This window comes from Peromyscus eremicus, chromosome 5 (assembly GCF_949786415.1).
Source record: "Peromyscus eremicus chromosome 5, PerEre_H2_v1, whole genome shotgun sequence".
NCBI classification, from domain to species: Eukaryota; Metazoa; Chordata; class Mammalia; order Rodentia; family Cricetidae; genus Peromyscus; species Peromyscus eremicus.
The window spans coordinates 133,611,746-133,683,245 of record NC_081420.1 but is presented as its reverse complement, the minus strand read 5'-3'; the positions used below and the strand labels follow the sequence as shown (position 1 = coordinate 133,683,245).

Sequence of the window (71,500 nt, the reverse complement as noted above, 5' to 3'; positions counted from 1 at the left end):
GGCCTGCTGGGACTGGTGCTGGCGAGAAGGAATGACTGACAGCTGTAATTGATTGGCACCGGTTGAAGATGCCAGGGGTACATCTTTGCTGGGGCAGGCTGGCTATCTCCTGCCAATGTCTGCTTGGGTATTGCTGGGAAGGCAGGGGGTGAGCAATCAGAGAAGGCTTTTAATGATCTGTTGACAGAAAGAAGTTAAGAAATGATTATAATGGGCAGAGCAAGGAAGCAAGGGAGCGGGAGTGGGGGAGAAGAAGAGGGATGGGGGAGGGGAAGAAGGATAAGGAAGAACAAGATGGAAAAGAGAAAGGGCGGGAGGAGGGAGGGTGCAAATAAAAACTTTGAGCATTATCTCTAAGGACAGGATAAGGTTTGATGCTGTAACAAATGGCCCAGTGTCTCAATGGCTTCAAACAAGTGTTTGCTTCTCCCTCATGGTATGCATCCATTAAAGGTTATCAGAGGTCACCGTCCTATGTGGTCTGTCTGAAGCTACTATCATCAGGAACAGCGTGGAGGGTACACCGTGCAGCATTTTAGTATCTCTCTAGAAGTGACACTTTTGTGTCTATGTATCTTGTGTTGGAAAGTGAAGCCACCTGGGAGGACAACCAGGATGCCTGGATGTCTATCTCTCTGACGATCCTAGGCCTGGAGGAGATCTGTTATCGCTGGGACTCTTGGGGTTACAAGTAATAAAAAGTGAAACTCGGACTACTTAAATAAACAGAAACACTGACTCCCTCAACCAAAAGTCCAGCGATAGCCCCAGCAGTCTGCAGGCAAAGCTTAATGCAAAGGGTCAAAGGCTCTAAGACCTGTCTCCTTCCATGTTTCAGCTCTGTTCTCTTCCACTGGAACTTCATTCTCACCTGTCACAGTCCTGGGATTCAAGCTCAGTGTGGTGTAGTAGGGTGGGAGATGTGGGAGCGTCTACTTCTCTTCAATTTTAATGACAGTATTATAGGCCTGGATATCCCCAGGCCAGTCTCTGTACTCAAAGGATGGAGTGTTGGCTATGCCTCAGTCACTTCTTTCTCCTTGGACCCGGAATTGAGTTACCAGCATCCAAAGGATATGGATCCAGGGGAGGAGAGAGGTGTGTCCAGGGAGAAAATCAGGGCCTAAGATGGAGTTTAGGTGTTTGTTTAAAACGAACACCAAACAAATCAAATGCCCTGAATGTTCTGGCCTGGCAGTTTTCTGTGTATTGTTCTATAGACATGTTTCAGGGGCTGCCTGTAAAAGCCAGAATGGTAGCCTGCCCTTTCTATTTCTTTTAATAAGATCAATGGTACTTCACTCATTATAGGCCTATCAGGAAACAATCTCTGGGGGCTATTGAGAGCTCTTAAATGTTTTAGGCAGGGAAATTATACTAACATGTGAACTTGAAACATCGTTGAAACAGAAAAAGAGGAATTTCCAGTTAGGGCTTTGTGCCAGTGCTCTTGGGTCCCCTCCTCATCCGACCAGCCTGAGGTTCAGAAATGCAGAAGGCCTCTCTTCATGTGCACCTGGCCAGAATGGGTCCCACAGCCCATGAGCTGCAAGGAAAGCTTGGAAAGGGAGCCTCCTGCAAAGGGGGCATGGAATCGTCATAACTGGTTCAGATATAAGTAATCATTCTCTGGGGCTGGGTATATTGTTGCCCCAAACAAAAATGAGGTATCCCTTAGAAAAAAGGGAGGAAGGAGAGAGCTGGTGAGGGACTAGGGGTCCTGGGGAGCCAAGTTGGGGCTCATTGAAAGTTCTGTCAGGTGGGGCCTGGGCCCTCTGCTTCTGTTCGTTCCTTGAGAGGCCTATGGAAGTGCCTGCGACAATCACCTGGAATCCTCACAGCAGTCGTATGAGGCAGTGAGTGACAATTCGGCTTTAAGGTGCCCTCCTGAAGCCAGGTGTGGTGGGGTACACCTGTATTTCCAGCACTCAGGAGGCTGAAGCAGGGAGTCCAAGGCCAGCCTGGACTTCAACATCAAGTCCCTGTTTTGGAAAAAGAAATATTCTTAACACTATGACTGTGTCTCATTCTGTGGGTGGAAAAACCGAGTGTCGGGGCACCCAAGGTTGTACTAGTTACTTTTCCTGTGACTGTGACAAAATTCATGACAAACACTGCCAAGGGCACGTTTATTGGGGCCCACAGTTTGAGCCAGAAGAAACCAGCGGGGGTGGGGGGTGGGGGGGTGAGTGTTCAAGCGACACAACTCCAACACAATGTACCAGGAGAAGCCCTGAGACTTGGGCCTGAGCTGGAGCCTGGGTCCAGTGAGTAAAGGGCATCATAGGATAGACAGCAGTGCTGAGGCTTTGTGAAGCTTGGGACTTTGTTATGCTGGTGCTCCACACCCTTCTGGAGCTCCTCTGCTGGCCTGGACACAAAAAGTGATTAAGAGACTCATGACCCAGTCTGTGGTGAGAGGGCCAGAGCTCGGAGGAGACAGAGAGAGAGAAAGTGCACTTTAGAGATACCCAACCCCTGCACATCCCCCTCCTCTCTCCAAATTGGTGATGGTCACTGCTTGCTTTCAGAGTCAGATACATTTCAAGCCTAGCAAGTTCACTATTCTACTCCCTTCCAGTCTGAGAGCCAGGCAAACAGCTAGCTCATCCTTAGAGTGGTCTGTCTGTCACTCTTTCCTGGATCTGTCTCCATGCAGAAAACGACACTGAGACATTGTCAGACTCTTTTCCTCCTTGGGCTCCTTTCAGATGAACCCTCCAGTGAAGCCTCCGTTTCTTTATCTGTAAAATGGGGACAGCAACTACAGCAGCGCTTGCTGAGGTCCTTCTGACATCTTTTGCTGTGATAATTGGCATGTATGAAGTGCTTAATAAGGTAGCTATTATTACTGCTAACAAGATAATTGTTCAGGTAACATCTTAACTCTTGAACAGTACAATTAGCAGCTTTCAGTAAAAGAATGGGTGTTGGAACTCTCATGTGTTTTGTATTTAACCCTCGGGGCAGACTTGGGACTCATGACTTAGAAATGTCAGAAGATGAAAAGATTTGACTGAATTCAAGAAGTTATGGATAGTCATTTCCTCCCCCTCTGAAGATCGCTAGTGACAGGTAGATAAGGAGCTAGACAGACAGGTAGTAAATTGTGAAAACTAAACATATGCCTCCCGTTTGAAGTTCTGAGTGCTGTTTTAGAAAGAGAAAGAAAAAACTGCTCTGCCGCCACAAGTCCCTGCTTGTGCGACAGAAGTTCACGGTGTCACCTCTGGGAGTTTTCATTATTCAGCTGTTTGGAGCATGAGTGATTGATGTAATTAAAGTTATTGGTAAAGAAAGACTCAGTTACCAAGGGACAGATGAGTCAGCAGGCAGTTTAAGTAATGAAATAATGTTGTAAGGAGTATTTCTTAAAATACATTTCTCATTTTGCTTTAAACTCAGGACATCTGAAACATGGAAGGTCAGCAAAAAAGATGGGAGGTGGTAAAGAATGATGGGATAGACTGCATAGTCTGAGAAGGTCTCAGCCATTTCTCACCCTAAAATGCCAACCCTGCTGGGCCTTTATGATCCCAGCCAATGTTTGTTACAAGGCTTGTATGCCTTGCCTCATTTACCACCAGAGGTACACACACACACACACACACACACACACACACACACACACGCACACACTGCAATCTTACTGATGAAGATACTGATGTTCAGTTGGTCAGAGGAACTTACCCCAAACCTCATAGCTGGTGAGTGGCCCACATGGAGAAGGAGACCAGACAGACAAAAAGGCTTTGTGGCCTTCCTGTCCCACAGGTCCTGGTTCTGGGCCTCTCTGTCTACACCTTTGGCCATTTTCCTGGATCACTAATATGCTTCAAACAACAGAGGGTAGCTGCCTGGACTTGAACACACATCGGTCTGACTCTTGAGCTCATTATGAGTTCAAGAGCACATTCTTGGGGAAAGTACAGAGAACACACTGGCCTGGGACCTATGGATTTGTCTTCATTTCCATCAATTTGTGCTGAGTACCCAGGGCAGCAAGCTATGGGTTCCACACTGGTGCTTCAGTGGCCACTGGGCTGGAAACCGTGGGGAGGACATGCTTTAGTCCCTACCAGACAACAAGGCTCAGACTAGAACATAGCGAGGAGAACATTGACAGAGGTCGCTGAAAAGGACACAGAAGACTTGAGAGGGAAAGAAAGAACGGCCCCTGGGTTTCTACTGGAAGCTGAGTGGGGAGGGGAGAAGGGGCTGATCTGAAGTTGAGGAGGGTGGCTTCTGTTGGGAAAAGTCTGGAGTTGCATGTGTTTGTTTGGGCTGAAGATATATATGTTCAGGAGTTGAGTGTGTAACTTAGAGCAAGAGGGTTCTGTATGCTTAGTCAGGTGGGCAGTAACACCATTGGAAGTACCCACAGGCTGGGTAGTGCAAGATGTACCTGGTCATCCATGCAGGGAGAAAAAAAAGAGAGAGATGGGCAGGGGTAAAGGCATTGACTTAAGTGACATTACAGTTTGGTACCCAATGTCCTTCACTTGGGAACACTAATTGTCTGAGTTAGGGTTTTATTGCTGAGTTAGGGTTTTATTGCTGTGAAGAGACACCATGACCACAGCAACTCTTATAAAGAAAAACATTTAATTGGGGCTGGCTTACAGTTCAGAGGTTTAGTCCTCTATCATCATGGTGGGAAGCATGGTGGCATGCAGGCAGACATGGTGCTGGAGAGATAGCTGAGAGTTCTACATCTGGATAGGCAGGCAGCGGGAAGTGAATGCCACACTGGGTATGGCTTGAGCATCTGAGAGCTCAAAGCCCACCCGCAGTGACACACTTCCTCTAACAAGGCCACACCTCCTAATAATGCCACACTCTATGGTCCTTTGGGGGACATTTTTATTCAAGTCACCACACTAAGCAAGGTCCCCTTGTCACTGCAGGGGTTGCCTCACTTGTGAGCAGTTAGATATAGGTAGCATGGGGATGCTTGCAGGCAGACCCTCTTGAGAGGAGATGGCAGCCATCCATTTGGAGCCACCCTGGGGTCCCCAGAACCAACAACCCCACTGCTTCCACACATTTTGCTCAGAAGGGGAGATCTAGCTCCTATCCTCCCCTCCACCCTTTGCTGTAAAAGGCAAACTAGGCCAAGGCCTTTCCACCTCTGAAGGTTCCAGACAACAGAACAGAATGACATCATAGGCCGAAAGAGTAGGAGGGACTCAAGCTCCTCATAAGCAGGTCATAAGTTCTTCTGTCTGGTCCTGGGTCCCCAGAAGCTTATCCTGGGATGAGCTTGGGAGTACTCCCAGGGGCTGAAGAGATGACTCCCCGGGTGAGAGCACTGGCTGCTCTTCCAGAGGACCCAGGTATAATTCTCTGCACTCACATGGTGGCTCACAACTGTAGCTCCAGTTCCAGAGGATCTAAAGCTCTTTTCTGGCCTCCAGGGGCCACAGGAATGTGAGTGATGCACAGACAGGGATGCAAACAAAACATTCATACACATTAAAGAGAAACTGGAAAAAAAAAACCTTTAAAAAAAGAAAGGAAACAAAAGGAAAATAAAAAAGGAAGGAAGGAAGGAAGGAAGGAAGGAAGGAAGGAAGGAAGGAAGGAAGGAAACAGTCCTCAGAGAGCTGACAAGTCCTCAGAGGCAGCAGGTCATGAGACTCTGCCACCCATGTCTGTGAGATGTTAGTAAGAATCTTCACCTCTCAAGTCCTCAGTTTCCACACCTGTAAAAGAAGCTGGTACTCTTTCCCAAAGTGTGGTATCAACATGCCCAGTAGGCTGGAACAGTGGCAGGCTTGAAGTCCCAGCTCTTCAGGAGGCAGAGGCAGGAGGATCTTGAACCCAGGAGTTCCAGGTCAGCTTGAATAATAGAGACAGCCCTGTCTGAAGCTGAAAGAGAAGAGAAGACACACACACACACACACACACACACACACACACACACACACACACACACACACAGAGAGAGAGAGAGAGAGAGAGAGAGAGAGAGAGAGAGAGAGAGAGAGAGAGAGAGAGAGAGAGAGAGGATAATTTCATGTATTCACAAAAGATACCTACATAACTTTGAGGCCAGCATTCAAAGCAGAAGCAGTAGGAACTGTCAGAGACCCTGAAAGATGCTGGCTTCTTTAAAGTCCAGGGAAGGAGCAAGTTCATCTAGACTCTCTTTCTGTCATTGTGATCTGCACCTATCACAGTAGCCATAAAGACATTTCTCTCAAAATTAGTACATGGTACAAAATTTGAAGCAATTGAGAATATAAACACCAGTCCCAACAGAGAGCGGACCTTGACTTAGATCTGGAAGGTGGAGCTGGAATCTGCTTTGAGGAGCCTTGAGCCAAGGAAAGGCTATCCTTGAACCCAGCAGAACTTTCTCAGATGGCCTTCCTTCCCACCTGTACCTTTGCCAAACTGAAAAAGGGGGGAATTAGAAGGATTAAATAAAAGGGGGGAAGGGAGCAAGTGAACTGAGCATCAGCATCCATCTCCCTCTGCTTCCTGATCTTGGCTGGTGTGAACAAGCAGCCCCACAGCCCTACTGCCACCACCCGGTGCAACTCCTGGTGTCATACCTTCCCCTCCCTGGTGGACTATATCTCTGCAAATCATCAAGTAAAATAAATCCTTTGGAAGAAAAGAAGAAAGACTATAGAGAGGAAAAATAACTCCATTCACAAAAATAAAGCCAGCCTATGAATTACCTGCCATACTCTTCATGAGAGCAAAGAAGTGGTAGTTATTCCAATGAGCCCTTTTCTCTGAGCAGCCATGAGTCAACTCATGGGATCCATACATTGGTCCTCAGCTGCCAGCGTCTACCACTGCACACATGAGTGTTTGGAAAGAGCCTCCCACCACCACAGGGTCTGGATTTAGATACTCAATACAAATACAGGACAAATAAAACAAACAGCAAGAATTCTTGTGGTTTGGATCTAAAAAAGAAAAGTCTTAGGGACAACTGGGTGATGAGTCTGATGTCAAACCCTGTTAGCTAGTAAGGTGTCTGGAACATTTTGGAACCGTGAAGAAATTTAGAATCTAGGGCCAATAGATGCCTGAATCTACTTGAAAGACGTTGAGACATTTTCCTAAGGGCCTGTGGGTTCCACTGGGGAACAAAGAACTGATAATTTACAGAATAAAACAAATCCCCAAGCTGGTGACCATACACACACACACACACACACACACACACACACACACACACACACACACCCCACAGAAGTCAGGGAAGGCGATGAGAAAAGGCAGTCAAACCGAGATATCAAAATGAGAATGCAGAGCGAATGTCAGAAAGACCGGTGACTCACAGCCTGCCCAGTCCAAACCTTTGTTTGGTGGGATTCACTCTGTGGGATGATGGGCAAAAGAATATTAATTTCTGCTTCTGCTATGTGAGAAAATTGTAGGCAGACAGAAGGTACTTCAGACTGGAGAAATGAGCATATCCTATCAGGTAGCAATTACCCAGGGCAGACAACGACTTGGCAGGGAAACAGCCTCGATCCCTCCTTGTTGTTGAGTCTCTGGGAGAGATGGCTCATTCCGGCTTTTCCCTCATCTGTACTTCACACACGAAGTGGTGAGGAAGCAATCCTCCGCCAGCAGCGTTTGAGGAAGGCTAAGATGTTTCCAGGCCCAGCCTAAAAATATCTCCCTTGACAGCCTGTCACAGTGTCTGAGATTCCACCATTATAAATTCATTCCTCTCTGTTAAGGCATTTTGTTTCTGAGAGTTCTCTGTTAAAATACAGATATCCTCAAGAACTTAACTTGGGTGAGGCAGGGCAGAACTCAAGCCAGGAGTTAGGAGACCTGGATTTGGGATTTGCCTCTGCCTATGACCTTACTTCATGAGATTGGGACAAGCCATTCTCTTCTCCCAAACCTCAGGTTCCCGGGGGCTGGAGGGGGCATGAACAAAAGAGTAGCTCTGATCACAACACGCTAACATCTGTGGCTTTGGGAGAGGAAGTGTCTGCTTTGGAATCATCCATGGACACAGGCATCTTATCTGGGCATTTGAGTATTTTTGTCACAGGCTTCCCAACACATCCCTGAATTTGCTCCAACAGCTTGGGTGTCATGTCAAAAAATATCTGGTTTTCTTCTATCCGAAAAAGGAATTTCTTTGCTTCCTGGGGGAGGAGATGTTACTTTCTCCCTGGCTATAGCCACGACACTGGTCCTAGGTGTGTTCTTCCCTCAGGATTCTCTGTTGGCCTCCTAACTCGTGTCTCTCTCTAACCGTCCACCCAGAAGCTCAGCTCACACATTGGGAAGCTTATAAATATGAGTTAGATACTCAGAATCCACCACATCATCTGTCTATCATCACCAACCCCAAAGATCTCATAGGACCGACAGGCCCCATGTAAATTGCCCCTGGCTTGGGCCCTGGCCTTCTCCCACAAACCTCAAAGGGTTTGTGTTTCCTGTTCTTTGTGCTTAGAACTCTTCTTTCCCCAAGTTCCTGGTTGGCAGGCTCCCTAGCATCTTCGGGTTCCCTGTCACATGACCACTCCAAAGGCGCTCAGTGGGCTCCCTCACTGAAAGAACCCACTCGGTACCCTCTCCATTTGCCCTGTAACACTCATCACACAGATACTGCGTGAAGTCTTTGTGGCTCACTTGTTGAGCTACTGTCTGGTCCTCTGAAGTAAAAGCACAATGAGGGTCGAGCTTTGCTTTGCTCAGGCTGCATCTTTAGCCCACAGTGGATCCTCAGTTAGCAGGACAGATGAGTTGAAGTAGATCTGCATTAACAAAGAGACCGCCTTAACAATACCCTAGAAGGGTCAATGCCAGGGCCTTTCCTGCCTTCTCTTCCAAGAGGGTGGATGTCTTGGAAGCAAGGGTGGAATTGATTGGAAGTCTGGGACAGACAGCGTGAATGGGCATGAGCAAGGTGGTGAAGACATTGAATTCCGAGAAAAGAATCTGAGATAAACTTAGAAGTCTTAGAGGCTGCAGATTCTTGATTGAGACCAAAGGGAGTAGTCCAAAGGTCCTCGTAGATGTATTCAAAAATGCAGGTGCCTGTGGATGAAGGGCTGCCTGGTCAAGGATGCAGGGAGCTGGGGAAAGAGCCTCAGCGAAGGGGACACAGGCAGTTCCTGTTGGTTTTCTCCCGTCAGCCCAGCAGATCATTGGTGGGTCTGACTGCCTTTCTAGGCTCCCCCAAATGTTCCCTTTAAGCTCCTGCAGGTGCCACTGGCCAGGGGAAGTGGAGAAGAGTGCCCAGGAGGAGCAGCTATGCAGGCAGGATCCTGCCTCTCATCCTAAGCCTGAGCTAGTGTCTGCAGGGAACCTGGGTCTCTAGGAGAGCATACCTTAAGAGCTATACTGAAGGGCACTATGTGCCATGCACCATGCATGTGCCATGCAACCCCCGGGGTCGGGGGTGTTTCAGTCCCTTTTCACAGCTGAGAACGTCAGGTTCAGACTGGGTATTGAAACTGGACAAGAGCACTTAGGAAGACAGCTTTGAGCCATGCCTGCCCAAGCAGCCACCCAGTAGCTATGATATATCCGGAACATAGCCCATGCTCAGAGCTCCAAGTTATCTCAAGCTCCCCAGTCACCTAGGAATCCCGGAGGCTTCTGCGGACCTGTGTCCTCCTCCATCAGGCCCAGCCCTGTCCCAGGCTTGAGCATCCTGCCCGCAGGGGGCGATGGCGGCCAGCTAGAACCCGCTCTCCTCTTCCAGAACCTCCGGATTCCATTCCCACTTCTGAATCTGGGGTCCAGGACCGCCCACAGGAAGCATCCTGGGTGAAAGCAAAGCAATGCATCCAAGGCTGGGCACGTGGGAAAACCCTTGTAGGCGCTGGAACCCGGAGGCTGAATCCCAGCTGGGTTGAGCGCCGCCGCCAGGCTCCGGATGTGTAAGCAAGCTCTGAGCCCTTGTTTGATGAGCAGCGGCCAATAAATTCATTAATCATCATTTTATGCCTCATCAAACCCCCTCCAGGCCCCTCCATGGGAGTTACACAAATTAGCCCCTGAAAAGACAGTAATTTCAGTTTAGCGAGGTAAATGCTCCGCACACACAGCTCTCCTGACAAGCCCATCCATCAGCTCGTTGGGACCCAGCATGTAAGCGACATCGGTGCTGCCCAGCCCAGCCCCTGGAAGCCCAGCTTTGAAGCTGGGTCTACTGGGAGAGCGTCTCCGCCCAGGGCGCCCCTCTCTTCTCCTCTACATTCGCTCTCATCAACCCTCATCTTTCTGAACCGAAGAGAAACTTTTCCAAGAAACCGGAAGCCCAATTTGAGAAGCACAGAAGGATCTCCTGGCTCTAAAGGTCTAAACTGCTGTCTCAAGGAAAAAAAAAAGAGTCAGGCAGTCCTTCCTTCCAAGTTGTTGTCCGGACTCTGAGACACCTTGAAATTATTGTATCGTGTATTGAGTGCATACAGTATTTGGGGGTTGGGGGGAAGGAGTTAATCCAGGGATTCCAGGCGATTCTGAAAGCAAATTCAGGCTCCAAGAGGCCCTGTAGGGACAGAAAAGGGGTCCTTCCGCGATGAGGACCGCTCCACCTGACCCTGAAGGCAGGAGAGGTGGTCTGCTCTCCACCCGCCCGTGTCCGCGTCCACACCCCGGGGTCTTTCTCTCTGCACCCTTACCTAAGGTGGAAGAGGTGCCTTGGGAAAAGGGGGGTTTCTGCCTAATGTACTTAGCTGCTGTGACCCAAGCTCCGGTGTTTGGACGAGGTTTGGACGAGAAGGCAGAGCGGGAATAAGCCGAGGTGGAGAATGACTAGGACCCGGTATTTGCAAAAGAGACAACAGCCTCTGGCCTTCTCATCTTCCCAGCCAGGCTGCACAGAGGGTCCCAGGGGGAACACCACCAGGCTTGGAGGGCCTCCATAAAGGAGGGCGACGAGGTGGCGCAGGCCTCGCAGCGCGGGCCTGTCTGTGCACCACCGCTGCTGAGCTGAGCAACGCGCTGCGCCTTCATTAGCTTCCCCTCCACGCGGCGCTGCATGCCTCGGAAAATAAGTTAGCAAACGGGGAGCCGTTTATCTCTTTTATCTTGGGGCCTGATCCAATTAAATAAGTGCACATTTACATTTGCATCCATCAGGCGGGAGCGCTGAGAGCCTGGGGTTTGCTCGGAGCAAATAAAAGCAGATTTCACTGGGAAAGTGACGTCTGGGCGCGCGGGACTCGTTCCGGCGTCAGAAACCAGCGCTGCTGGGCTAGCAGCCTTGGGGAACCCAGGGTTGGGGACTGCAGCCCAAGAGAGGCGGAAGACCAGGAGCAGCCCCGTGGGGCAGGCCGGACAGAGTTGCAGACCTGCCCCGAAGGCGTTCTCCTGTTAGGCCACCATCCCCGTCTGCCCACTGTCGGTGGCTCAGGTTTGTATTTATAGTGAAAACGAAAAGGAGAACGAGTCTAACCTGGCCACAGAGGTAGACATGCAGAGTGGGCCTAGGGACCTTGCCAAAGCTTTGGCTAGCGAAAAGAGCGCACGACAAGGTCCCATTCGGGTCCGATTTCTGTCCAGTTCGATGGCCCAGAAGCAAGGAACGCTCAGAGCCAGTCCGATGGCACGCAGTACCTCAATATCATCCACCCCATGGCACTTCTGTGCCTTATGTGCTAGCCCTGGTGAGCACTGCAAGCTTTGCCACTCAGACGCCATTAAAGGTACTGTTAAAAAGAGGGGGTTCGAAGCAAACTGAAGGGGAAATAATCCTTCCCTTATTTTGTAATGTCCACTCACGGGCCAAAACGGTGTTGCCAGGTTAGTGGCCTGGTAGGCTCCTCCCGAAATGGCAAACCACAAATTAAACAAGACTGTGTGGGATTCCTGGCGCGCGAGCGTGGAAGGATCAACAGAAATGGGGTACACGTGAAACGAAGCGGACCACGATCGTAGTCGCGTTAAATCCCCTACCTGCAGGCTGCTTAAGCCCGGACTTGCAGGCCATGGGTCCCACACTTCTCAACTGCCCGCTGTCTGACTTCTGAAACAGTGAGTTAGCTAGGACGTGAATCCGTAGAGTTAAAGCTGATTTAATCAGGGCCTGCTACCCAACTTCCCTGTGCTAACTAGGTCATAGAGTCCAGGGCCTAGGCAACTTGGAAACAGCTTGAGGTCGTCCAGCTGAAGGGCAGAGCCAGGGCAGGGCCGCGCGAATTGTGGCCTGGCCAGCTTCTTCACACTGCGAACCCCGTGGCTCCGGGGACCAGTAGGCGGCGCCCTTCCTAACCTGCAAGCCCCGGGCTCTTCTTGAGAGTTCAATTCTGTTCCTTTCACTTTGGGCCCTTTGAATTGACCTGCCCCCGGCTTTCACCTGCGTAGCAGGCTAGTTGTGGGGGACAGGTGAGCTGGAAGACCCGGCTTGGGCCCAAGCCACACACACGACCCTCCTTCCCCGCGTTGCTTTGGGTCCCAAGATTTGGGTGGTAAATGGCAACGAGTGGTCGAAGGTGTTTACAACGTAAAAGGCCTCGCAAAAGCTCTTCCCCCGGACTGGGAACCACTTTCCCCAGGTCCTAACATCCGACTTCTGGGAGCAGGACTCCCCCGCTCCTTTGCCACCTCTCAAGGCCCTGGCATTCGCGCTGGAGATTTCACCAGGCTATTTCTTCTTTGAGTACTAAATCCCTTAAACTGATTGGGCCTGCACAAAGGGATAAGGGAAGGAACCCTGCCTCAGGAGACTGACTGCAGAGACCCCCACGAGCCGCTAGGGATTCGGCTCCTTTTAGTCCCTAAGTGCCAAAGTAAGGTTAGGGGGTGGGGGTGGGGGGTGTCCAAAACTGACCTAGCCAGGCACAGGTGGTTGACACCAGCATTACTCAGCTCTGAGGCCTTTTAAAGGTTTTAAGCACGGTCTTTCGTGTCCGGATCCAAGCTTGCAAACAAACCCTGACCCCAGCACTGACAAGGAGCACCTCGTGCCCATGCCTCTAAGATGCATCGCCTCCTAGACCTCTTCAGAGGAGTCAAAATGGAGGTTCAGGGTCATGGGACACACAACTACTGGGATTAAACGCAGGTGTTACTGTCTACATGTCCCAAACTCGGACCTGTCCGGCAGGCTACCTCCAAATTAGAAAATCTCTAGAAACCAGAGAAACCACTCATCACCGAAATCTAGTTCCGCAAGAAAGAAAACCCCGGGCTTCCTTAGGAGTGTGTACAGTAGTTGAAGTACGCAAAGAAAACCACATACTGCAGACACCAAACTCAGGAGAGATGCACGCAGGGCACAGCGACTCAGGCAACAGCTGGCCAGGCTGGGTGCTTGCGTTGCCCCAGCCCTGAGCCTCCGCCTGCAGCCCCTGGATGCGGAGAAAGGGCGCGCGCTACACGGCGGGCGCAGTTCCCGTTCCCAGGCAGCCCGGCGGGTATGCGGCTGGAGATGCAGCCTTCGCCCGCAGAACGGGGAGGACCGGCCACGTCATTTGCATATTCCCAGGAACACAAGGGGGCCTGTAATTTTCTTTTAAAATTCGTTGGGCAGAGTTTAGGACCAGTGCTTCCAAAACCCCGCCGCGTTGACGTGGTCTTTAAACTTTCCCTTAAGAAAAGCGAACTGCCTATTCTTCAGACTTTTCAGAAAAGAAGATGACTCCTGGGGTTGCATAAGCATGGCGGGAGGGGGGAGCCGATTGTGAACTAGGCTGGGGAGAGGGGGCGTGAAGGGGAGGGGGCAGGGCAAGTCATCTCTGGAATGCAATTGTTTTTTAAAAAATCATTTATAATTAAAGGGACAAAATAAAACACGATCGTTACATGTATGCTTGTTTAATTGTTCACACCACTAGCTTTATAACCATTTTCCCTGTGAAAATTTTCTATTTTAAACTTCGATTTTTTTTTTTTCATCACTGCTCCTTAAAGCCTCTGGCTAATGCAGCTTTCAAACTTGTTTCAATTCGGATAAGCGAAATGAGTCCTGTTGCAGGTTTAGGAGGGGGGAAAAAAAAACTAGTAAAAGCTACAACAGGGTGAAAGTTTGGGGTGTGCTTTTAAAACCCGAGTAAGCAAAAGTAATGGAGGAGAAATGCAAATATGTCTGTTCTGCTTTAGTCTAATTATGCTGCCGTTGTGTGCAAACACGTCCTATCCCTACACTCAATCAGATTAATTCCCCTCGCTGAGGTATGTTTTCGCTATAACGTAGCCTTCCCCCAATCCCAGTCCCGCGTCCCCAACGCCACAGAAAAATTTCCATGAAGTAAAAAGGTTGGCGACTCCACATCTCAGGTGCAAAATGGAGACTCAAACAGGGTAACTAAGACAGAACCCCGGGGTGGTGGGTGGTGGCGCTGGGGTGCTGTCCCTTGCTCATTTGGTACCGAGATGAATCACAAGTTTTCACTGAGCTGAAATAAAGCGGACTAAAACGAGAAAAATAAACCCTCAAAAACACTTTTGTAGCAATCTGAGCTGGGAAAAGTGCTAAAGCGATGACAAGCCTCATCAAGTCCACAATGGCCTCTTTATCTACGCAAATGGCCTGGAGCTTTTGAAGCCACTTATCCAAAAAGGAGCCCATGGGGGGAGGGGCCTCCGACTCCCTTTGGGGCTCTGTTCACTGCCGCTGGTGACTGCGATGCTCCCTCCGCCTCCCACCCCTCTTCGGCCCATGCTCCCATCTCAGACGCTGCAAAAAGCAGGCTCGAAACTCAGGACAAGTGTGACACCTACCTGTGAAAGGGGGGAACCGTCGAGTTGTGGGTTTGTGGTCCCTGCCGGGAGGCCGCGCCTACATCCACAAGGCCGCAGGCCACCCTCACGGTCGCGGATGGAACAGTCACTGATTTAATCAAATCCAAAGAAGAGATCAATGCCCAATTTTGAAGGGGTAGAGGAGACTGTGACTTGGGGAAGCCTTCCCATTTGGCATTCCCTAACGCTCCTTGCCTGCATTAGCTAACAGCACCTTTGAAATAGTAATAAGGGCTAAATCCGGCATAAAATCGAACTCATTAGCAAAGTTCACCAGCTGATTGCTTTGCATAAAACACGACACTGATTGGAAGTAATTAGGTTAAGCGATGGCTCTCGAGAGGTGCGCGTCTCTGCCTTGGTTTGCCATCTTTTCTCCCTTCTGGCGCACACTTGGGTCTCTCTTCTCACTCCTCCTCGAGGACCCACTCCCCCTCAAGCAGCCCGCTACGGAGATCCAAATCTGCGTTCCCAGACTGGGCCGCTTCCCCGGGTTTGTGGCCTCACCACGGTTTCCCCAGGCACACTGAGAGTCTGCGGACAACACCTTTCATTCTCCACTTTGAAAAAAGTTACAGTTGCACCTTTTGACCAAGGCAATTGACAATTTATTGAGGCTTCTGAGAAGTAATGAGTGGCTCTGATTATGTTAAAATCTCCTTTAATTAAATATTTTGCATTTTACAAAGACCACTGCAGTTTCTTTTACTTTTTAAAATCTAAGAGTATAACCTGTTTTCTTTCTGTAATAATACTTTAGCTCATACCCAGAAAAAATCAATAGGTGTAAAAAATTAAATTAAACTTGTATTTTTAAACTATGAAACAGTTTGGGGGAACACAAATGTATATATTTATATTACAAAAAACATTAAATGCCTGTACAGGTGTGTTGATTTCATAATTTACTTCAAAGATACTGAATTATCAATTTAAATACAAAAATGCTACATTAAATATACAGAATAAGATTTAATACAAATCCTCTTAAGTTTTTTTTTCTTTTCAGTTGGCTAAAACAATTTTTTTCGAGTGTGGAGATGTATACATTTTTATGTCATCCACCTCCATAAACTATAAACTTCTGAATAAGAGGGGTAGTTTATTTTTTTCTTTCTCTTTCTCTCTCGGTGATGGAAAAATAACTGCCAAGGCCATGGTTTTAATAAATTAGGAAAGTCCGGGAGTACCGCACCCGAGTTAAATGTCGGACATACCTTTCTTCAATTCATAGGGAGTGTCTTTGCACAGGTCTAGCTGAGACTGGCTTCGCAACATTTTCGGGTCTTTAGCCAAAACGTCCGCTCGATTCAACACCGTCTGGTTTAATCCATTGAAATGAGAGCCAGGACCCGCTGTGGGGCCTGGGCCTGGCCCTGGGTGGCCGTGAAGGTGTCCGAAGGAGCCATAGTTCGTGTAGCCAGGATAGAAGGGCGCGGTGTAGTAGAGCGGCCGGGACAGTACCGTCCCGCCCGGGAAGGGACACTGCGCCGAGGGCGAGCGCGCGGGCGCTGGGGCAGGAGACGCGCGGCTGCCTCCAAGGGTTTGCCCGCCCACGGGCCCGGGGCACGGTGGGCACGGAGAGCCCTCGCTCCCTCCGCTCCCGTCCTTGACCTTGTCCGAGGAAGTGGCTATCTCTGCCAGAGACCACAGTTTGGGCTTGGCGAGCACGGCCGGAGGTGGCGGCGGAGGTGGAGGTGGCGAGTGGATGACTGAGGGCCCGCCCGAGCCAGGGGGCAGCTCTCCGGCCGATGGGTGCAGGCCAGGCGCCGGCGCACCCGCGGGGTAGTGAGGACCAGCGTCCTCCGCCAGACGCGCGGTTGCGGGCCCGGCTGGGGACTGCCCGCCTGCACGCGGGGGCCTGGGCAGCTCATCGTGGCGGCCCTCGGAGGGCGACTCCTTAAAATCCGAGTCGCTGAGGCTGCCTTCCGTCTCCTTGCCGGCGGGGCTGGGCGGCCCCTGCAGCCTTTCGCAGCCCGCAGCAACCTTCTGTTCTGCTCCTCCTGTGGGTGAAACCCAGGCTGTCAGAGGCGTGGAGGCCACGCGGCGGGGCCCCGGTTCCTGCCTGCAGAAGCAGGGACCCGTGCGCGCCCCCTCCAGGCCCCCTTTGCCTTTAAAGTCCCGCTCAACACACCCTTTCCCGTATCCACCAACCTGCTTCGGGGCCCTCGAGGTCGCTCTTGTCCTCGGGCTTCTGGGGCTCGTCCTCGTCATTCTTCTCCAGATCAATGTTCTCCTCCTCCTCCTCGTCCTCGCTGCGGTTCCGTGGCGTCCACGTCATCTTGTTCTCCTTCTTGAGGCGCCGGCGGGCGTTGGCGAACCAGGTGGACACCTGGGTGAGGGTCATCTTGGTGATGATGGCCAGCATGATCTTCTCGCCCTTGGTGGGGTACGGGTTCTTGCGGTGCTCGTTGAGCCAGGCCTTGAGCGTGGCGGTGGCGTCCCGAGTGGCGTTCTTCCGGTACGCGGGGTCCCCGTAAGGGTAGGAGCCCAGAGGCGCCGCGTAAGGGTGATACCCCAAGGAACCCGCCATACCAGGAGTGTGGTCGTAGGGAGAGCCCTGCGGGGGGGGGGGATAGGCAGAGATTAGGTGAGTGGTGGGGGGTATGTGGGCTTCACTGCCACCTAAAAGGTTGAAACCTACTTTCCCTCTGTCCCTGGGTCTGCATGCCAGCGCGGCCCGCACTCCAGCTTCCCCTGAGGCAGACAGAGCTGGCTGATTCAAACACAAGAGTGACTCCCTCCTCCTCCTCAGAAGGCAGTGGGCCCCCCAATTTCTAAATCTGGTCCTTCAGGATCCCTGAGGCTGTTCAGGGCTTGGCAAACCACCTTAGAGGCCCTCATCTGCTGGGAAACGTCGGTGCCCAGGGCTTACTTAGATCTGGCCTCTGCTGCAGGGCCCACGGTTCACTTAGAGGCCTGAGCAGCCTCGGAGCTCTACACCAGGGCGGCCGCATGTTGGGCGCAAAGGGGTACAATAAGGGAAGTCAAGGCTCTTTCTTTAATCCTCAAAGAAACTCTAAGGACAAGCTGAGCTTTAGTCTGCTCACCGACGGTACAAAATGCTATCCCTAACCGAAACCGTTGCGCTTTTCCAGAAAGCACACCCGGCCGAAAAAACCCGGATACACCGCAGCTCGCTGGACGTTTCAGAATTTAATACTTCTAAATCGGATTGCGAAGATAGGATTACGGATTTGCAACATTTTGGAGGATTAATTAAAGGCGAGGCCAAACACATTTACATAGATTTTGCATGCTACTACTGTTCAGAATTCGGTTCTGCTTCTTTTGAACTACTTTTCCAAAATGGCAAAACAAAAAGAAAAAAACAGAAAGAAATTTGCGGGTTAGCCCAGAGCTTTGAGCCAAATGTTGCTCTTTAATAGTGAGGACCAATCCCCCCCTAAACCCTTCCCTTCTTCAGCTCGGCAATCCCAGCGAGCGAGACGCGGCTCTTGCCGGAGCTACTCCGGAGCCCAAGGCTCGGGTGAAGGCGAGCAAGACAATTGCTCAAGTTTGCAAGGGCCGCGAAGCTGGGCGGACGAGGTGGCGCCTAGGCCCATGTCTCCCGCAGCCCGGGTCTGCAGGCCTGGCCCCCGCTGCCCGCCCGCCGCGGACCCAGCTCACTCACCACGTACGAGAAGGCGGCGGCGGCTGCAGCCGCGGGGTCGGCGCCGTACTGGAGGTGCGAGTTGTAGCCCGGCGAGGGAGCCGTGAAGGCAGTGGAGCCAGCGTAGGGCGAGAATGCGGAGCCCGAAGACGAGCGGCCGAGCTCATCCGTGCGGGGCCCCGAAATGACGCTGGTGCTGTATGCGGGGCACGAGTAGAGCGCCAGCGAGGCGGACGGCTGGTACAAGTAGCCCTGCGGGTAGGACATGGCCACACACGGGCATGGGGCGCGCCGCGCCGCGGCGGCCAACGAGCCGGGCGGCGCCCTGCGAGGGCGAGCGAGCGGGCACCTGGCCTCTCGTTGCCCCGGGCCGCAGCTCTTCGAGCCCCGGCTCCCGGGCTCCGGCCCGCGGCGCCTCCTGGTTGGCTTCCCGCGCGCCTCCGGCTGCGACCGCCGCGCCCGCTCCTCTGCGCTCCCCGCTTGCCCGGGCTAGGCTTTCTCTCCCCCCACCCCCCCTCGCTCTTTGCACCGGGGGGCTCTGCTTTTGGCTTTGCAAAGGTCCTGCCAAGATGCTAAGTTGGAAATTGAGGATTCTGACGCCTTGTGCGCGCGCGAAGCTCCTCCTTCCCGGGGTGTAGTCGGTGGGGGGACTGGCAGGAGCCTCTGGGCGGCCGCAGCCAACCCGGCCGCCAGGCGCGCCTCGCCCTCTCCCTGTTCCTCCCCGGCTCCTCTCCCGCTCACTGGCGCTCCCCTCGCCCCTCCCTAGCGCCCGCCTCTCCTCCGCCGCCCCCCTCTCCTCCTCTGCCCGGCCTCCCCCTCCTCCCTCCCCGACTCTTCCTCTCTTCTCTTTCTCAGACTCTCGAGCGCCGGCCCCAGGATGACAATCACATCCCAAGCGCGCCGATCGCTTCCAACTTTCCTCTCTTCTGCTAACTCTGGGCGGAGCGGCAATCTCGACGCACGACTAGCCCTGGTCGTGTGTCGGGCCGCTCGGGAACACAAAGGGAAAGAGGCAGCGAGCTGTGCTTGGGTGAACGCTCAGCGTCCTCCTCGCCAGTGCAAACAGCGAAGTTGGCGGATGTCTTGTTCTCCGGAAAGCTGGCCTCGGAGGTGGTTCGTCACTCGCTCAACAGCGGCTTCTCCCTCCTGCCGGAGGTCTCTAGGTTGAGCTAGAGACCTGGAATTTAGGTCCCAGGGAGAGCCAATGGATGCCTGCGCCCAGGGCACAGGGAGGCCAGGATGACTGCCTCTCTGTGCCAGCCGCAGCAGCAGGTGGGCAAGAGCCAGGCCTAGGCTGAAGGACCCCGGCTGGGCCTTCCTTCCACCAACCCTTGCCAGGCGGCTAGAGGAGGCGAAAGAGGAGACTCGGGGGGCTTTGGGTGGGGGTGTGGCTTTTCTCTGAACCAAGGGAGACAGTGGGCAAGACGTGCCAGGCGGAGAAGCGGTTATACACGAGTAGGTTCCCCAGTCGCCCCCGACCCCATTGCCATCCCACGCAGCGTCGCCTGCTTCTCGTGGCTAGCTACAGGCAGCTCGCCCTGCCAGGTCTGTCGTGACGGAGGGTGTGGGATCTCTTCCCTTTTGTTCCACTAAGTGGCCTTCCCAGTCGCTCGCACCCGCCCCAGTTCCACTGCAAACACTGGGCAGAACAGTGTCCAACCCAACCGCTGTTTGTTCAGCGAGGCGCTGGCCAGGCAAACACACAACACTGAGTCACAGGCAGACCTCTTGTCGTCCCCCCTGCCCGCCCCCCCCCCACACGGCAACACAGTGAGAAGGCAAAACAGACCCTCACCCCTGGTCTCCACCTCCCGCCGCCGCAAATTACAAACGCACTGGAGCTCAGGGACAGACAGGGGCGCTGGTGAACCAGGACCGCGGCCGGCAGAGCGCACAACCCAAGCATTTTGTGGCCTTTCACAACCCGGCAACGCGCAGGCTGGAGCATAACTACACACAAAGTTTCGCGCAATGATTTTGACCCGCGGGACACACAGTTTGCTGAGCTGGGGGCCACAGCACTCACAAACCCCACCCTGACCACACCGGGACCAGCTCTGCCGCGCGCCTTCACGCACGCGCGCAGGCTGTCCCTTGCCCCGCACTCGGGCTACAAGGTTCCGCCCCCAAGAGGTTGGACCCCTGCGGACTACATTCTCCGAGAACCTCTGGGCCCTCCCCGCCCTTCCCTTACACAGCCTTCGCCTCTGATTGGGCGCCGGCCTCCATTAGACCCACCTCTCGATGACGCAGGCTCTTCCTTCGGAGTCCCAGCGCCGAGGGGGCGTGGTTGGGCGTGGCTTCGGCTGCGTATTGTCATGGAGACCAGAAGCTGTCCGCGGCTGAGGCGGGCGGCTGTGAGCCAGACGGAGCGGCGCGCGGGGCCGGAGCCCCGGGGAGCGCGCGACGGCCCGAGACTGCTTCTCGGGCTGACCGTTCCGGGTTCCGGGTAGGCTCGAGTGTCTGCAGAGAGTGTCCCCGCCCCGACGCGAGGGTCCCCGCCTCCCGCGACCGCACCGCCCCCGGCTCCGCCCGCTCAGCCCGGCTAACGGTCGGCGAGGCCTGCCACGAGGGAGCGTCCGCGGCCCGCGCAGAACCGCGCACCAAGCCGATGGCGTGGACGCGGCCGGGCCCCGCGCGTGGGCCGCCAGAGCCTGGGACATGCCATGCGGGTGCTTCAGCCCGCGTGCAGGCCGGCGCGCGTGGGCGTGTCCCTCGGGCCCACGCGTGTCCCCCTGAATCAGTGTCTCGGCTCTCGTCCAGGACGACGACTTCTGAAAGCGAGCCAAGGAGGTTTGTGCCACCGAGAGCCCGAGTCTGTCACGCAGACATCCTCATTACATAATCCTGCCGCTTGGGTGTCTTGGCTGTTTCTGTTCCCCCTCCCCATCTTGTTCCCCACCCTATTTTTTTCTACTACTGTCTTGTTTTGGGTGTGAAGGACTAGAAAGAATCCTGCAAGATATTGAAACATTTAGAATTTATGGTTCTGTTTCCGTGGTTGTCACCTCCGTTCTACATCAAATTTAAGGCTCATTTCTTAAGGATGTCTCTATTTTCTGCTTTATTTGCACATTGATGGCTCTGCTGCTCCGCTGGCCTCAGCCGCCTGTGGCAGATACAGAATTGTGTTAATAAGTGAGGGAAGGCTAAGGCTGATGATCATTAGCTGGCAGACGGAATTCGGATAGCATCTGGCGGCCTTTCTCCCTGTTTATAAGAAAGCATTTGTATTCTCACTTGGTAAACATAAGGTTTTAACTTTTTATCTTAATACTGGGGGAGGATGGACACCCCCTCCCATACACACACACACACACACACACACACACACACACACACACACACACCCTACCTTTTCCTTCCCGTTCATCAGCTTTTCCATTTGGGGACTTGCTCACTTGTTAGCTGTAGTTCCGGCTCTCTTGTTGCTGAAGCTCATTTTCCACGAGCAGAGGTAGGACCTATCTTCCCTCAGATCAAGTCACCAGGACTTTTTATTTCCCTGACTGCTGCATTCGTGTATTTCTAAACATGTTGTACTCGGGGTAGGCTGCTCTGGTTGTTTTTAATGTAGCCTTGTTAAGCTTCATTTTAAAACTTGCCAAGGGTTTATTGGTTTGTCATGTCTGCACGGATCCAGTTATGCCTAGCTCTTAAAACATAGAGCTTTACAGTAAGACCCCGATTGCTCTGCCAAGATGTGGCACGGAGCTTGCTCTTCAAGTTTTGGACAAGTAGAGTTGTCATTGTTTCTATCAAGTACAAAGGAGGGGACGCCTGTTTATTTAGTGTAATAGCTGTTTACAGTTAAAACTTTAAAGACTTAGAAAAGCAGATCTGCTGGATTTTAAAGATCTCATCTTTCTTGTGGCAGAGATACAACACCGGCATCAGGAAAGGCAACAGATTGCTTCTGTCATATCGCTTTGCTGTTTTCGAGTGTACTTAAAGGATTATGATTGATAAGGCTGTCTTGCTGGAGAATGTTGACACAGGTGTGCATCGTTATCTTAATTAAGATCCAGAGAAAATGTTGTCTGTAAATGGAGACATACGAAGAGGGCATAATTTTGTACAGTTTTGCTTCTGGAGAATTTAATTGCACTGGAAACCTGTCTTTGAGCCTCCAGGTTTTGTGAGCAGTTTGGCAACAGAAGTTTTAGAGAGGAATGATAGTTGAATGTTAAGTGTTCTGGCATGTTCTAATACTACTTGTGGCTTTTTGGCAATATCTTGTGTCGGCTCTCTTTGTACTCTGTCTTTGTGGAGTAATGGCTTCTAATTTCGAAAGCGAAGCATAAACTAGAGGGCTGTATTGTTAGGCAGACATTCATTAGTGGTCAAAACCAGTCTGTTGAGGAAGACACGTTCAGTGTGCAAGGAAAAGGGATCTAAGGAAAAGGTAATAGATGAGAAATGTATGCCTTTTAAGGTTTGGAGAAGGAAACAGTCTCCCCAAGTGCCTTCATGATCTAAAACAATTCCGTTTCAATCAAGTGCATAGCTACAATGTTTATGCAACAGCTCGTTTTCATTTGTAGAAATAGAGGGAAACTTTTACTCCTTCCAAAATACTATATTATATATTTTAACTGGTGAGCCAATGATGATACAGTATTAGTTTAGAATCCAATTTATGACCTGGGTAATGGTTAAAATAGTATCACCATCCTTAGCTAGGAATCTCTCAGTGTGAAGACAATGACATGGGGGATGCTGGTGGCTACTTGCCCTTGGCTTACCCTGCACCTCGTACCCTTTAACATAAGTGCTACATTAAAATTCCCCTCCTCTTTGTAGCTCGACATTTCCTGGAAGCTGGCTGTCAATCAGCATTTGTGTAAGATGTGGCCGTGCTTTCCTCCAATATTAAACCTCAGGGTAGAAAGAGGAAATGAAAGTGGAGGGGACCGTGGGCATATGATGGGAAGGGCCAGGTGTAGAGTCATGGCTCATTCTTGACTTCAAGGATAATTAGCTGGTTAGAATTACACGGGGAACTAGAATCAAAGGAAGACTTACTTAGATTTGTTTGCTGAAACTGAAACAAGAGCGTTAATTTTGAGATAATTGCTTTATTATTCCCCCAGACCCCTTCATCGAATGTTTTTCTCTGGCAGCTACAGTCCCTATCTTTTATGCTGTTATGCATGTGTTATTTTAAAATTAAATATATTGTGTTAAAAGATGTGAAATATTAATATAAATGAATTATCCAGTTTAATTAATAATACAATTATGAATGTTTATAAGTTCTAGAAATCTTAGGAAAGATTAAAATGTTCTTTAGTTGATGAGCTGGAAATGAATGAAATCATGTAATCCTTTGTGAATTGAATGGGTTGTTTAAAATAGATCATGAGCACAGTGTCATAGTTGGAACAACATTTTAATTCTGAAATAGCACCACCTGCTTTGAGTGGTAGCATGTCTGTCTTCATCTATTCCTCTTCAGTTTCTACACTGCATTAGCCTCTGTTTTTAACATCATTTGGGTGGAGAATAGTTGTTCTTAACAGAACAGCAGCTGACACATCTCTATGAACATGTAAAACCTAGGGGTGATTTTTTTCCTTCTTCTGTAATGACTGGTTTGCTTTCACAGCTCTCCTCGGAAGTGCAACACTGATGACTTATTTCTGTATAAATTGGCTGCGTTTTCATAGCGCTAGTACACCTCAGCAACAATTTAGCTTGCAAATCAACTTAGAAGCTTCAAAATTGAAAACCAGTATATTGTAACATAGTTTGAGTGTAAGTCTTTATTAGTGAGGATGCACTTAACGTTTGTTCAGGAAAGGAAAATATCATTTTCTCCTGCAGTTGTCATTTGTATAATCCGTTTTCCAGCCTCTTCTCAGGCTAATGATATTCCACACCTTGATACAGCTCTTATTTGTTTATTTACCATAATATGGAGTGATACCTTGGAGAAAATTGGATTAGACGTTCATATCTAATATCCCCAAAGTATTGCTAGTATTCTGTGTTCTCTTACACAGAGTCTTTTCTATTTCCTGTACAGGTGACAAGTACAATGTTTCTATAATATATTTGGATATTTAAGCTAAATTCACTTCCAAAATATGGTGTTATTTCACATATGGACTGAGATGTGTTCTTGCACATACCAAGACTTATCTGCATGCTTTGGGTGTGCCTGTATGTGACACTCCCAAATAGCACCAAGGTGGCTTCAGTAGAGTATACATGTTAGTAATAGGTGCTAAGTGTGGATGGTGGGCAAATGCCACTTGAGATCTTTGATTATTAGAATTCTATTAGTGCACTAAACAGGAATTTGGTAAATTTAAAAATTGTTGATTTGTGGAATGTCTGAATAATTTATCATTTGTTTTGGAATTTCATTGAATAATTTATTTGAATTATATCATTGGGTAGTAAGATTTATAAACAGGTTTTTACAAATAAAATCAAGACCAAGGTTGTGATATTTAATAGAATTTAAATTACTATTTAAAGGAGATAATAGTTACAACAAATCACATTTTGGAATTATTTTTATGATCTGGTTCTTTTAAGAATAAATTTAGCACTATCTTCAGCCATTGCATCAAGCTCTTAATTATAGAAAGTATACAGGTGTATGCAAAACCTGTCATTGTTATTAAAAACAGGGCTCTGGGTATAGGTGAAGAAGAAAGACTTTGAGAAAGAATTACTTTGCAGAATATTTGTGCTGTCTAAGGAATAGAGCAAGGAACAGTAAATTACAACATTTATTATAAATAAAGTTGGTGGCTGACCCCGCACCCGTAAGATAATTTTACTAAAGGCAGTCTAGTTAGTCTACCTTTGCTAGAATGAATGCTTCTCTATGAATTGTTGTAGACATTAGCGTGCTCTTGCTGTAATGTGAAATACTATTTAATTGTTTGTAAATAATAGACTTGTGTTCCCCATACTGATCGGAACCTATGGAAACTCAGGCTAAAGCATTACAGCAAGCATGAAGCTCAGCACAAATGTAAAGAAAATGGTAGGCAGGCACAAATAGGATTCCTCTTTGTTTACCTTTAAGCTTAGGGGTCTGTTCTGATTTAAGCCATGATAGAGTTGTTGAATTTAAACATAAGAGGATTGAGGTTTGTTTTTTCCCCCTAAGCATATATATTGAGAGAGATACATATGAATGAAATATTTAAGCATTCAGGTTTATCAAGTTTCATATCTGTTGTGAGCTGGATTTACTATCATGTCTCAAGTTTCATTAAAGGTATTCAAATGCATTAGAATTCTTCGTCTTATATGAAATATTTGCAGTGGGGGCACTCTTGAAAATATCAAGAGCCATCCTTTTTGAAGTAATGGGTTATGGCTGATTAATTGAGAAGGTTGTACTAAATGTTCTTTAGTGGAGATAGCTAAGGAGTGTGCTTTTTAAGAAATGCATCATCCAAGAATAAAATCAATTGAGGTATCAGTAATTAAATTGTAATTCCATGAAGGAAGGAAGCAGAAGGAGAGATGAAGCTAACTGTGGCCGTTTTCTCTTTAAGAATCGCAGTTGGTAATGGAGCTCCTGACTGCCCGTGGAAGAAGGTGATTCGGAAGACAGGGAGGTAATATTATCTATCGTCAAGAGCACTTTTCTCTGCAGCCCTGAACCTTTATCATACATGACAACTCTGTCCAATGGACCACAGTTTCTTTCATTTTGAGCTATGGGGACCATCCTGTTTTTCTCTGCTAACTTTCTGAGCCTGCTTCTCCCAGGGCCACAGGCTGTGTTTAGAGAGCTGAGAAATAGCATTTCGGCCTACTCAGCACCCTTAAAATAGCCTCTTTCTGCGAATTAGATCTGCGATGGCGTCCTCCACAGCTCTAGCAGATGACATTTCAGTTTGGGATTGACATGAGCTCAGCCTGTTGTCCAACTGTCCTCATTTACCTCCTATTCCTTTGGTGCATTTACCTAGGGGTGTGTTCTCCATGGTGGCTGACCACCAGCAACCCCACCGCTACCAGCCCAGCACATGGGAAGACTTGCAGGTTGTCCCTGGGATGCAGAGACCCAGTGAGAGGCTGACTGGAGATAGCGGGCCATGGTTTCTTTGCCTGGTTCCAGCCCGAGCTCTGTTGGCTTTCAGAAACCCTGGCCAGGCTTTTCCCTTCCCACTCTACTAGGTTGGCTACTGTGTACTCTGCAGCTGTTGCAGGGGCTCGCTACATTCTGGATGGCATCTCTGATAATTTACCCATGTGCATTTTTGTCTTCAAACCTGCTGCTGGCATTGAAATCTAAGATTCCTGAAAAACAACATTGGGCTCCAACTCTATCTTCAGGAGAGGCTCTGTCATCTGGCCCTGTGTTACCACGTTGACCAAGAAGGTTCAGTTATAAATCAGGCCATTCAGGAGAGCAATTACTTTGTCTGGGAATGTTGACACAGACCTCAATCGTTTGTTTAATAGTATTTATATCTGTTCGTTTTTCTTTTTAAGAAAGGCAACATTTTCCCTGTCGTCACAAATTTCTAGCCCCTGACCTATATCTAGTAAGGGACATTAATAAAACAGTAAAGGGCTTCATGGTGTCTAATTATATAATTAGGAAAATGGTAAGAAATGTGGTAGCTCAAATTGATTTCTTCCATTAAAGGTACTAGAGCACATTTACAATCACAAACCTTCAGAAAAGACTCGGGGTAGTCTGGAAGTTCAGTGATGTTGGGGGAGCCCTGGAGCAGAGGGAGGGATATTAGTTTCAAATGCCTTTCCCCATGTCTTCTCGCAGGGTGTCAGCAGCTGGGGAACCATTACAGTGTAGTCAGAAAACGCTGATAGCAGAGTGCTCACTTGGAACGCAGTTTGCATTGGCGCAGCGATTCAGCATCGTGACCATGACCGGCTTCCCACCTGGCATGGCTGGGTTATGACTCTGGCTTTTAATACAGCAGTTGATGGTACAGCTTTTGTTTAGAGGATGCCATGTTTTCAAGCTGACTAGGTCTCACTGGTCATTTAGAACACTACAACATTACAAAGTTGAAATATGTTTATTATAGAAGGAAAATGTACAATTCAACCTTTGGGCATCTGAGACCTTTCTGCCAATTTTTTAGGTCATGAAATTATGATCTTGACTTATATAATTCTATTTTTTTGTCATTGTTATAGGGATAGAATTGTAGAATGTTCTGGAATCTATGTGTCTTATTTGTTAATTCCAAATTTTGTTTTCTATAGTTGTTTTTTTTTTTTTTTAAGTAAAAAGCGCAAGTGTTTTAGAGAGTACAGTTTGAGTCATAGGCTAACTTCCTACCCGTCAGGACATGGGAAAGCAGCCGTGATTAATTTCGAGCTGTGAAAGGGGCAGGTAAAACTGTTCACAGCGGAAATTTACTAATGCACCAACCATTTCAATTAAATGTTTGTTAACATAATAGTGATGGCATATTCTCCTCCTCCTCCTCCTCCTCGTGGTTTTGTCCAACTCAATGTAACAGCGGCCGTTGCCCTGACTGTTAAGTGTTTAAATGATGACACCATTATGTGAAGTGATTTGAGATGAGAGACTCCAGCCAGGAATTACATCTGCTCCCATCTCCTTCAAATCATACTCGATGGCAGGACAGATTATGATTGATTTGTTTGTGACAGATTGCAGGAAGCAGTCATTGATTTTTCAATATTTTACCTTAAAATTATTTACAGTTGTAACCATGGGGAGGTATTTCCATGGGCTGTCAGCCCCTGAAAGACTAAGATAATATTCCCTGCTCTCTGACAAGACAAATTACCTGTAATGAGTGCAGTAGCTGAAGGGTATACTTTTATTTTAAAATATGTCAATAACCCCAGTGACTAAACGAATATTGATTTAGCATAATGAAGCCTGAGTAATGTGAAAATGAGCTTTTTCAAGGGGCACGGAAGAGACTTTCTTTTTAGCTGGTTGTAAGAAGCTTTTCATTCCTCCCAGCTAGCTAGGGAAATGCAGTTTTCATAAGCAGCCCACCAGAATGTCGGTGTCGCTGTGATAACTGGGGTCTCGAGGCCGGGTCCTTGGTTTAAGGGTTCTTCTCATCTTATCTTGAGCCTTCATTTTAGTCATAGACTAGGTGCTGATTTGTCTGATGCTGTCTTTAACTGGCTTAATATTTGGACAGTTTCCACATTAAAATAAAGGTGTACACACAGCCGTCTATAGATGACATGGGGTGTATTAAAACATTTCACATGGGTTGTTGTAGTATTTGATATGCAGTGTTTCATGGCAGGCCACCTCTGTCTTGACACTGTGACGATTAATCCCCTGAGTGCTGGTTTTTAGACACCGGTGCAGGCCTTCATTTTTGTCCGATTTTGTTCCCTTCTTTCCTGTGATCTTGGCCTTTTTATGAACTAAGATGTCAATACATAAAATCCTTCGAAGAAGAAATAAATACCCATGTATTTATACATCAGAATGTGTGAAAATTTTAGGTCTAACTCATACCCCCATGGCTCCCGTGGCAGGAGAAAGTGTTGTGAATTAAGCTGGTGACGTTTACCTGGAAAAGACACATTCAAAGATGATGATAACACAATGATATTTCATGGAAACAGCCCATTTTATGGCAACTAAGTCATAAAATCAATATGTAAAATCTTTTTAGAAATTAAAAACGAGCTGATTTGAGGGAAGTTTGGCCAACTGTGCTTACTCCCTTATGAGCTGGCCCTGGACATGTGGAGAAGAAATTGACAATGCAACGAATATCTAAGTGGAGAAAAGGACCAACACAGAATTGTGATTTCATGTTGTCCCCAAGAATTGCCTAAGGTGTGGCACAGGTGGCCTCTGTCACTTGTTTTGTTGTGCCCTGCAGAAAACGGGGTATATTATGAAAAGCTGTATCTTTGACTTCCTGTGTCCAAGGGTTCATCTCTACAACCCCCGCCCCCCAGGTTCTTCCTCTCTTCCTCTAAGTGGACTTTGGAAATAAATATGAGGGATGTGCCATTGAAACCAGTATCCTAGAGTCTTCAGCCATTTATATTGCATTTATAGTTTTTAAGTTAGTGTAATAGCCATGGAATTTTATCTTTTAAGGACAAAAGTACAGTTTTCCCTCAAATAGATTTTGAAATAAGGTATCTTTTCCTCAGACCACACTATATTAAGCAGAAACACCTCTATTGTTGTTTAGTTTATTTGGGGAAAAATAAAGCATTATAGTAGTAACTTATGACCCCACCACTTAGTGTTTATCTCTTCATTCAACAGTGCAGGAGAATTATCTTTGTAAATTAATTTAAATAGTTGAAGTAAAGTTTGTTTTGTTTTGTTTTGAAGAAAATTATTCCCTTGATTATTAGACTGTTCTCTATTTCTTTTCTCTCTTAAAATCCTGTCCCAGTTCTTTAGGGAAGAACTATTTGTAGAAAACACTTTTGTTTTTAAATGACGTATGTGATTATCTAGAAATAATAACGGAAGAAAGACCCTGCTTTCAAAAGCTTTCTTGTTTGTATTAAGACAAAGTTTACTCTGCCATGGTTCATAGCAGTCTACTTAATTTTTTTCCAGAATTCACTTTACTGTGTTTCACCTGACCTTCTATGATAACTTAATATAGGAACAAATTAGCATATAATTCTATTTTCCATATGACCTCCACCACTTGCAAAATTATCCTGCCCCTTCCAGGGGAGGTTTGGTCACTTATTCAGACTAGCTTTTCGTGTTTGCAAAGGCTGCGTGCACCCTGGCTGACATTTTTGTTATTGAAACCATTTTAAAGTATCAGTTAGAGGGAACACTTCACCCCATTACTAAGTTATTAAAATGCCTCTACAAGGTAGCATTTTCAATTAGTGTCCACAATTGATTAGTGGTTTGTCTTCTCCCAAGCATGAAGCAGCATGGCCAAGTTAAGTTGTAATCAGTGGTGTACAAGATGTTAAGGACTGACAATGATCATGACAAATAATTATTATTTTTAGACTCAGCCAATGTTCTTGGGTTTCCTGAGATCTGTTTCCATCTAGATGCAAAGGACATGGAGCCCGTGGGCATTCAGTGATGCTGGCGTGCTTGGGCAAGGTAGCTGTTTCTAGACTACAGTATTCTCTTAGCACCAGTCCTCAGTCCTGTGTGGGAGGTGAACACTTCTATATCACTAGTTTTATTGAAAATGTTTAATATTACCGAAGATTGTTGAATATTTGCTTCTTTAATCAAAGAATAGGGAAAATCAAAAACATTTTATGTTGTTTTTTTTCTAAAATGTCTTTATTTGATTGAATGAATATTGATGATTGAAAAAGTTTTATAAATTCTTTTGCTGTTATGATTCTTCTGACAATTAAATATCATTAGGTTCCAAATCACCTTCTAACCTGCCTTTATTATACTTATGGGAGAAAAAAGATGACAGGCATCGCTTATACTGTTTAATTGTCTGTATTAGTCCCCTCCACCCCCAGTAGAACATTTCCTCCTAAACAAATACATCAGTGCCGTTCAGAATCTGGAAGAAAATTGCCTCGCCTGGCAGAGGCTTCATTGTGTGTGGGAAGATCAGATTTGTGTAAAGAAAACTATCATCCCTTCGACCTTTGGGAAGCTGTGACCTACTTCTTTGCTGTCTGGGAATCCATCGCAGGAGCCTTTGTAGCATCAGTAGAAAGGGAAGGATTAGTCTACAGAGGATACCTCCCACCCCAGTGGCAGGAACCTGGAAAGTGTGTGTCTACCTAGAGATCACCCCCAGGCAAGGAACCAGGGAGACTGGAAGATGCCAACAGGTGCAGAAATAGCTCTGGGTTTTGTGTGAGTGGCCCAGTCTGTACTTCATCCACCTCCATGGTCATTACAAAGACTCCAAGCCCAGGGGTGATTTCTGAAGCTTATGTCTCAGTATAGCAAAGCAAATTCAGTAGCTAGAATGTTTCCCTTCATGTTTTTGTTTTAGTGTGTGTGTTTTGTTGTTGTTATTTGTTTTTGGTTTTGAGGTGGTTTTTGGTTTTGTTTTTGGTTTTTTTTGACATATGTGTTTTCATATATCCCTGACTGTTCTGGAACTCTCTATATAGAACAGGCCAGTCTCAAACTCACAGACATCTGCCTGCCTTTGTCTCTTGAGTGCTATCACACCTGGTTCCCCTTCTTAATTTTATTTTTAATTAAATATTATATTTTGAGATAATTTTAGAATCAAAGGCAGTTGTATAAAATGTTAGATGTGTCCTTGAACCCTTTCTCCAGTTTTCCCAGCAGTACTTTGCAGTATATTCAATGTCACAGCCTAGATATTGATGTTGAATAATCAAGATAGGAATATTTCCATCACCACAGAGACTTCCTCTTTCCCCTTTGTGGATACACACACACACACACACACACACACACAGCTGCTTCAGCCATTAGTCTGCCCTCTATTCCTATGTATGTTGTCTAAGGACAGCAGGTGATCTTTGGGATTGCTTGTTTTAGGACGTTTCATGGTGTGTGTGTGTGTGTGTGTGTGTGTGTGTGTGTGTGTGTGTGTGTCTATTTTAACTACCTCCCCTTCAGTAGCAACTCAAAGCATAGGGGTGCTGCAGTTTAACCCCACATGGTTGGGGCATCATAGTTCTTTCTGGGCTTTGACTATGACAGGTAAAGCTGCTGTACAAAGTCATGTGGCTGTGTGTGTGTGTGTGTGTGTGTGTGTGTGTGTGTGTGTGTGTGTGTGAATATAAGCTTATTTTCCTGGGATGCGTGGCCACTAGTGGAATTGTGGAGCACACCTCTATCAATAGGTGATTATTTTACAGACTGTAATTGATTTTTGCAGAGAGAACAAAAGCAAGGAGAATATCTACATTTTTGTGGAATTCTTATAACAACTACATTAGTTAATGATTTTAAAACATATAAGCTATCTTAAATTATTCGTAGTTAAATAGAAGATCACATTGTTTCAGAATCTGGGTTTTGTTCATTCATGCTTAGAGGAATACTTTTTAGATCATCTCTCTTCTTGGTAAATTTTCCTGGGTGTGGAAAAGTATACACACTGTTGCTGTGAAGCTCACAGTTTACTCAGGAAAATTTGGGGCAGTTTTCCAGGTTTAACAGAGACTGGACATCAAGACTGCACTGTGACTTCTGGATCTATAGATGGACATTTTGGCCACTCCATCTCACCTGCGGAATACCTACATGGTGTCAGATTGGCGGTGATACAGAAAGTGCTTTTAATTCATCTTGTGCACTTAATTAGAGAAAGAAAGAACTAAAAAGCAAAAAGTAATCCTTTTGGGGTATATGGCCCCTAAATAATGAAGCTACTTTACATAATGCTTAATGGGAAAAACAGCCCTGATTCCTACCCAGCCCTTATGGGATTATACTGAGTCACATTTACATTTTACTTACTGAGACAAGATATGTCTTGGAAAGCCATTATTTTAAGAAGTGTTGTTAATCTGACTTCCTTTCATAAGATGTAATTCCTTACATAAGACACAGTAATGTGACACCTGGCTGTCCTGGCTCTGGAACTCGCTCTGTAGACCAAGCTGGCCAAGAACTCTGCCTGCTTCTGCCTCCCAAATGCTAGAATTAAAGGCATGCTTCACCATGCCCAGCCCAATCTTTTTCTTTCTAAGAAACATTGAGTGTAATTAATGACCCAGTGATCCCATCTATAATCCAAATTATAAATCTCTAACTTTATTGAGTGAGGAACTAGACTTATGCTACCCCTGTCTTTCAGTGGCTTTATCTTTAGCCTAATGTGGTCATAATCATCATTATGTAAGAAGAATAAGATAATTAAATGCTTTTTCATCTAATAAATGACAAGCTAAAAGATGAGATGTACACACAAACCCTATAAAGCTATGCAGTCATTGATTTGTGAAAAATGTATTGAAGTGTCTATCCAGTGTCATAGTGCTTTGAGTCACTGGGACTCTAACAATAAAGAAGACGTCATAGTGCCCTGCCCCTAACTCACACTTCTAGACTGGGGTGTAGAGATAAGGAAAAAGTCACACAAGGAGCCCACACAGTGGTGCATTATTAGAACTCAGATTCAGGAGACAGACACCAGTGATGATGAATGCTATGAAGCAGCATTGGATAAAGAGACCAAGTGCCAGTCAGGCTTGTGTCCTGAAGGAGACGCACGTGACCTGGGGAAGCAGGACAGTGGCTGCAAAGAGGGACACACACTGGAGTTAGGCTGCAGGTTACCAGAGTGAGGTCAGGTCTAGCTACAACTTCTTGAAGGATGAATGCGTCTGCCCAGACAGCAGTCTATTTAACAGCTCGTTGTGTTTTTCTGAACTCATCAGAAATGAGGTGTCCTGGAAAAGAATTTATAGGTTTGGGTTTGTGAGCCTGAGGTAGAGCAATGCAGTAGACATTCACCTAGCCTCTGGGAGGCCTTGGGCTCCCTCCCAGGCCACAGTGAGGAAAAAGAGCTTTGGGGCGGAGTGCAAATCAGATAGAAGCTTGTTCTCATAAAACACACTTGTAAGACTCTTTCAGGTCAGGAGGTTCAATCCAGTTCCTCCTTCGTATTTGTTAAGGAAAATTTTGTACTTGTCTGGTATCTTAAATACCTGATCTGTAAAACTCTAGTGCGTTTCAAATTGTAGTTCATTGTAGACTTAAAGTAGCCAAGACATGTAAGCTCTTTGGGAAGATCTTCAAAATTAAAACCAAAATTGCCCAGAGAAGAAGGTAGAGAGTAACTTGGTAAGACTGTATTGAGCCAATGTCCTTATTAAGAAATTGCTTTGGGCTGGGCATGGTGATGCACGCCCTTAATCCCAGCAGGAGGCAGAAGCAGGAAGGTATGGGTTTGAGGCCAGCTTGGTATACAGAGTGAGTCCCAGGACAGCCAGAGCTGTCTTGAAGAAAAAAAGGAAAGAAATTGTTTGGGGTAAGTGTGTACATATCACTATTTTCTAAGTGCAAGGTCAGAAGAAAGTGCTTGAGAGCCTTTGCTAAACTCCATCAATTTGGGGAGCTTTGTTGTGGTATAGGCCCCTTTAAGAAGAATTTGAACATCCCCTCCCCAGTGTATAATAGGCAAACACTCTGCCAGTAAGATATATTCTCAGCCCTCTTTTTATGTTTTAAAGTTTAACACAGAGTTCTCAGGTTGTCCTGGGACTTGGAGTCCTCCTGCCTCAGCCATTTACTATCTGGTATTACAGGTCTGTGTCTTCAGAATGCCCGAGTTGTTTTTGAATTTATATGAGTCACAGACTTACTCAAAGTGGTTATAAAATACAATAAAATTAAGACACTCGTGATTTTATATTTAGTAATAGTATTGATTCCAGTAGCTCTACAATTGTGGCACATTTTCATAGAAATGGGCTCGCCTCTGGCCAGCCAATCACTTGGTTTATCCTAATTTCCTACTTTTCTTCTATATTTTAAAGTACTCCTTTCACTTTTAAACAGCTCCTCCCAGTCTGATTTAACCCCCTGGCCCTGTCTCTCCTCTGGTGCATGGGGAATTGTTTACCTCCTTAGCTTTCTGCCTTTTGGGAAGCTGTGGACAAGCTGTGGACACGTCTTCCTATCGGCTGTCTCCAGCTGTCTCCATGATCTCATCCTATCATGTTGTTTAGCAATCCAAGGGGCTTTTTGACAGCTTGTAGCCTTCAGCTCTCATCCCACTTAACCTCTGTGTGCACATCACAGTGTCTCTGGCTCCTGCTGCTGGACTCCATCTTGGTCCTCAAAGATGCTTGCCCCTGGCACACTGCCCTCCACCTTGGCACTCTCCATTGCCTGGGCATAGGTGTGTAACTTTCCTGCTTTCCTCTCTCTCCTCTGAGCCCTCTTCCTCAGCCTTCACTGTGGCTCAAGGCATCTTTCCTGCCCCAGTAACCCAGGCATCAAGTCACTTTTGTAATGGTGTCTTCTGTCCTCTGTCAGCCTCACTTCCTCCTTTCCAGTATTCTTCCTTCTTTAAAATCTGTAGATCCAAGTTTTCTACCTGGACATCTCTCCATGTTCTCTATGGTCTGTGTAATATTTATTTTAGCTTTTTTTAAAGACATAGTCTCACTATATTGTGCTGGCTGGCCTGAAACTCACAGAAACCCGCCTACCTCTGCCTCCTGAGCATTGGGATTCATGCCCAAGCTGTTAACCTTTTTTATTTGTTTTTTAGGCATTTTTCCATGTGCTTCAGTTTTGGCAGTTTAAATGACAGTATGTCCTTACTCCAAGAGGCTTTCCTCAGTGGGATCCACACAGTAAAAACACCTTCATTTCTGTTGGAGCTCTAGCATCGTGTATTTTGTTCCTCTCTGCTGGTATTTTTCTTCTGTCCTCGCGCACCCTCTTCTTTCTCCACTGGAGTTGTTTCCTGTGTGGTGTCTTAGCTGACCTGTGTTGCTATAACAGGGTGACAGGATGAGTAATTGGAAGGAGGAGGATTTACTTCCATAGTTCTGGAGGCTGGTGAAGGCCTTCATGCTCTGTCCTCACATGGCAGAGAGGGAGAAGAAGCACCCAGTCCTTCAAGCTCTTTTTATAGCAGCATTAATCCATTCGTGACATCTCCCCATTCAGATCCACCTCCAAATGCTGTTGCATTGAGGACTGAGTTTCCAACACACGAGCTTTGGAAGTGACAGCATCACACAAGCCACTGTAGTTCCCCTCGCTTTAAACGTCTGTCTTGCTGTCTGCATTCGGCCCCAGCTCTAGTCAAAGTGGGCTTTTCTCCTTACTGTGCTTTGTAATTTCCTTCTGATGGCTGGGTGAAGAGCTAGTAACAAGAATGTAGCCTTCAGGGGTGTGTGGAGAGGAGGGGAAGCACGCTACAGCCTTTAGTGAGCCCTCAGCCCTGCACCTCCCAGCCGTCTCTGCTTAGTGATGGCCAGAGCTGGGTGTTGTAGGAGCTTGGGTGAGCCTGACACTGGGAACTTTGCAGGTTAGACTAGGTTAAGAAGCTCTTCTACTGGGCAGGTCTTAGTAGGAACAGAATGGAATAGAATGTTCTGGCATATTTCACAGGGCTTACTTTCTTTTCCCCTGCCAGAAGCCCAAGGAAGATTTATCTCTGGTATAGGCTCTGGACCTTGACGAAGCTGAGGAGAGACATTTCAACAGCATGAGGCTCCAGCTGACTATACTCTCCTAGTTCTTCCTGGCCAGATTTGAATGCAAGACTCCAGCAGCTGGTCAATCCTAGCCTGGGCTTTCCTACTGTGAAAGTGTTTCCCAGAGGTCTCTGCTATGGACAGTCATTCTCTCTATCTTCCCGACTATCTCCAATTTTGGGGTTAACATTTTTCTCTGGAACCTCAGATTGAATTAGAAGTCATTGATTTTTCAAATTGGTCAGTGTTTACTTCTCAGGGGTGACTCTATATGCCAGGCTGAAAACTATAAAGCAACTTTAAAAATATAATAGTAAACTGTGACAAAAGAAAAAACGTAGGAACAAAACAAAGCATTTACAGACTTGTAGTTTGACATTACTCCAAAGACCTCTTCTAAAAGATTGGCCCTCAAGGTGGTACTATTGGGAGGTCACAGAACCTGTCAGAATTAGGGCCTAAAGGTCATCAGTGTTGTGACCTCAAAGGATTTTGTGGGTCTCTGGTCTCTTCTTTGTTACCTGGCCTGCAGTGTAAGAAGTCTGGCTCCATCATGCCTTCCTGCTGTGAGTGTGTGGCCTCAACATAGGTCCACAGCAGTGAGCTGACTCATCAGGACTTAGCCTCTAAATCCATGAGCCCAGATCAGCGCTTTCTCCTTGTAAGTTCCTTTCTCTGGGATCTCATTACAGTGCCAGGAATCTAACAGCACATTTCAACTTCAGAACAAAGCAGTGGACTCTAGCATGGTTTCCTTCTTGAAGACGGGAGTGTGGGAGAGAGTCAAGAAAATGAAGATTTGGGGTCCAGCAGCAGCTCGTCCTTGCAGTTGTCTTAAAGGTACAGGGGGAAGATTACACTCTGTGGGGTGCTCAGGGAAGGAGAGTTGGGGGTTTTCAGAATGTATTTGGTGTTGAAAACAGAGGTATCCTACATTCCCATCACCTACTCCAAGTATCTTCAGATCAGCCATTGTCTTCTCCTATTAAACTCAACCAAGACAAGACACTATTACCCAGTAGCCTTTGCCCCAACTCCCATCAAAGTCAGTGTACAGTATACACTTTAGACCTTTGTTTTCACTCTAAACATCCCCCAAAGAGAGTTGACAATAGCCTGGTATCTCTCTTTTGCTTACCTGGCATTTAAGCTGTATGTAAATTACAGCTCTGCTCATGGACAGGTTATTAAGCACCTACTGTGTCTTTGTGATATAACATTGAATCAGAACAGTGCAGAGTGTTAGTTGAGCACACAAATGCATAAGCTGTGTTTGTTTTCCTAAGACCTCTTCTCACCTGAAGTGGAGTATATGTAAGTTCACATTTAGCTTTTCATTTTGAAATTCCATTGTGAATAAATTTATCATCAGTTTCGAAGAAGGCGGGTTTATCTTAGTTAATGCTAATGTTATGCCTGAGCTATTTACTATGGGCTTAGTTATTGACCTATTTTATTTGTCATTTTATGGCATACATATTTTCAGCAGAGGTGCTTACACTAAGCTATATTTATTTATACTGCAGTGTATTAACCATAAAACTATCTAAGTACGCCCAAGCCACTATGATCTGCAGCCCTCAGGGAGAGGGTTTTCAGAATAGCCACGTCTTAAGAATTAACAGTGGCTGTTGGTATTGGAGATCTTGCTAAAGGAGCCTATCTACCTCTGAAATAATGGGTGGAGTCTCACGAGGTGTTGGGGCCAACTCAGGGTCATCAGTGCAAGCCGGACTGTAAAGCTCAGTTCTCCTTAGAGGACTTGGTATCATTTTATTTTAGTTTTTTCTGACATTTCTTAAACTGCTTCTGTGCCCTCCATTGCTGCCAGGGGTATCTCTCCTGGCCCTGCCTGTAGATCTCCTCTGCCCTGGGCTTTGTGGGCTTGGAGACCAGGTGATAGAACTAGACTGATGTGGAATGGTCACTTGGAAGCACCGAGCTAAAGACCAGCATTCAGTTCTGTGAGTTTTATTATTTTGTTTTTCCCACTCAAGTGTCAGGATGGGAACTTGCTCTGGCTCCTCCTTTCCAGTCATTGAGGTCCCATAGCTTCCTGCAAGACTCATTCTAACCAGGGGAGGGGAACTCTGGAGTTTAAGCCTCAGACATGGGGAACACACTCTCGAATAAGAAAGTCAGTTTTGAAACAGGCCATATCAAAAGTTCAGTGTATTAAACAATGCCTTTATTTGTCTTGCCGATTCTCCATTATCTTTCTTTGTGGAGCTGGCGATGGAGTAGAGAACCTTGGGCATGCTAGGCAAGCTATTCACCAATGAGCACATCCTCAGCTCTCATCCTTCACTTGCAAATGCCAAACAGACCTGCTTTTGGCTTGTACTCTTTGGGGACTAAAGATAAAGCTTTAATTCTTAAAAAGCTCTTACAAGGCCCATAGTGGCTCTGATTTTTCTCTCTGCTCTGCATACTGATATGGATGCATTACACACAAGTCTTTGGTGACTTGTCTCCTCAAGTATTCAGACACTGAGGAGTTAAACTGTCCCTTCTCTGAGTGGGGAGACCAGAGGAGGCTAAGCATCAAGAGGTTGGACCCAGGTCAAACCAGTTAGCAGCTTCAGGTGGACCTGGATCCTCTGCTCTCAGAGCCCATGGTCAGAGTGTGTTTGGATAACAGATAAGACCTAGTTAGGACTGTGTGGCTGGGCTGCCAGCCCCTCTGCACATGTGGTATGCTAGGTCACACTGAGGGAGGAGGGAGAGGGCACTTGATCCAAGAGCATGTGATCCCAGCGGGAGATGTGGCTGGACAGTGATGAAGACTGTTTCTGTGGGATCTAGTGACTGACTCCAACTGGCCAGCCGGGCCCAGTAACTTGGGAACATTGGTACTAAATACACAGGCTTTAGTGATTACTGTAGTCACAGGGTTTTTAGAAGATTAGGTTTAATTTGTTTGGACCATATATCTGCTTATTTGTTGTTGTCTGACAGCATCTCCCTGTGCAGTCCCAGCTGGCCTTTAATTTGAGACCCTCCTGCTTCCATCTCCCAGATGCTGAGATCATAGGTGTATACCACCACACTCAGTCTTAGCCACAGAGTATTAGTCAGTTAGTAAAATGACTGTTTTTCAAAACTAGGAACATGAGCCTTTGGGAACAAAATTCAATCCATTTCTTTCTCTTCTTTTCCTCAGTGCTGGGGATTGAGCCTAGGACCTCACACATACTAGACAGGAACTCACTGAGCTACATCCCAGCTCCTGATGTGCCTCTCAATACAAACAGTATCTGAACCACTTATATTGAAAGTGCAAATCCTCTTTACTTTTCAGTTTAAAAATATAGTTTTGAGGGTCTGGAAAACATCCATACCTTCGGTAATTAATTATTTGTATATCTAGATTTGATATTACTTATTTATGTTCATGTGTGTGCATGTATACATGCCATAGCAGGAATGTAGAACAACTTGTCGGGGTCGGTTCTCACCTTCTACCATTTGGGACCCAGGGATTGAACCCAGGTCACAAGCATGGCAGCAAATACCTTTACCTACTGAACCAGCTCAACAAGTCGTCATTGACAGATTCAGTGGTTTCTCATGTTAAGAATGATTGATGATCCCCAACAGCAAAAAAGGAATTGTTAGTAACAAATATATTAAGCTAGTGGTCTATTAAGATGTTACACTCCATATGGATTAATATTTCAATAAACCTTCAGAGAATTTATATTTTTCTTCTCTATGTGGCCATGTGTGTTTTCCAATGATCTTGGCATTAATACTTGAGAAAGTCAACTCAACCTCAGAATTCTAAAAAGTCCTCATTATCCACTTTAGTCTAAAAGAGATCAGCAATTTAGGCTGATCTATTTATATTAACTGACTGGTACTTCCATGCTAATCCTGTAATTAAGATTCATTTCTCAAAGATGTTACTATAATCTTAGAAATATTAAAGATTTAAACCCTAAAGATTGGTATGGAAATGATTAAATTTTCTCTATTATTTCTTCCCTCTCTCCCAGAGTGATTAATTTCACTTGCAGTGCCTTCCTTCCCGAGCTGGAGTGCTTCTGTGGAGACTAATTCAGTGAAACCTGTTTAGGGGATCATCCCTGCTAGACAGACAGCTGCGAGGGGGCATTCGCTTCCCAGCATGGATTTCAGATTATGACCAATCAAGAGCCGGTGCTAAGGAACACCTGTCAGCAACGTTCGCTACAAGGAGACCAGCTCTTTAATCAAATTTCATTGTACTTCAGAAAAAGGTTTATTTTAAATGTGGCATCTGCTTTTATGATTCATCCTTCTCAGCTGAGACATCAATTTGGGGCTTATTTATGATGTTTTTCTAGGGTGAAACAAGAAACTGCAAGAAAGTATCTCAAAAAGGCAGCCTTTCCCAAACATTCAATTAGCAACTTTCTCATGTGGGAAAATAAAAAAATCAAAAACTTTAGTTTTGAGCTTTTGTGTGTGACTATAATTAGTGATAGGGATTCTTTTGAGCACACTTCAGAATGTTGAAGCTGGATAGTAAATGCTTGTCATGAAGTCTGGGGAACTTTCTGGTGGAAACCCGTCCACTCATCTGTGAGCAGCGCAAACTATCATTGCTACTGATGGGTTCCGAAAGGCCATGCTCGCTTTCAACTTAGCCCTAATTGGAGGCCCCGCTAAGCCCATAATACCAGGTACATTCTCACAGCTGCAGACCATGGAGTGAAACTATCAGAAGACAAACTTCACTGTGCAAACTGTAATTTAATGGTATAACTGTGTGCAGCCCAGAATATCAGTTAATTTTCAAAACATTTTATTCTACAGCAATTAGCTCAGGTCCTGGAGGGCAAAATGACAAGAGGTTACTCGTTCACTATGTATTTAATTAATTGAAAAATGCTCCAATTGCCTTTACAGTTGTTATTAGAGAGCGGAATCAGTGTTGCCAGCGCTCAACCATAATTGGAACCCCGGGGAATTAAATATTTAGCATTAGTAATGTAACAGCACTTAGGACACAAATTTCTATTTTCGTAATGAAAGCTATGCACTGTGAGTGCAAGCGGCTGAAAGGACAGCTGTGACAAGCGAAACGGCCTGGGACATTTCAATAAGACACCTCATTGGACAGCAAGTCTTACCACATTATGCGTTTGTAAGAGACCTGCAAGTTTAATTCCCACGAGGAACTCGTAGCCCAAGTCTTTAGCGTCCTAATTGCATGCAGGATGAACGGTTGGGCAAATGTCTTGCCATAAGTGGCTGGAATTCATCCTGCTTTCTAAATAATCGCATAGAAGTTCGTGCCTTTGTCAATTTACAAATCCTGAGACTGTCAGCGACTAAGGATCTTGTTTGTTTGCCATTTAATTATATTTTAAGCACACATGCTTTCTGGGCTACAGTGAGAAAAGTTGGCTATGGGCTCTAATGAGCTGCACTGCTAGACGCTGGAGACCCTGAGGGACTCACTCCGTAAATTAGCTGGATAAAAAGTACTTGGTTAGGATGGAGTTGATGGCTGAGCTGTTCATAGAACCGGTTACAGGACTGTCTCTCACTCCCATTTCATTCTAAACAGGCCTGTAGAGACTTTAACAGCTGCCTGTTAAAGCTGCTCAACTTGTCAAATGTATTCTATTACTCCACTAATAAATAGTATTAAAGGGCATTTGACTTCGCCTCTCATTTTCAGAGGGGATCAGGTTGATAAACACAACTGGCTTAGGCTGGCCTTCTTTTAATTTGTTTATGTCAGCTAAGTAATACTGAAGGGCCGTGTTTTAAATTTGCAAACATTACCTTCCCAGGGAGGCAGAACTTCCAAAATATGATACAGAGTGGAAACAAGGAATTGAGACACTTATTGTTGAATGTTTCTCATTGAAAGATGTCTGATTTTGACATTCTTAGGCCATGTTTAAGAACTTGAGAGCCCGTGACTAAGCTGACGTTCTCAGAAGGGCTGGATCCTTTGCAATTTTCACTTCCAGGAAAATAAAGCCACAAGATAAATAATTAATGTCACAACTTTCTTTTGATTTTCCATTGTTCCTGTGTCTATTTTGGATTATTCTAAGTGATCGTGATTATATAAAAATTTTTAAGCATTTTTTCAAAACAGTGCATGTTTACTTAAAAAAAAAATACTTTATTTGATGAAGTCTTCCTTAGACCCTCTCCCAACCCTGTCTCCATGCCTGGTGGTCTCCTTTGATAACAGTTTTTTTTAATTTATTTTGCTTTTTGCATGTGCATGTGTATGTGTGTGGTGTGCATGTGCATGTGCATGTGTGTGGTGTGCATGTGTATGTGTGTGGTGTGCATGTGCATGTATATAGGAGTGTGAAAGCCAGAGATTGACAATTGACATCAAACATCTTCTTACTTCACTTCCCACCATATTTATTGAGGCAGGTCTCAGTTGAACCTGAAGCTCCATGATCAGCTAATCCACCTCGCCAGCTTGCTCTGGGCATATTATGCAAATGCACATGTTGGGTCTATGTTTATAGATCATATTGGTGCCCCAGATCGTACATGTTTTTGTAAATTTTGTTACATTATTTGGGGTGTGTGTGTGTGTGTGTGTGTGTGTGTGTGTGTGTGCTGGTTAGAGGACAGCTTGCAGGAGTTCTGTCTTCCTACTACGGAAATCCTAGTGATTAAATTCAGGTAGTGAGGCTTGGCAACACGCCTCTGTACCCAATGAGCCGTCTCACTGGCTGCTGTGAGTGGTTTTTAACAATTAGTCCATATTGTACAGGTACAAAAATGTATTTATCTGTTGGATGTCAGTGTCATTCAAAGTAATTCAGTTTTGTCATAGCAAATGATGCTATGCTGAACATCTTCCTAAGCATGTGAGTGAGCTTGGATGGGCACAGGGCTCTTGGATGGGCACAGGGCTCTGTGCATGTATCACAGAACAGTGAACCATCATGGATGGCACCATTACTCTGTGCTGGGCATCATTCCAAACGCCTTTAGTAACTCATTCCATCTTTACCCTTATTAAGAGTTAAGGTATAGCCAGATGGTGGTAGCACACACCTCTAATCCCAGCACTCAGGAGGCAATGGTACTCTGTGAGTTCAAGGCTAGCCTGGTCTACAGAGCTAGTTCTAGGACAGCCAGGGCTACAAAAGAAAGGAAGGAAGGAAGGAAGGAAGGAAGGAAGGAAGGAAGGAAGGAAGGAAGGAAGGAAGAAAGAAAGAAAGAAAGAAAGAAAGAAAGAAAGAAAAAGAGAGAGAAAGAAAGAAAGAAAAGAAAGAAAGAAAGAGGAAGGAAAAGAAAGAAAGAAAAAAAAGAAAAAACCTGTCTTGAAAAAACAGAGTTGAGGTGTATTATTAGCCCTATTTTATGTAGAGAAACTGAGGCCCAACGGCATTAAACCCCTCAACGCCATCAGAGTGTGCTATTAGCCAGTCTCTTCCTCCCCCCCCCCCCGCCCCCCCCACACACCAGTACCTTCCTTGCATGTGGGTTCTGCTGTGGTTTCCCATACTTGCTGCCATCACATTTCTTCTGAGAACTAAACTGTTCATGTCTCGTCTCATTTTATTGTAGTATCATGGCCTCATCAGGCTACACAAAGATCTTGAATGATTATGGCTGTCTCTTGTTTTGGAGAGCTGAGCTTTGGACCTCCCATGTGCTCTACTACTGAGTGACAACTCCGAGCACTCTTGTTTTCTTTGGAGACAGGATCTCACACAGTCACGCAGGCTTGAACTCACTCAGCAGCCCAGGAAGGCCTTGAACTGGACCACCTCCTGCCTCAGCCTCCCTGTAGCTGGGATTACAGGCTATGGTCTGGACGTCTCTGAGATAATCATTTCTTCCCTCAGTCCTTTGCCTATATTTTCATTTTATGCTAACATTACCAAGATTTGCTTTGTGCACTGGGATGTAAGGAAGCCTTGTAACCCCGGGGTGCAAATATATTTCCCTATATAGTTTTCCACACTATTAATTTCTTTCAGGTTTTTATCTTAGACCCATATTTGATGTTTGGTATATATTGAATGGATGAAAGTCAAGTCTCTGGTTGGCAGTAACTTCTGCAGCCTCCTGTTGCAAGATGTCCTTTTCCTCCATAGCTGGAAATCCACCCTTTGTCTAATGTGATAGCTCCACTTGTAGGTTCTCTTGATAGCCAGTTCTTCTGGAATATTCCACTTGTAGACTGTCAGGCCTTGGAACATTGCATTTTCTGTTATACGTGTCAAATCTCTTCATTAAAATGATGTCTGTTGTGTACATTTAATTTTAAAAAAGTAGTGCAAATTCTTTCAGGCGTGGTGAATGAATCCCAAGCTAGACAGGAGGATGGTGAGTTCAGGTCATCCTGAGCCACGTAATAAAACAGCCCATGAGGATACTTAACAACCAATGGCAAGGGGAACTAAGGTTACAGATGCCCAGGGTGATTACTCCGGATTACCCAGGAGATCCTAGAGTAATCACGAGGACTGTTAAATGTGGAAAGGGGAGGTGAGGGAGGGAGTTTGAGAGTGTGGCAGGATGAGAAACTCAGCAGAGCCCTCTGGCTTTGCACCTGAAAGAATGGGGCCCCAAGCCAAGGACCGCAGGCAGCCACCACACTGAAGAAGACAAGACTGTAGCCTCCATACTCTCCTGAAGAAAGGAAAACTTGGCCTGTGCCTTTGATTCTGATCTGTGAGATGGGAGTCTGTGGACTGTGATTTGTTACCACAGCAGGGTCGGCAGGCGGTTCACACTGAGACAGGAAGATTGCCAGAAACCTAGTGAGACCTATCTCAAAAAACCGAAGCTCAGCAGACAAATAGGAAGATAAAGCCAAGACTCTTGGTTCTTGACTCTCCTCTCTGTCTGCTTCAGGCCAACTCCCACCAGCAGAGCTAAACACTGGGGTGTCTGACTCCACACATGCTTTGGGGGCATGCCTGTTACTCAGACAAATTGCTTTCTTATTTCAAAAAAAATTGTAATTTCTGACATTTACTTTTTCGGTGAGCCGTAGAATCTGCAAACAATGTTTCAAAGTTGTCTGAGGGTTTGTTTGGGGGATGTATAGAGTCCTGTGGGAGAGCAGATAATAGCATCTTGATCCTGACTCCTTAGATTACCTCCCCATCCTTGAATCAATGAATCAAGGGATGAATACAAATTTCATTTTTGGAGCAAAGAAGAGAATAAATACTTGGTTATCTTGAAATGTTTCTTTTTTTTTTTAAATCCACTTAAGATTTTCAATTTATCATTTTAAAACTCTCCATAGAACTTTCATTTAGAAATATCCTCAACTACCGGGCGGTGGTGGCTCACACCTTTAATCCCAGCACTGGGGAAGCAGAGCCAAGTGGATCTCTGTGAGTTCCAGGCCATCCTGGTCTACAGAGTGAGATCTAGGACAGGCACCAAAACTACACAGAGAAATCTTGTCTTGAAAAACCAAAAAAGAAAAATGAAAAAAAAAGTCCTTGATATCTGTGCTTGTGTCTACTCTCTTTTTATTTATATGAATGAATGTTTTGCCTGCATGCATGTCTGTGCACCGTGTGTGTGCAGTACCTGGGGAGGCCAGAAAAGGGTGGTGGATCCTCTGGATCTGGAGTTACAGACAGTTGTAAGCCACCATGTGGGTGCTAGGAATGGAACCAGGTCCCCTGGAAGAGCAGTCAGTGTTCTTAACCACTGACCATCTCTCCAGCCCTGTGTCCACTTTCTTAATCCAAATGCAGTTTGGCTTCTATGTTTCTTTCCTCTGTCACACTTACCAGAGATTTATTGTTTTTGTTTGTTTGTTTTTTATTTAAAAAACATTTCAGGAGCTGGAGTGATGGCTTAGTGGTTTAGAGCACTTACTGCTCTTGCAGAGGGCCCAGATTTGGTGTCTAGCACCTACAGGGCTGCTTGCAGCCAACTGTAACTTGAGTTCCAGGCAATCCAGTACTCTCTGACCTTGCCCAGCACCAGGCAGGAATGCAGTGTACCTAACATGCAGCCCAAACACTCATACACATAAACACTAAAACTTTCCTGGGTACACTGACTGAATGCCTAGATTTTGGGTTGGGTTTGGTTTTTGGTTTTTGGTTTGTTTTTTTGTTTTTTTCTTTTCGTCTTTATTGACTTTCATAAGTACGTCTAGGCTGTGAATTATCCTCTAAGTGTCCTTTCATAGACCAGCCCTCCTGCCTCAGCCTCTGTGTGACAGGCTTAAAGGTGTCATTCGCGCTGGATTCTGTGAGTGCCAAGTCTAACGTTCTGCTCTTTATCTGCTGCCTGCTACTTCATTCTTTGTCTTGATTTGCTATATATTTAATAAACTCACTCATTTGAAACTCACTGAGTTTCCAGGCTCCATAGGTGTGTCAGAGCCAGCATAGCCCATGCAGTCCCAGGTTTTCTGTGTGTCTGTCTGCCATTTCTTCATTTGTCACCCCAGTCACATTTCCCAGACCATACTGTGCAGGATGCAGTAAGAACCAATTTCCAAAAGTTCCTCAAAGTGGTCCTCTGACTTCCACACACACGATGTGGCATAAGCATGCCTGCACTCACACATGTCACGTACACAATCAAAGTTTAAAAAGAGTGTGTGTTGTATTGCTTAGGAAAAGTATCTTAGGTCTGCTTAGTAAATGAAGCCCCGGCACTGAGCATCACAGGAGTACAGGTTTTCTTCCACTGTGTCATTTGGTAGATGCCCCTTCGACTGATGCACCTTGACTCTCTTTGTCCCCTTCAGTTGTGGGAGGAAAGCTGTGCCTGTGGCACTCCTGGCTGCAAACTGCCTTGTGATTTTTTCTTTCCTTCCTGTTTTAGAAGAGTGGAGTTCTTTCTCCCTGTGCCCCAGGCCCCAGGCAATGAACTGTCTGCAGTGCATTTCTCCTGTTAGGGAAGCACACTGAGCTGCATACTCCCTAGCTGTGACCTTCTGTGCCTGGAGTGTTGGCTTGAGATCGGTCAGGCCCGCAGGGTGCAAACTGAGGCATCATTCTCAGGGTTGAGCAAGGTCTGCTAGGTCTTTACCGTGCATGCCTCCCTGACTTTTGTGTTCCAGGCACTTGGTCTGGCTCTCTGCAGACTCCACCCTGCTAACAGTCACTGTCTGGGTGGCTTGTCAGTGATCTGGGTCTTTCTTATTTGTTATCTCCATGTTTATCTTCACTCTATCAAAAAGGAAAATCTCCATTTTCATAACAGCAACTGCTATACCTGCTTGAGTCGTAGGATACTCTGGTGTTTCAATTACTTTAAAAAATATTTTAAATGCATTATTATTGTTGTAATGTGTGTGTGTCCTGTGTGTGGGAATGCAGGTGCATTTCCTAGTGTGGTTATTATGTGTGTGGGAATGCAGGTGCATTTCCTAGTGTGGTTATTATGTGTGTGGGAATGCACATGCATTTCCTAGTGTGGTTATTATGTGTTTGTGTGAATGCAGGTGCACTTCCTAGTGTGGTTACTATGTGTGTGTGAATGCAGGTGCATTTCCTAGTGTGGTTATTATGTGTGTGTGTGAATGCAGGTGCATTTCCTAGAGTGTTTATTATATTGTGTGAATGCAGATACATTTCCTAGTGTTATTATTATGTGTATGTGTGAATGCAGGTGCATTCCCTAGTGTGGTTATTATGTGTGTGTGAATGCAGGTGCATTTCCTAGTGTGGTTATTATATGTGTGTGAATGCAGGTGCATTTCCTAGTGTGGTTATGTGTGTGTGGGAATGCAGGTGCATTTCCTAGTGTGGTTATTATGTGTGTGTGAATGCAGGTGCATTTCCTAGTATGGTTATTATGTGTGTGTGTGAATGCAGGTGCATTTCCTAGTGTGGTTATGTGTGTGTGGGAATGCAGGTGCATTTCCTAGTGTGGTTATTATGTGTGTGTGTGAATGCAGGTGCATTTCCTAGTATGGTTATTATGTGTGTGTGAATGCAGGTGTTTGCATTTCCTGGCTTGTGTGGAAGTCAGAGGACAGTTTCCAGGAATCAGTTCTTGCCTTCCATTGTGGATTCCAGGGAGGAAACTCAGGTCTCAGGCAAGCTTCTACCTGCTTGCTGGCCCTTCCTTGTTCCCTATTTTTATTTTTATCAAAGAAAATGTGATGAATTAGTTGGTAATAAGTACCACTGAGAAGTTTATAAAGGAAATGTGTCATTGTCTCACCCCTCTTGAGCTATTCTTTAGAACAACCCTTTACAGTTTCTTTCAACAGCATATTCCTCTTACAGATTATAGCTAATGAACACGTGACTCTTTAAGGAGATCTTCCAATATGAAAGAGAAAGGTCTAAACAAACAAGGGAATGGGATTTGTAGAAAACATACTGCAGAACCTCAGGAACCTCCAAGAAATAAGAGAGGATAATATATATATATATACATATATGTGTGTGTGTGTGTATATATATGTATATATATACATCTATATATATATACATACATACATATGATACAAGAACAGACTGCCATGGAGCAGGAATAAGATAGATGGCGCTCTTGGGGAAATAGAGCATAAGGAAGTAATCAAATACGGAAACAAAGACATTATTAACTTTAATTATTCAAAAGCATGATCAAGGAAGTATTGAAACTTTCCCCAACAGTAAATTTTATTTGATCAATAATAATTGCAGTACCAAATCCTTATTTAACCACAAGTTATACCGGACCAGATGTGATGCCATGAGCCTGTAAAGTCAGCACTGGCGAGGCCGAAGCAGGAAGGTCAGAGATTTGAAGCCAGCCTGGTCTCCTAACTAAGACTCTGTCTCAGACAAGCAAAGATCCTGAAGTGCATCAGACCCGTCCTGTCAGCACCTACTTCTGGAACCTCCCATTTCCATTCCCCCATTGAGATAGTTGTCTGGACATAGGAGGGCTTGGGAGTATGGCTGCTGCATGCAGGTAGATGCTCAGTGTGCCCTCGTGTTAGCCCTGGTCCCTCATCCACCCTGTACCTGGCTCCTGATTCCGGAGCCTTCATTTCCATTGAGCTCAGTTTGCATCATTCCATCTGCAGGATTCAGGCTAAGCTTCTCTCTAGAGGCACTCCATCAGTTCTCCATCTGTTTTTTGCCTAATGAAATAATTCCTTTAAAATTATTTGGGGGGTGGGGCTAGAAAGATGGCTCAGCAGTTAGGAGCACTGGCTGCTCTTCTATAGGACCCTGGTTCAATTCCTAGCACCCATGTGGTGGCTGTTATTCCAGTTTAAGGGAATCCACTGCCCTCTTCTGGCCTCCAAGGGTACTGCATGCACATGGTGCACAAACTTTATGTGTAGGCAAGCACCCATACACATAAAGTAAAAATAAATCTTGAAAATACTTTTCATATCTATTATCTAGTAGTATTCTCATTGTCTTTTTCTTTTTTAATTTTTATGTAATAACTTTGCAGAGATTAGGAAAGAGGATTAAATATATGCATTGCTCAGTTAATTTTCAACTAGATGGTCACTTCTGTTTCTGGTCCCCACCCTCCCCCCCATGATTTAACATCTTATATGCTGATACCTCTTCTCTTGCTCACAGCACTGTCCTAGAAAATATTTGATGATTTCATTATCCATCATTTAAACTAGATGTCCCCTATCTTGAGGCAAAAAGTATATCATGCCTACTTATCCCTACACAGGTAATGTATTTATTCAAGCCACCAAAACATTTCTTACGAAATTTGTTTTGAAAATTTTAAACTTATGGAAACCACTGCAGTAAATAAATTCTTCTCTATTCTTCCTGACTCAGGAACATCCACATTTTACTGCACTTGCTCTCATTCACTCTCAGGGATCCTGTGACTTCCGGCCCCTCCATCAGCCATTGGGGAAATTTAACAGAGATGCAGTTGTCTAGCAACTGTATTCAGATCTCAGTGGTGATCACTGCAAGTTCTTTTGTAAAGGCCCCATCAAAGCTCATCCCTTCCGTTTGTTTCTCTGGATCTTTGATCCCACTAACTAGAACCATCTTGTTGTTTTGTTCCCGTGACTCACTGTCTGTGATGGGTCCAGTCCTGTTGTAGACTCTCCTCCCAGTCTTTCAGTCTACATAGTTGATGCGAGTTCTTCTCTGTTCATCTCCTCGGAGGACACAAGATGTTTCTGAGCTTCAACTGTTTGATTAGGTGATGTCTGCAATCTTCTCCACTTCGTAAAAAGAAAGGATTTCTTTGTAAAGAGTATGAGACCTGAGGCTGGGAGATGGCTTGGCAGGTAGAAGCACTTGCTGTAGAAGCATGAGGACAGGAACCATTCTTCCAAATCCATGGAAAAAGCTTGATGCGGTGTCGTGCACTGGAAAGCCCAGCACTCCTCCAGGAAGATACGAGGCAGAGGGAGGAGGCCTTCTGGAAGCCGGAGGCCAGCCACCCGAATATTCAGAGCAGCAGACACAAGAGACCCTGCAGTAACAAAGTGGGAGGTGAGAACCAACTCCCGGAAGTTGTCCTCTGACCTTTATATGTGTCCACAGCCACACACATGCAATAAATTACATCAATCACTCAATAAGCATTTTAGAAAACATGAAATTTATAGATGTTAATACATGTTTATGTCTGTGTAATGTTCACTGATATATATATAAAGTGTGTGTGTGTGTGTGTGTGTGTGTGTATATATATATGTGTGTGTGTGTGTGTGTGTGTGTGTGTGTGTGTGTGTGTAGTTTTGTAATTCCCAGGACATCATGCATGCTAGTCAAACACTACCTACCACCCAGGCCTGCAAGATAACTTAATCCATCTTACTCTCAAAAGGAGCAAAGCTATTTTAATGTGTGTGGCAGCTAAGTTGGTCATAATATAAATCACGCAGTTTGGTCGTACCGGAGAATAGCGAAGGATCGGCAGCAGCCCTCATATCTCACTAGTCAGTATCACTACTAACTGAATGGTCTTTCCTGTTGTCCTGAGAGGGGTGTCGTTTTCTTTGGCAGCCATTGTACAAGGGCATTATATTGTGGATGTGGTAAAAATTTTGTACATTTTTCTTGACCATTTCCCAGCAAATACAAAGCATCTTGAGGCAAGTGTGTGTGTGTGTGTGTGTGTGTGTGTGTGTGTGTGTGTGTGTGTGTGTTGGGGGGTCATTTCCTAATTTGCACAGGTTCCCGTTGGCTGTAAGTATGGGGAGTATGTCCTAACAGTCTCTGTCACTACAGTAAGTGGCAGGGTTCAAGACAACAGCTGAGGAATACTCCAGCTACATAAGTCAAGGACACAGGGGCGTTGTACGGACCCAGGAAGTAGAAAAGCCAAAGCTTTCAGGCAGGGCTCAGTCTACAGGAGAAAGCAGACACACAGCTGGAGACCTGCTTTAGGACATGGAAGATCATGATGTAGTCAGATGGCTGGGCACACAACGTGTTCTTAGAAAAATGAGCCGTAGCAGGTAAAGAGAGGTCAGCTCCAGGGCTCTGGAACTCTAGCTGAGGCATGTTAGAGAAGCTTGCATGGGGAATGTCAGTCATGGGGAGGCCTTGGTGAGGTCCTGTGAGCACTCAGGAAGCAAAGGCCGGGACAGAGCTCAGAGAAAAAATGCCCTGTTTGTCCAGGACTATCTAGCATTGAAAACATACAGGTGGTTGTTTCTATCCCAATGTCTCTCTGAGCATTATCTCCATGGTGATGAAACACCAACAGACCAACCCCTTATCTTGTCTCTGAACAGCCTCAGCTATGTTGTGTCTACCTGGACCAGATACTGAAGAAGAAGAGAGACCATGTATGAGAGACATGTGTGAACTGGACAGTTGTACACATGGGTTCTGTAGCCACACTGCCTGCACACCTCTCCTTCTGTCTCTGTCTGTCTCTCTGTCTCTGTCTCTGTCACACACACACACACACACACACACACACACACACACACACACACACCCTACACAGTCATGGTACATCTCGTTCATTGTTTCAAAGGCTTGTGTGACTCCTATTCCTTCTTATGGCTTATATGTGCCTCAGGAGCAGGTTTCAGCCCTTGGGAAAGAGCTGTTCTCGGGGTGCTATATACACAGCAGGAGAGATGCTCAATAAACACTCCTTATGGGAAGGGTAGGGCAGGCCCAAAAGACTGACTCAGGAATGAGGAGTCAGACAGGTGCTACCCCAGGAAAGAAAACGAACAGCAGCTTGGAAATGAATTCTTTTGCTTCTCATTAGGTTGTCTGTCTTAATACAATGGAACTAATTCTTAATCTAATTGCCTTATAGTAATCAATGCACGACTTCAACTTCCTATGTCTATTAGTAGCTTGAACTCCAAGGCTAGGGTGTAGATCAGTGGGAGAGCTCTTACCTAGTATGTAAAAGGCCCTGGGTTCAATCTTTAATGCCACAAAAAAAAAATAATAAAACAAATAAGCTTGACTTCCAGGCATAGGTGTTGCATAGAGACTGCCTGTGAACAGAGAAGGTTGATCTAAAGTCTTAACAATAAAATCTCTTATTGGTTGAGCATTTACTGTATGCCAGATACCTGCTACCTGGGTAGCACACACTATTGTATTAAATTCCCCTAAAGATGTGTCTTAGTCAGTGTTCTGTTGTTATGAAGAGACACCATGACCACAGTATTTAATTGAGGCTGGCTTACAGTTCCGAGGTTTAGTCCATTATCATCACGGCAGGAAGCTTGGTGGCATGCAGGCAGACATGGTGCTGAAGAGGTAGTTGAGAGTTCTACATCTCTACCCTCCAGCTGCACAAGGTCACTGTCAAGGGCCTGGTACCTCAGAAGCAGAAACAATCCACAAGGTCATCCGTCTGCCTCACCTCCTGTCAGCACTGAGCAGAGGTGGAAACCCAGTGTTCTCAGCCACCTAGCAGTCGCTCCTGGCATTGAGTGCTGTCATTTTGGAGTGGGCTCTTTACGAGCAGCCCACTAGACTAGGTTTACTGTAGAGCTTATCGAGGGGTACAGGAGCCAGAGGCTGGGTCACATCATCGCCACGTATGCACGTATCCCTTGTCTCCAGGACAAAGGGATAATTTGAACAACAAATTTTCTCTATTTCTTACTGATGGAGAAGGAGTGGAAGACATCTAATAGTCCAGTGGTCAGCTTTCCAACTGCTCTTTGTGTTCCCCACACCACCCATCATGTTCACAGATCAACACAGATAAAAAAACGGCAGCACCTGACTCTAGAATGTTCAGTATGGTGCATAATTTTAACTAAAGCCGTAAGACATTTCTTCCTTGTCCTCCTGCCAGTCGGTCCCACAGTTCCTGACAACAAAAAGGGGTTGAGGGCAGAGGGAACAAAATCAAAGGAAGCAGACTCCACATCCTGGTGGCATTTATCGCTGCTGCCCGTGGCCCTGTGTTGAGGGGCTGAGCTGCTGTCCTTGTAGCTAAGTCATCCTTCACCTTTAATGGAGTGTGTGACTTCCAAAGCCTTCCCGGGCTGCAGAGGAGCGGAAACGGCAATGGACAGGGTCACACCTTATGTTGCCTGTGTTCATTTTCGATCCTTGCCCTTTCTAGATCCTAGAGACATAAAGGAGCAGAAGACCACGGGGAGTTGAGGGGCTTCTCCAGTAAGACACCAGAAACTCCAACATTCGAACAACAGATTGCACTGGCCTGGAAGCAGCATGTTGAAGCATCACTAACTATTGTTTCAAGCTGGGATGTGTGGACATGAGACACACAGCGATGCTGCGTGAGTGCCAGAGCTCCTGCTCTTCAGAGGAGTACAGAGCTTTGCTTCTCGGAAGAAAGCAGCTGCTCCAAGCTTTTCCACCGCACGACAGTCCTGCTGGTGGTGGGCAAGGATGGCCTTCGAAGGTGCTGCTTATGCAACACCAGGAAATCCGTCACCTGTAAACCTTCAGCACGCTCTGCTGGGAAGCATGGAGGAGGCTGCTATAAGTCTAAGCTATGTGGACACCATGATTTCTGAAGTCCTGCTTGTGGCTAGCTTGTCTTCTTTGTTTGTTTGTTTGGCTGTTACTAGTTTCTAGAACTGGAAAGGGCTTTTACAATCTTCTAAATAGCTTCCTGTGTTGAAAATAATTCAACATAATTCTTCGTTAGTTCTACTTTTACATTTTAGATGGCAATTTAAAAGAGTACTACTGCCAGGCGGTGGTGGCGCACGCCTTTAATCCCAGCACTCAGGAGGCAGAGCCAGGCGGATCTCTGTGAGTTTGAGGCCAGCCTGGGCTACCAAGTGAGTTCCAGGAAAGGCACAAAGCTACACAGAGAAACCCTGTCTCGAAAAACCAAAAAAAAAAAAAAAAAAAAAAAAAAAAAAAAAAAGAGTACTACCAACTTTTTGTAAATTTTCCAACTTTTTAACAGTACAAAAAGTAGCTATATGCCTGGCCTGGGGTTCAGGTTGTGTCTCAGCTACTCAAGAGACTGAGGCAGGAGGATTGAAAGTTCAAGGCCTGACCAGACTACAGAGTAAGCTCCAGGCCAACGTAGGCCACTTAGTAAAATATCGTTTCAAAATAAAACCGTGGAGTGCTGGGGACATAGCTCAGTGACAGAGCGCTTGCCTAGAATTTGTGAAGCTCTGGGTTCAATCCTTGGTGTAACAAATAAAAAGCTGCTGTATAGATCAGCTTCCTTCAGTAATAGAACTGGGGTCTGTGAGTGGAGGCAGACTTCTTACTGTGGTCACTGGGGTCTGTGAGTGGAGGCAGACTGACTTCTTACTGTGGTCACCGGGTATGTAAGTGGAGGCAGACTGACTTCTTACTGTGGTCACCGGGGTCTGTGAGTGGAGGCAGACTGACTTCTTACTGTGGTCACCGGGGGTCACAGACTGACTTCTTACTGTGGTCACCGGGGTCTGTGAGTGGAGGCAGACTGACTTCTTACTGTGGTCACCAGGGTCCATGAGTGGAGGCAGACTGACTTCTTACTGTGGTCACCAGGGTCCATGAGTGGAGGCAGACTGACTTCTTACTGTGGTCACCGGGGTCTGTGAGTGGAGGCAGACTGACTTCTTACTGTGGTCACCGGGGGTCACAGACTGACTTCTTACTGTGGTCACCGGGGGTCACAGACTGACTTCTTACTGTGGTCACCAGGGTCCATGAGTGGAGGCAGACTGACTTCTTACTAAGTGTCATCTGTTGACAGATCCTTCAGTTCCATCTCTGTGTGGGCGTTGCTCCCTGCCACAGGCACCTTAACCGTACTGCTGTGAAATGCCTGTCCAAAACAACCAGAGGAAGGATTTGTTCTGAGTCACAGTTGCGGGGGGGGGGGGGGGGCAAGGGACGGGGGACACAAGCCTGTGGTGACAGGGAAGGCCTGATAGCAGGAACAGAGGACATGCACGTGGTATCCCAAATCAAGAAGCAGAGAATGATGACTGGTGCCGCTCGGCTTTCTCTCTCTTTTCATTCCATCTGGAACCCCCACATTTAAGATGGGGATTCTCACCTCAATTGACCTACTCTAGACACTCTCACAGATGGACCCAGAGGTTTGTCTCTGTGGTGATTCTAAATTCCATCAAGTTGAAAATCCAGATTGATCAGCACAGCTGGTCAGAACTCCAAGGTCCCTTTTCTGTCTGCCTGAGGCAGGGGGATGAGTTGAGCCTTTGGTGGGGCTGTTCACAGTGATCTTGGTAAGGAAAGGACCGGGCTCTCCCTGAACCCCTTGCTTGGCTTGAGTCCAGTTCTCTGGCACTGCCCCTCTACTTCCATCTTTGACCCCCGGAGTGGACTGTGCCTAGAGCTGAGCTAGTGGTTTCTCCACAGAAAGCAACTTGGCTCTTTGAGGGCTTGCACCCACAACCTCAGACTCTTCCGCATCTTTACATAGATGCTTGACCCTTGGAAGCGGTGCTGGTGACTCTTCGCTCAGAGCTACTTTTTTGTGGTGGGTTGCAGAGGGGCCAGTGACCGATGCTTCCCTGTCAATTCAGACCACTCTTGGAGTAGGAGGTATGGTTCCTAACAGAAGCAAACTGAGCTTGGGTAGAAGGGACCCCGATATTTCCCTCAAATTCTAGAGTATGTCTTCTAGGGGTTGTGCCCATGTATTCCACATTCACGTTTCACAAGCATTAAGCAGCATCTATGGGTTGCAAAGCCGTTGATTATCAGTGTGTGAGCCTCAGACCTACTGTTGTATGGCAGCCCAAAGCCTACCAGGATATCTTGCCTTCCTCTGCGTATCTCGGGTTCTATGTATTAATGAGTTCACATTTTATAGTAACCTGGAAAATAATCAGCAAATGGCCTTTGATGGCTTAGTGGTTTTTCTTCTGTTCTTAAGTAACAAGCTTAAATGTCACAAGAACTATACATATACAGAAAATTAGTGGATTCAGCATGGCTAACAAGGCATTGAATTACATCCAATATTCAAATTGTCTGAGCTTTGCTGGCCTTTAATTAGAGGATGAGTATGGGAGACTCATTGGCCAATGTCCCCCTTCCAGAATGGTGACTACGCAGCTCATTCACTACTAGCCTCTTGTCCTCAAGCTATTCCTAATCCATCGCACTGGACTTTTCTGAGCCCAGATGTGATCTTGTAACCTTTCTCAACACAAAAGGAGACGCAAGGGACTGGCCACTTAAGAGAAATTTACATGGGGGCTCCATCTCAGGTAGCTTCAGCCAAGAAAATGTCAATGTCCTCCTCTTAGTTACACGGACTCATGCCATGTATCTCCACTGTGTGTGTGTGTGTGTGTGTGTGTGTGTGTGTGTGTGTGTGTGTCACAGCTTTGAGCATTACTGTCAGCTGGCTGATATCCCTATTCATAACCTGGACTTACAGCATATGCTGTAGGAGCCACAAGAGTAGAAAGAGTTTGAAGTCACCTGCATATTCAACTTCCTGACATGATAAACTGTTACAGACATCAGCTTTCAGCCCATGCATGTAGACCCTACTAGTTTAGAGAATTGAGTGCATTCAGTCTTTCAATTGAAGTTTCACAAAATGTCTATTGGCTGTAAATAAAATATTTTTCATATTGTGTTTTAATACCTCAGGACATGTTGCTTTTAAGCCCAAACTAAGGCTCTGTAGAGTGTGTTTTTATTCACAACTGAAACAACAGTGAAATCATTAATTGAGCACTCACTGTTTGCTGGTTACTATGGTCATTACTTTCAATATGACTTGTGTGTATTCATTTGTGAGAGTTGCCCCCCTCAAAAAAAATCATGAGCTGAGTAATCTCAGCCACAGATATTGATCTCTCACCGTTGTGGAGGTTAAAAGATTTGGTTTCTCTGGAGGTCTGACTCCTTGGCTTGCAGATGGCTCTAGCCCATGACTCCTGCAATATGTCCCCTTCTCCTTCCAAGGACATCAGTGGGTTAGGTCAGGATCCACTGTAAGGGTCTCACTTGAGTCTAACCAACTTCTGAAAGACCTGGTCTCCAGCTGTTACCGACTGAAGTAATGTGGGACTTCAACATCTGAGGGGGACATGCTTCGGCCCACAATAACATTGATGCCTCTTGAGTTTATCACCACGTTAACCAAAAAAAAAAAAAAAAAAAAAAAAAAAAAAAAAAAAAAAAAGGAATAGAGATTGCTTGAAGGGAACACGGAGCCTGGTGACTGACATATGGCAAGTAACATGTGCAAGCACACTTGCACATGCTCAGAGCTTCATAGTCACAAAGTGTGTCACAAGTCAAATTTGATTTATGGAGTGAGTTTTAAAGAGACATACTCAGGTTTCTAGACTGCTTTCAAGAGCGATGCTTGTGTTGAGCAAGTTTGGTGAGTTCACTTCTTGGGCCCTTGGTTTTCTCGTCTAGAAGATGAAGGTTCTACTAGCAACTGACTTACAGGACTGCTCAGTGGGGACTCCGGGGTCACTCACACATGCTATGTGTGGTAGGTAGTGGATATTATTTATTTACTGGTCACTATTAGTATGTCTGTGTTGTCATTGTTATGAAAAGGATACAATTTTAGAATGCAATCAAATGATTGTTAGCATTCCATATTAGCATCGCAAGTATCATCAGCTGGTTCCTTGGGCCCATAGATTATCACAGTTTTAAATGTTATAATTTTCAGTATGCTGTGTCATTTTACATTGGCAACATGTCAGAGGCCAGCATCGTATGTCAAAAGGCTTTACTTCCTTGGCTGGGTGTCGTACATGTGGCACGGCACTGCGAATCAGACCAGCAGTGCCCGAGTAGAACATATGTTGAGCAGGCAAGTGGCTTTTCTTGGAGTTAGCTGACATGATAGCTGTTGAGGCTGCCAAAAATGTTTTCTCAAGCTCCTAAAAGACCATAAAAAATGATAATTATGCCCTTAAAACCAGTTTCCAAATGCCCTTGGTCACCATGGAATGGTGCGATGGCCATGCAGTCATTGGTTGGTCTGAGCCCCAAATCAGGCAAGTGGAATGCTGGAGAAGGATGTCTTGGAATCCACAGAGCTGCACAGACACACACTGGCAAGCAGCCTTCAGTACTCGTGGTTTTCTGTTTTGTTTTGTTTTTAAACTTTTTTAATTGAAAAAAATTTTTTTCATACAATATATTTTGACTATACTTTCTCCTCCAGATCCTCTTCACACCCCTATCTACCCAACTTTCAAGTTGTTTTTTCTCTCTCTTTAAAACAAGCAAAACCAAAACAGTAACAACAATAAAAAAACAATAAGAAGCATACACACAAATAAAAATTTAAATAAGCAAGAGACTGATAAGACCAAAAAAAAAAAAAAAATGCACAGAGCAAAATGAGACAAAAAGTCTACAAAAATACCATTGAGTTCACTTTGTGTTGGCCAACTGCTCCTGGGCGTGGGGCCTGCCCTGAGGCATGGCTAAGGCACTCAGTGAGACTTTGCTGGAGGAAGCTGGTTTTTCCTTTGCCCTGGAGTTTCACTTGCAGATAGAGTCTCGGTTAGGGACGGGAGCCTGTGTCCACTTCCCCTCCAACCTAGGGACCCCTGCATGAACCTATGCAGGCTTTATACAGGCTTTCACAGTTTCTGGGAGCCCGTCTTCTGTTTTTAAGAACAAACTGAAGGCAAATCAGATGAATTAGGAACAATCAAAGATGCTCCATCATCTTTAGTTAGCTAGTGGACTGTCTGATTTGTATATTTGAGTATTTCTATTATTTTTTTATGCCAACAAAAATAAATGATCTAACCAATAAGTTATTTTGACAAAGACCAATGGGCCAATTTTATATTTTCTCAACAGAATTTACTTTTAGTAGACCCCGACAGAAAATACAGAACTTTCAGGCTAATGTGATGGCACATGCCTTAATCCCAGCACTTGGGAGGGAGGGGCAGGTGGATTTCTGTGAGTTCGAGGCCAGCCTCCTCTACGTGGTGAGTTTTAGGACAGCCAGGGCTACATAAAGAAATCTTGTCTTAAGAAACAACAGCAACAAAACAGAACTTTTATAAGGGCATGGAAGGGTGCACTATTCTTTTTCATGGGACTCTGACTGGAAGATATGAACTTGCCATAGTAACTTTCTTACTTCCTGGTACTTTGCAGACATTGTCATTTCTAGGGCGATAGATTCTAGGTAAGTGTTTGGTGGCCTACTGACTGTTCAACTGGGTAACGGGATGGGGGAGTCAAGGAATCTTGTATGGACAGCTTAGGCCAAGTAAAGAAATGGTGGGGAGAAGCCGTGCATAGGTGGGATGCTTAAACTCCTACTCATCTTGCTAGATTCTGTTTATTTATTTATTGGCTCTGCTGGGGGTTAAACCCAAGGCCCCGTATACAGTAGACAAACTCTTCTACTGAGTTACATTTCCAACTCTTGTGGAATAGTCTTAATTGTCTGCCTTTCATCTCTCCCCCAGGAGTTAAAGATTAATCAGTCTATTTAACAACACATCTCACCTGGCTCTTACAGTCCACATAGCTGGACCATATTTAGCCAACCTAAGGGTGAAAGCAACTTCATCGTGTGGTCGTTCTACAGATGAGGATCAAACCATGGAGAGAAATGCAGTGTAAAGAAGAAACTAACAGATGCTTCTGTTACCATTACTGTCAAATGGTTGAGTTCCTGCTCCTGGGGAGCATTGGAATTTGCTGGCTTTGCTCTGTTGCTGGTGAGTATCCAGGCAAGTGTGAGACCAGTCTTCAGTTCAAGTGATGACTGGGGAGAGGCCATCTGTATTGGGTCCCAGCACCCAGTGACACCCTGAGGCTCATGTCTCACATGATGGAGTATCACCATGGCCATAGGTGTGCTGATGGACACACTAACACTACCGCTGTGGTTCTGCAGCCCTCGAGGCACATTTAACAAGCTTTTTACAATGGTTGTGCCACAAATTAAAATCACCTGAGCAGGGAGCCACACTTGAGGAATTGCTTGAATTGCCTTAATTGGTGTGGGAAGAGCCACCCTGAAAATGTGGGTGGCAGCTTCTGGCAGCAGCCGGTTCTTTTTGTTTGTTTGTTTTTTTAATGGGCATGGCAGAAGGAAGAGAATCTGCCCTTTGCTAACCTGGCCTTCTCTCCATTGCCCTGTCTTGTGTGTCCTCACTGCTCCTGATTCCTTTACTGGTGTTAGAACCAGCATTCCCAGGCTTCCAGCACTGACTGAGGAACAGCAGATCTTCAAGAAGCCTCCAGTTTTTTTAGTGCCAAATTGGGACTGATGAGGCACCCAGCCCTGTGGACTGCAGACTGAAGAACTTGAAGGTTCTTTCCAGGGAGAGACAGCCACCGTGAGTTGTAGTCAGAAGTTTTCCTGTGTCCTAGCCAGCTGGCGGTCGGAACAAGTTTCTCCCACTTGCATCCCCCAAGTAAACACACAGAGGTAACTGCTCAGACTTATTACTGACTAGCTCTTACACTTAAATTAACCCATAATTTCTATCTGTGTTTAGCCACGTGGCTTGGTACCTTTTTTCAGTTCTGCCTTGACATTTTGCTTCCTCTGTGTCTGACTCCTGACTCAGCCTTCTTCTTCCCAGCATTCTCCTCATCTCTTATCCTACCTATACTTCCTGCTTGGCTACTGGCCAATCAGCATTTTATTTATCAACCAATCAGCACAACACATATTCACAGCGTACAGAACAATATTCCACAGCAGTGAGTGACTCAGACTGCTGAGGCTCCAGCCTCAGGGCAACTACCGGACTCTCAGCCTCTTGGGTGTGAGATAGCTGTTGTTATTTTAATATAAACTAATTCACCAAATTTTTATATACATGTGTGTAATTATTTTTATATACATGTGTGTAATTATTCTATCAGTTCTGTTTCTCTAGAGAACTCTGACTAATACACGTCTCTAAAGGCCCAGCCAATGGGGAGTCACTGGCTTCCATGACTGGAACACTGTTTATTGGGTGTCTGTTGTGTATTACGGCCCTCTGTCATGAATCATGTGATTCTCACAGTACACTGTGAGTAGGTGTCGCCTCACTTTGCAGGTGAGGATGTTAAATGTGACAACAGCCCAGTTTGGTTGTCTCTTTTGCTTCTGCTCTCATTGGTTCCCAGAAGTTGAACAGACACCCTTATGTGGGAATAGATAGCTGGGGACCACATGATTAGTTCTGGTCAGTAGTAAATAACCCCCCCCACCCCCTGCTGAGATACCACAGGGGATGGCAACCTGGTACACTACATCCACAAGGGACTTCATGTGAGTTGGCTAAACCTGTATTGAGTATAACCACTGACAATCAGAGGTTTGCTTGTTACTGGAGCACAGCCTTGCCTAGCCTGACTATATAATGGGCTTCAGAGAGAAGTCACCTGGCCGTGATTCCAAAGACACTGGTCTGGAACTTGCACCTCAGTCTAAGACTGCAAAGCACCCTATATCTTTTCTTTTCTTACCTCTTTTCTAGGATGTAGAAGAGGTCTGAACGCCACAGTGCTACCTTTCCCTAAAGTGTCCTGGTTGGCACATCACACTGGAATTTTCTTAGATTTCTCTCCTTACCAGTCATACATTGGTGGCAGCTAGATTAATGATGTTTCATCTTCATCCTAGGCTTTCCTCCACTACCCACTTTATAAAACAAACAAACAACAAAACAAAAACAAAAAACAAAGCAAAACAAAACCAAACCCTACTACAGGGTAATGGAAAACAAAAATGCTCACTTCTGGAAGGATAGTGACCAGGTGAGCCATGACCCACTCTTCTTTTTCCAAAGAACAGATGATCTGTTTGGTGTCCCTGTCAACATACACAGGCTGGGCCCTTTTCTGAGCCAGGAATTCACGAAGTGGACAACCCTGGATTAGAGAAAGCACGCTACCTACACATTCTCTTTCTGTGTCTCTGTTTCTCTGTCTCTCTCTCTGTCTCTGTGTGTCTGTGTGTCTGTCTCTGTCTCTGCCTCTCACTCTGTCTCTCTCTGTCTGTCTTAAATCTTGTTATTGTACCTCAGCTGGCCTGGAATCTGGAATCTGTGGTCCTCTTGCCTCAGCCTGAGTGCCCAGGAGACAGTTCTCCAGAACATCTGGCTGCTCCGTGGGAAGTCTCCTTGCTGGAAGAAAGTCAGTGGTGAAGATGAACTCATGGGAAATATATTCTCTCTAGAGAGTTTCTCCTAATATTATCATAGCCGGGACTGAAGAATCATGGCTCAAAAGCTCAATGCCATGACGTTGCTGGCCTCCATGACACACCACAACACTTCTAGAAAACGAAAGATAGAATAAACCTTAAAAATCAGACTGTCTTCTCCTCCCTTTACTGCCAGACTGTTCTGTCATCACAAAGGAAGCAATTTCAGCCGGTTCTTTTTAAGCATTTCCCAGAAAAATGTGTCAATCTCCTACCAATAGGTATGCATTTTTAATCTAAAGGGAGCAAGTTGTCTCTGCCTTTCTGCTTTGTGCATCTGATAAGCAGAGCGTCTGGGCCAAGCGCAGAGTGGTTGGATCTGCATGGCAGAGGCAGCTCCCCTTCATTAGGCTGCAGCATCGTGGGGTGCTCAGTCCTGGACTCGTTGCTTCTTACCACCCTGCATCTCTCTGGTCACCTTGTTGAAAGGGTTTTTGCAAGTGTTTTCCTTGATTAAATTCCCAGCATGGGACTGCTGAGGTAAAGAGCAGGCACATCCTCTGTTCTGATAGAAATGACCACCCAGCCTTCCACATGCTGAGGGCAGCCCCGCCGCCGCAGCCGCCGCCGTGAGGAGGAGAGAGCCTGTTTCTGCCCACAGTTGGTATTATCAGGTCTCATCATTTGTGCCGACATGCTAGCCTAAGGATATTCTGCTGTGGTTGCTATGATTTGTATATCTTTCTGAATGAACTTGAGCACCATGTCATGTATTCATTTCCGGTTTGGCTTTGTTTCTGTACGCAAAATGTCCATTTTCTCATCGGACGTGCCTTTTCCTGGATGAATTACATATATAAGCCCTTTGTTAAAGTAACAATTAATGCTGGCAAGGATGGGGATGCTGTGTTAGCTGTTAGTGAAAATGTCAATTAGTGAGGCCATTCTGGAAATCAACGTGAAGGTTTGTCACCAACTAAACCTAGAGTTATCATATGCGCCAGCTGTACCATTCCAGGGTGTGCACCAGAAGGAGCGGGACACCCTGGCGTACCCTGCTTAGCAGCTCTACCCAAGGCAGCCGATTGTGAAATCAGCGTAGGTGCCCAGAAAGAGATAAGTGGCTACAGAAAAATGGTCTCTACACAGTGGAGTTCGAGTGGGCCATAAAGAAGAAAGAAATTATACCATTTGTGGAACTGGAGATCAGCATGAGAAGTAAAAATCAAGAAAGAGAAATATGGCACATTGTCTCTCATGCAGAGTACAGAGAAGAGGGCAAGAGGAGGGCAGGGCTTGTTTAAGTAGAAGGGACCCCATCTGGGGAAAGAATAAGTGGGGTAACGGGACCTGAGGGTGAGGTGGGGGTGAATATGAGTGAGGCACATTATATCCATGCATGACAATACTGTAAGACAATCATTTTGTACAGTTAATACACACAATAAAAAAAAAACACAAACAAGCAACCCCTTTTCATTTAAGGTGACAAGCCCTTATAATAACTATATATTGCAGTGTTTTCCCTGACAACTTTTGGCTTTAGGCCATAAATTTTGAAATTTATATGTGATTAAATTTACCAACCCCTAAACAATTGGTTGATCATTGGATTAGACCTCAAGATCCCTCCAGGTTTAAAGAAGACTCAGTAAACATCAGCAAACACATGAGCTAAAGCAGCCATCTAATGGTCAATTCTGGCTGCATTCCACGCATCCACGAGGGTGACCTGGCTGCCAGCCTTCCAATGGTTCCTTGAGCTTTCCTTTAAAAACGGAACCTTCCAATAGTTCCTTTTCCTTTTTCTGCACACAGCAATAGTTAAATGGCTAATCCCAAGCAGAAGTGTGGAGGTGCAGTCCACAAGACCTAGCCCACAAGAGACGTAGGCAAGAGGAATGTGAGTTCAAAGCTGGCTAAGCCTCCATAAAGAGCCCCTGTCTCAAGAACAAGTAAAAATCCCAACAAATAAGTAGTTGATTCTATAGTCAAGGCAGGGCTTTAAAGTGTCTTTGTGGTTGTTATGGAAACCATATCATTATCACCTTGTCTGTGTTTTAGAAGACAGGATGGCACAGTTCCTAAGCATCATGTTGTGGGTTGGATGAGTGTAATTGACTGAGGAAGAGGTGGACCTTCTCAGAAGGCCTTAAGATTTCTTCAAGGGGAAGAGAAGAAAATTTAAAAAGACAAAAACAAAAAACAACTCGACTAAAGACTTATTGTAACTTCCTTTAAGAAAGCTTGAAACAACTAACTTGTGACACAGTTTCAAACTCTTTGTGGAACAGGGACCATCATAAGCTGCAAGCTTTCACAAGCTGTCACCCTTAAACACGGGAAGAGAAACAGCCACTTCAATTACGGAGCTTCTCAAAGCCTGGATGCCTGTGTCAATCACCCGGGCTCCTGTTAAAATGTAGATTTTGATTTGGGTGGCAGCTGATAGGACCCAGGCTCTGCACGGCTCAACAACTGCTTGGCCTCAGCCCTTCAACACCCATGTGCGTGAACACACACACACACACACACACACACACACACACACACACAGCCCTTGACCACTTGTCCCAGGCTTGCTGTCCCCTGATTCCTTCACTTTCTTTCCTCCCACTTCTCTTGCTCACCTGATAGTATTTATATATGTGTACACGCGTGCTAATATATGTCTTTATTTTTCTGCTTTCTAAAACACCAAGAAATGGGTTGTTTTTCACAGAAACCACAAAGCATTTCATGAAAAACCATTGGGCACAAAAGCAAAACATCAACAAATTGATACTTTCTTGCTTCGTCACGCCCAATTTAAGGAAATGAACACAAAATAGGCTGTGATTTAGAAACTGACTTCAACCACATTTAAACTGTTCTCTTTTTAAAATATTAGCAGTTGAGTGTGTAAGCCAATATTTATTTTCTAATCAAAAGTTTGTGGCAGATGGTTTATAAATGAGAGAAGAATGCCTCAGAAATGTTTCTGGTAATCGAACTGCAAATAAGCTATTTTATTTCTTTAAATGGCAGGCATGGGTCTCCATCTCCTAAGATTCTTTCTGCTCTGGAAAAAGTGAGAGCTCTGAGAACTGGCCACTGCACAGAAGTCCAAAGCCAGCTCTTGCCACCAGACATCACCATAAATAATTTTTGTAGAAGTAAGTTGAAGATCCTGATACATTAAGGGAAATCTATTAACAGAATGACTGCGTAGAGAGGACCCCTTAAGAGATGCTTCCAGAATTCCATTATCTCAACTGTCACTCGCCACCGGATTTGTCTTGGCGCTGTGTGTTTTCATGAATTACCCGAGCTGTTTGTTTTTCCTTTATCAGCCATCACCCTGTCAGCGGGGCCATTCATAACAACTTTTGGCAGCTCATCAGGGGAGTTCAGAGGCTGAATAGGACCCTATCAACTCTCACACCTCATTGTGTGAAACTGTTTACCAGCACTGCCTTTTCTGTAAATATTACAAGCAGAGCCCTGAAAGGAAAGATGTGTGAAAACAAAATGGCCTGCCTGGGAGCCCTTGGCTGGGCAGCACAGCTAGGTGGAGGGAAGCCTGGCAAGTGCGGTTCTCACTGGTGGTGCTGAGTCCCACCTACGCCTCTTGCAAAGTTGTGTGTGTGTGCTGGTTAATTAGACAACATTGAATTTGACTTTGTATCTGTGTGGGAGAGAATATGGAAGTGGGACTCTGTAATTAGGACGTACAGATCATTTCTGTCACAGTTCCCCTCCTATCTTATGCAGTGCCTCCTTTTCCAGAATTTTCTTACATTGTCTCTTGTACTTGACTGGTAATAGTGCCGCTGTTAAATGAACAAAGCAAGGGGACAGTCCTAGGCTGCGTTTTGCTGGTCACTAGTCAAAAATAACTTCCTATTTGAAATGAAAGCCACTGATCCTCTGCTGAAGCTGGTAACATTGTAGATGGCACCCCACCCCAGTTCTTTAGTCTTTATTCTTACCAGTTACATAGGCACAGATTTTCAATTGTTAAATAATTCTGAGTTTATGAAGAAAAATAAAGTGCAACATGAATCTTAAAAGTTCTTATTAATAAAATCAAACCTGGGCCAAGTATTGGGGTGAACACTGGAAAATCAGAGAGACAGAACAAGCCACAGCTAACCTCACCTGGCCAACTTCTCAGCTGATCTTGTTTCCTCAGACTGGAAGCTTCTGTGTCCTCATCCCAATGGCTCTCAGCTGAACTGTGCTCGAAAACCTGAAAGTTTAACCAGCCAAATGCTTCTAGTTTCTGGTCCTCACGCCTTATTTACCTTTCTGCTTTCTACCATCACTCCCTTAAAGGATTAAAGGCTCGCTTTCTGGGATTAAAGGCGTGAGTCACCATGCTTGGCTGTATCCTTGAACAGATGGATTTCTGCCTCTGGAATGCTAGGATTAAAGGTGTGTGCTACCACTGCCTATCCTAAGTGTCTAGTGGCTTTTCTGTTCTCTGACCCCAGATAAGTTTATTAGGGTACACAATATTTTGGGGAACACAATACCACCACAATAAAGCCTCCCTAGTTTCCCTCGTGATCCCCTTGGCCTCCGTGTGTGTGTGTGTGTGTGTGTGTGTGTGTGTGTGTGTATGTATGTCTGTGTGTGTGTGTGTGTGTGTGTACATGTGTGAGTACCCACCATGGGGAAGGAGCCTCACTTTGACTATTTTGAAGGTGACAGAATTGAACCGTGCTATTATTATTATTATTATTATTATTATTATTATTTATATAACACAGGAGTAACGGGGTTGTTTAAGTTTCATGTGTACAGCTCAGTGAGTTTTGATGGAGTAGAACTTCCCTTTTCTTTGTGTGGTACCAGCAGTCACACATGGGCTGAAAATGCTAGATTTTCTAGAAATAAGCAATGGCTATTATAAGAGTGTACTACTACAGTTCCTTTATTTTGTTATTATGTTTACTTACTCATTAGTTGTGGTGCCTACTTAATACAGGTTGCCATGAGTATATATGGACAGGACCAGGCAGTGGGGACAGATACCACAAACCTCTCTACCATTTCAGTCATCCTTTGGAGGACTTGGCTTGTATCCCTCCCAGGTGAGGGGGCCCCTGTGCTTGAGGCACACTAACCTAGAAATGGAACACTTATATAGTTCATAAAGTATTCCTGTGTCTTGCTTCCAGCCTGTCCAAAGCACACTGCTCCCAGCTCTATTGTTTACATTGTATTACTTTTTCCCAAAAGTCCCATGTGCAGAGACCTGGAGGAGGTACTCTTGTGTGTATGGCCTCTTTTACCCAAAGTGCTATTGAGGTGGGGTAGAAAGGCCAGGAAAGTCTTGAGAACACAAGAAGGGAAATGGGAATCAGATCCTAGAATCTGGTTGAAGCCTGTCACCAGCAGGGAGACAAGAATCCCAGCACCATACCAACCGCTTAAGGCCTTTCTCCCTTCCCGGCTGTAAACCTACAATTTTCTAGGAATCTCACCAGAACCCCCATTTATGGGGAAAGGACCTATACGAGACACCCTTGTGCAACCCGAGTGGCTTCTGGTTTTCCTGTGTAGGATTACAGTTCCACTCAAGGCATCTCTGGAGCCACTGGTATAATCTTACACACAGGGAGGGAGGAGGGAGGAGTTTCTTGGCAATCTTTGTATATGTAAATTGAGAGTCACCAAAAAGGTATATATGGTTAATGTTAAGACCGTTTGTTGCAACTCTGCCTTGAAGATCCCATATCCACCTGGATATATCTTACTTTCTTTGTGCTTAAATCTGTATTAAAAATATCTTCAACAGACTCTACACCTCTATTTCTAAACTGGCTGGTCCTGAAATTCTTTGCAGTTTTGAAGCCATACATCCTGATTTGGCCTGAACTGAGGTCCCTAAGAGTCTAGAGGAAGTTCGGGCTGGAGAGATGGCTCAGCGGTTAAGAGCACTGACTGCTCTTCCAGAGGTCCTGAGTTCAATTCCCAGCACCCACATGGTGGCTCACAACCATCCGTAATGAGATCTGGTGCCCTCTTCTGGCCTGCAGGCATACATGCAGACAGAACACTGTATACATAATAAATAAATAAATAAATCTTTGAAAAAAAAAAAAAAAGAGTCTAGAGGAAGTTCTCAGGCTACTAAGGGTGGCAGCATGGAGCTGTATCTTTCTCTCTCTCTCCTCATTACCAATTTTTGAGATTCACAAGGAAGTTTGTTTCTTCTAACTGCCAAGCTGTGGTCTGTCTGTCTTAGCAGAATGTTTCTGCTCATGTGTCAACACATTTGTTGACTACCATTCTGGTGTCCTCATTCTAGGTTATTGAATCAGTTTATTACTGATTGTAACAGGCCCTGTACAGTTTAGATAGCAAGTCTTTTGTTAGAAAAGACCTCAAGGGCTGTGAAGATGGCTTTGCCTGCAGGCACCGGGACTGGAGCTTGGGTCTCCAACATGCACATAAAACCCAGCAGGCCTGATAGCCCCCTGCAATCCTGCACTTGGGACTCCAAGAAAAGGACCTTGGAGCATGAGTTAATGCATTAAAGATAACCTCAGAGGGCACCAAAGCATGCTGATGTCTCATTAAGGAACGACAGTAAAGCAGTTTCCTCTTGCATTAGTTTGACCAAGAGCGAGGCACGATTTGAATTATCTACTTCTCTCCCTATGCCTTTGTCTGTCTGTAGTTACTGGTCTATCTGTAATCTGTCTGGTGTGTGTGTGTGTGTGTGTGTGTGTGTGTGTGTGTGTGTGTGTGTATGTCCTGATCTGTCTGTCCCTGATGCTTATGTGTTCTGTGCCTGTCTGCTGTGCCTCTGTAGTCATTGAAACAGCACAGAAAAACACGGCATGGGAGAGACATGGGAGAGTTTTTAACAGGAATCTATAGCAGCGTTTTACAAAGGAAGAAGTTACTTTACTTCTCTCAACAGACCCAGAGTAGCATCCAACACTGCAAACAGAAGTTGGTCACAGAATATTTGTTTAACTATGCAAAGATGTATTGCATTTGTTATGTTGCAGAATATTTGTTTAACTATGTAAAGGTCTGTTGCATTTGCTTATGTTTGTGGAGTATTTGTTTAAACTATGTAAAGATGTGTTGCCATTTTACCTCGCCTTCCTAAGGCACCTGATTGGTCCTAATAAAAAGCTGAGCAACCAATAGTGAGGGAGGAGGTATAGGCGGGGACTTCCAGGCAGGAAGAGAAAGTAGGAGAAGGAATTTAGGGTCAGGGAAGAAAGAAAAAGAAACAACAGGGGGCCAGACAGGACAGACACAGAAGAAGCAAGAAAGTAGGACAAACAGAATGAAAGAAAGGTAAAAAGCCCTGAGGCAAAACATAGATGAAGAGAAACAGGTTAAGTTATAAGAGCTAGTGGGACAAACCTAAGCTAAGGCCAAGCATTCATAATTAACAATAAATCCCCATGTCTTTATTTGGTTGCTGGTTGGCCGTGCAAAGAAAATTCCAACTACAGAAGTTACTAGGCTGTGCCCACAAATGCTTTTCAACATTCATGGTTACATACAACCAGATTTGTTGTATAAGGGGGGCTTCCAAGCTGTTGGCTGCTTTCAGCAAATTATTACCACAACAAATATATACATTATATATGGGGTCGGGGGCATGGAAGAGTACATAATTCAAAATTAAAAGCTGGTAGCATGGAAAAATCCAAAGCATGGCAGGGGTTGGTTACACTGTTCTCTTAGAGGGAGGTTAAACTTAAACAGGCTGAGCACACAGGCCAGGAAAGTAAGCGCATAGGTCCTTCTGTATCTCAAGGCGTGCTGTTTACCCTGACTATGATGGCCAGCAAAAGTCTCTCTGGAGTCAAGAGATGTTTTCATAAAATTGTATCCACACAGCCAGCAGCAAGCTGGCTAGCTAACTAGCAGGATTGTGCAGTGTCAAGTTCTGTCCACCCAGAAGCTCACGCTGACATTCACTGGTCTTCCTCTGCAAAGCTGTTGGCATCAGACTTTGCCCTAAGCCTCCTGCCTCAGTCTCCCTTTAGCTCATGCTGTAAGGAAGAGGTTTGAGATTCTTCTGGGGGTTCTATTTTTAAAATGGATATAGTGAATAGGATCATTTTTGCCAACTTTCTCCTGGACAGACAGACAGACAGACACACACACACACACACACACACACACACACACACACACACACACACACGTATGCAAAAAACCAATTGATCACACATACATCTGTGATCTATTTCAGAACTCCATTCTGTTTTGTTGACCTTTAATCTTCATGGAAATAATTATAATCTTGAAAGCTGGAAATATGCTTTTCAAGCTTGTTCTTTTAAAGGTCGCACTGACTATTTCTTATATTTTGCATTCTTATATACAGCATGAGTTTACCAGTATTCCTTTGTCATCAGTCACTGGAACAAATGACCAAAGATTAGCAATTTAGGGGAGAAACAGATTTCAGAGAGTCCTCAGTCTATCATGGCCAGGAAAGCAACAGCCTCAGAAAACAGCTCCCGGCTGTGATGGTGGGAGCTGGTGGTGGTGACTCTTCACATGGAGGGGGACCAGATTCAGGTATAACATTGAAAGGCTGGGCATGGGGGGGGAGGGGACCAGATTTTCAGGTATAACATTGAAAGGCCGGGCATGGGGGGGTGGTTTGAGGGGAACCAGATTTCAGGTATAAACATTGAAAGGCTG

At 45.7% G+C, this 71,500-nt stretch overlaps 1 protein-coding gene and 1 long non-coding RNA gene across 2 annotated transcripts; one reads left to right on the top strand and one right to left on the bottom strand.

Moving 5' to 3' along the window:
• Positions 1 to 15,384: 15,384 nt before the first annotated feature.
• Positions 15,385 to 18,565, bottom strand: Irx5 (iroquois homeobox 5). Its single transcript, XM_059262675.1, has 3 exons — positions 18,320 to 18,565; positions 16,840 to 17,245; positions 15,385 to 16,688 (listed from the first exon to the last, which is right to left on the bottom strand). Exons 1-3 carry the CDS (start codon positions 18,563 to 18,565, stop codon positions 15,886 to 15,888), a joined length of 1,455 nt encoding a protein of 484 aa, XP_059118658.1. The 3' UTR covers positions 15,385 to 15,885.
• A 2,188-nt stretch (positions 18,566 to 20,753) lies between these two features.
• Positions 20,754 to 40,805, top strand: LOC131912048 (uncharacterized). Its single transcript, XR_009379503.1, has 4 exons — positions 20,754 to 21,091; positions 25,822 to 25,884; positions 37,066 to 37,213; positions 40,372 to 40,805. It is a non-coding gene; the product is annotated as an uncharacterized LOC131912048 (long non-coding RNA).
• Positions 40,806 to 71,500: the final 30,695 nt, after the last annotated feature.

Excerpts from the sequence above, each read along its gene's own strand:
- Irx5 (XM_059262675.1), bottom strand. The coding sequence starts at position 18,565 with ATGTCCTACCCGCAGGGCTACTTGTACCAGCCGTCCGCCTCGCTGGCG. Across the intron at positions 17,246-18,319 it reads CCGCCGCCTTCTCGTACGTG|GGCTCTCCCTACGACCACAC; the intron begins GTGAGTGAGCTG and ends CCCCCCCCGCAG. Across the intron at positions 16,689-16,839 it reads CCTCGAGGGCCCCGAAGCAG|GAGGAGCAGAACAGAAGGTT; the intron begins GTTGGTGGATAC and ends TTTCACCCACAG.